Genomic DNA, 72089 nt, shown 5'->3' on the forward strand with positions numbered 1-72089 from the left:
TACCTAGTCGAGCTCCCCAGTGAGATCGGGGTTTCTGAGTATAGCCACACTGAGCTGGAGGTGAGTTTGAGCCCGGGCAGGCTATGCCAGTCCACAGTGTGTACCAGAGTATGGGGTGAGAGCAGGGCTTATACCTGGGAAATAATGTGATCAGATGGAGAGTTTATGGCCTTAGTACAGAAATGGGGCCATGGCAATGGAGAACCTGACACCAGACCTGGGTTATGTGTCCAGTTATGGGGGGTGGAGAACCCTATTCTGCACCTGAGGTAGATTAGGCCCACACCTTCGCTGTCTGGCATCCTGGGTGTTCATCCGAGTTTGGCCTGCGGTCCCTTGTCGAAATACAAAATTATGAGCAGGGTTTATTGACCTGAGATCTATTCAGATCTTTGAGACAAACACCTCCTGGCGTGTTCTCACTGGTTTCCTGTTCTTACTCTGACTGGGCTAGTCAGTGACCCAATATCAAGCGAGGCAGGTGTAGGTGCGGCACCCTCAGTTACATGTATCTATGTGGCCCAATAACATCACACAAATAGTCCTGAGATCAATACTACAACTGTAGCTGTAGTGCACGATCAAATGTACATACCTGTGAGTGACACACCTACATCACAATCAAAGCTATGGTGCACTAACAAAACATGTTTCACTGCGAAATACTAATATGACTTGCATATCTGTGATGGGCCATGACATTCGTAGTTGTAACACATCGATATGGCATGCACACCTCTGGCAAACTAACATGACATTCACAACTATAGTGAATAGACCTGACATTCATTGGTGGGGTATTCAGTCATGGGAGAGACAGCTGTGATGCACCAGTCTGTCAAGCATAGATGTGCATACAAATGCTTTGTGCATATTAGTGGTGCACTAACAAGGTGCACAGCTGTGACACACTGTCATGACACCCGTAGCAGTGACGTGCAAGACTGACATTAATAGCTGTGATAAACACATGGCATGCATAGCTGTACTACACAAACATGATGTACATAGGTGACCAACCAACTCATAATATGATTAGCCATAGTGCTTTCACGTGGTATGCTAACTAGGACACACCACTACAGATAGCTGTGTTACACTATCATAATGACATTCATAGCTGTGACATGCCAACATATCATGCACTTCTCTGGCACACTAACATGACATGCACAGCTTAAAATTTACAAATATAAAATGCATGCAGTGCACTATCATGTCAAGCAATGCTGCATGCACAAATATGGTATGCAATGTGGTGGTGTACTTAGTGGTCGCAGTAACATGTTCTGCTTAACTGTGGTATGCTATGCAAGAACATGGTATACGTAGCACTAACGCACTAATATCACATAATACCCTAACGTCCAATCACACAATCAGGGCTGTTTGTGACCTAAATACCGGGAGCAGGGTGACCCGCATGTCAGCGTATGTACTCTGTGAATCTCTACTGCATTATCCCGTCTCCGATGACTATACCGGGTTAGACGTTTTGTTTCAATTTAAAGTTGATGATATTTGTGGATGTCAGCAAACTGGATCCTACAATTCACACTTCCCACAAGTAAGGGGGGCATGTAGAGTTTCAGTGTATTTTATTAATGAGTCAGGTATGAATTTTGAAGTTCTTTGTGAAATTGTGAAATGTAGCAAAGTTGGTTGGAGAGTACTGGTGCTTTGTCTTAGAAATCGCGCTGTGATACCTGACACAGCGGGAGACATCGTTTAGTTTGTATGCGATACTTCGCATGCCATTACAATGCGGTTGTTACAATGACGGCGTTGTTACTTCACACACGATTACATGGCAAGTCGTTATAACGATTTGGTGTAGGGGGCAGAAGGTGTTAGATTTACAATCCAACACCTTCCCTGCTGTTGCACAAACTGGAGTAGAAATAGTAAATTAAACTACTCCTAAATCCAGTGCGCCCCCTACAGCAATGTCTTGCGATGTAATCGTATGTGATGTAACAAGTGGTCATTGCAACTACCGCGTTGTAATGGCATGAGATGTATTGCATGCATTCTCACAACATATATTCGGCACAGCTCCTTTGGTCCGTTGTGCCTGTTTCACTGGCTACCCTAAACAGCACTCTAAATCAGATCCAGTGGTGAAAAGGAACAAGCATTGGCAAAGCCAATAAGTCTCACTTTTGGGACCTATATTTAGTTATGCAGCACAATATCCTTGGTGCAACAACATTAACTGTTGCATGGCTAAACACTTATATGGTCCCAAAGGCGAGACCTATTGGCTATGCCAATGCTTGTTTTCCGTTGAAGGCGCTATATAAAACTAAGCTCCCATAAAAGCAGGCAGGTGCGTCCCTAGAGGCGGCAGGCTGAGGGATGGCACTCACGGACACCGGTGTCCCCTGGCACTATCATGGGGGGAGCAGAGGAGATGTGGACACCAGTGCGACATTCCTCCAGGCTAAGAGCAGCTGCTGTTGCCTTGTTCGATTAGATCGTGGGAGCTGGGAAGGTGAAGACAGACAGATCTACTAGGGGGGTCAAAAAGTCACCAAACTGTAAGAAACCCCTGGGAGGAGGGTGGCAGCTGGACAGCGTGGGGCTCAGAGCTCCAGTGTAGCACAGACAGATGTCTACACAGTCCACTTCTAGCGCAAGGGTTTTTTTTCTGAAGAAAATACGGATTCCATTATTTATTTCAATGCAGATTTCATACTTTATAAAGACACTTCTACAAGTATTCCATCCAGGCAGAGGGAATATGCATATGCAGCAGACGCACCAAAAAGCGAGGATGCGGCAGCATAGGACAGCAACACTGCCGCATTACTCTATTGTCATAGTGGCAGCTCAGTTAGGAGATCAGATAGACATTGGTAAAGAAATGAAAGACGGACAGAAAATAGAGCTTAATGAAGACGGGAGAAAGAACAATAGGGGCGCGATGGAGGCTGTACATGAAGGACAGTCAATGACAGAGAAAGGGAAAAATAAACGGAAGGTGAGACTTCAAAGGAAAGGAACGGGGAAGTGTGAACAGGGATGAACATGCACTGTAAAGCTAGGACCGGGAGAAAGGAGAGAAAGGGGCAGAAGAGCCAAGAAGCGTAATGCTAATTGCATTAAAGTAACACTTTATACCCCTTGCAAGGCGCCGAAGAGCACTGTCGTAGCGGCAACGAGTGAGCCTACGAGGTAGCGCGTGGTTGGAAGGAGGGTGTGGCTGAAATGTACACGCTCACGGGAGATTACGTCACCGCCGGCTAAATGTGTCGTCATCGGAATCTTGTCTTCTCAGAGTGTCAGACTGTCATGTTCGAACAATGGCTTTTATGTATTAACCATCGAACGTGCCATTAAACAGGCATCAGCCTCGCAGTAATTCCATCTGGTATGCGGCTTCGCGCAAGAACCACACTCCACGCTGTTACTTGAAGCGTAAAAGGCCATTTATTAGGACAAGGTTGCAATCCTTTAAACTTTCTTACATAGTACATAAATGCAATAAATATACTTTCCCCATCCCAAACCAACTCATTCTCCATTCTTCCTTCTCAAAACCATCTCACCTGTTTGACTCTTCCCCATTCACTCGGTGACCTCCTTCCTCTCCCCATTCTCACCTTCACTTGCCCTCCGAGCATCCTCTGCTGCATTTCCTTCATTGCCTCACGCGCCCCGCTATCAGTCACCCGTGTACCATTCTCCCCCCCCGAGGGGTGGATCTGCCCGTATGCGACTCACCACCCCTCCAAAGTACCGCAACACCTCTGCTCTGCAACCTGCCCTAAACTGGCACGCTCATACCCGAAAACCACCCCAAGCCCATCGCATAAGACCTGTAGGGTGGGTGGGTGGACAAAGTTTTATTATGTCCTCCCAATGTTGCTCGGGTGTTACGAAGAGGCTGTTCCTCCTCTCCCAACATGTTATAAAGCCACCCAAATCCCGCCCCTTTCCCTTGCCACTCTAATCCCACCCCCCACCTTGTCCTTCCGGTCTTTGCGCAAATTCCCCAGGGGAAGACTGGTCTGCGACCTTCACTTCCCCTGGGGGCCGCATCGCGCAAGAACCACACTCCACGCTGTTACTTGAAGCGTAATAGGCCATTTATTAGGACAAGGTTGCAATCCTTTAAACTTTCTTACATAGTACATAAATGCAATAAATATACTTTCCCCATCCCATACCAACTCATTCTCCATTCTTCCTTCTCAAAACCATCTCACCTGTTTGACTCTTCCCCATTCACTCGGTGACCTCCTTCCTCTCCCCATTCTCACCTTCACTTGCCCCCCGAGCATCCTCTGTTGCATTTCCTTCATTGCCTCACGCGCCCCGCTATCAGTCACCCGTGTACCATTCTCCCTCCCCGAGGGGTGGATCCGCCCGTATGCGACTCACCACCCCTCCAAAGTACCGCCAACCAGGGAACCCCCGTAGGGCGGTTCCCTGCCCCACACCCCCCCAGTTCTCGGGCACCTTTCGCCTCCCGCCAGCTGACCCTGCAGCACCCAGTGGGCGACCAACCCACCACCCAAACGCGTGTCCCGTAGAAATCATTGTTGATGGTACCACCGTCAGTCGCGAAAGGTGCCAACCTGCACAGCACCACGGATACCCCAGTGCCTAATGCAGCAAATGCGTCCACCACCTCGTGGCAGCCGGTGGCCGACAAGCCACCACTTTTACATGTGTCTCGTGCAAACAAATAACATATCCGAGGCAACTGCCTGTCCGGGAAAGATGCCCCCTTCGGGGGAAAGACCATACCCACTTTCGCTTGCAACCCATGCAACAAACCTTTTGTTGGGCCAAACCTCGTCAGTGACAGGAGCCCTCCCTGCGTTGGTGAACGACCATCCACCACCTCTATCTGTCCCCCAGATCTACAAATCACCTGGCGTTGAGCCAATCCGTGACCAGAAGGTGCCCCCACATCGCAGTGAACGGCCATCCACCGCCCATTATTGCGCCCTGGGTAAACAAATCACATATCGCAGGCCACTCCTCATCCATGAAAGGCGTTCCCCCACGTAGGGAACGACCATCCCCCACCTTTGCCTGCATCCCGCGTAACCGATAAGATTTTTTGGGCCAAACTTTATTGGCGACAAGTGCCCCCCCTTGCGGTGAACGACCATCCACCCTTTTGTATGCCTCCAGTGTAAACCGAGAAGATTGTCAGGCCAAACTTCGCTTGTGACAAGTGCTCCCTCCTCGGTGAATGATCATCCACCCTCTAGATTGCATCTAGTGTAACAGAGAAGATCGTCGGGCCAAACTTCACTTGCGACAAGCGCCCCCCCCTCGGTGAACGACCATCCATCCTTGTGCTTGCATCCAGTGTAGACAGATAGGATTCTTAGGCCAAAACCGTGCCTGTGCCAAGTGCACCCCCCTTCGGTGAACGACCATCCACCCTTTTGCTTGCCTCCAGTGTATACAGATTGGATTCTGGGGCCAAAAACCGTGCTTGTGCCAAGTGCCCCCTCCTCGGTGAACGACCATCCACCCTTTTGCTTGCATCCAGTGTAGACAGATAGGATTCTTAGGCCAAAACCGTGCCTGTGCCAAGTGCACCCCCCCTCGGTGAACGACCATCCACCCTTTTGCTTGCATCCAGTGTATACAGATTGGATTCTGGGGCCAAAAACCGTGCTTGTGCCAAGTGCCCCCTCCTCGGTGAACGACCATCCACCCTTTTGCTTGCATCCAGTGTAGACAGATACGCCTCTTGTGCCAAAACTGTTTTTTTTGCCAAGTGCCCCCTTCGCAGAAAACGACCATCCACCCTTTTTTCCTGCCTCCAATGTAAACTGCTAAGATTTGATTGGGACCGAACTTTGTTTGCGACAAGCGCCCCCCTTGCGGAGAACGACCCACCACCTCTTTGCTTGCATCCAGGGTAAACCGCTAAGATCATTTGGGCCAAACTTTGCTTGTGACAAGGTCCTCCTTCGTGGTGAACGACCATCCACCACCCGTATCCGCACCCAGAGGAATAAGTAACGTTTGTGTACGGGCCGATCCCTGTCCATGCAGGTGCCCCCCATCACGGTGCAATCCCTCTTACCCCGCCTGTACCTACGACCCGTGTGGACAAGCAACAGCTGTTAGGCCAACCTCGACCAATCGCCCCCATTATCCGCTTCATTGCCCATGTACCCCTCCATGCAAAATATTGTAAAGCCACACTCGAGATCCCAGTAGACATCTATCTCCCACCTGTATCCTCAGATCGGGGAAACTCCTTAATTCTCGTAACAAACTGTCATTCAAAACAGGCCACAAACACCCCATATCCGTGCCACAAACACCCCATATCCGTCCCACAGACACCCCACATACATTCAACAACTTTCCCCATCATTACACAGCCCTTCTGTAAACCAGCTAGTTCGCCTCCTCCGTTGTTCCGTGCCCGGGACAAGTGGCCACCCCGCCAGGCGACCGCCTGGACTCCTGTTCCACTCCTGTAGTGGAAAAAATAGATTAGTCCTGCATGAAGTGCATCCCTCTTCCCTTAGCCCCCCGGCTGGCAAGTGTCCAGTCGCCACCTCGTCACAGAAACACCTTGTCGTACACCCGCACCCCTGAACCTGTAGGCGCTCCCCCTGCTATATCCCTAATAATAGAAGAACCGTGTGCCACCGTAGGCAGCCCTCACCCAACAGCCCGGCCTCTGTATGCGGCCGAGAACGACTCGCAGCACTGAGATTCCCCTTCCACAGCTGGAAAAACAACACCCCACCCGGCCCCAGGCATTCCCTCAAGTCACTAATCACGGTGCCCTTTAAAAGTTGTCCCCAACCGTAACCGCTAAAACCCCACCCCAAATGCCTAGCACCCAGTCACACCATCCTCACAATGCTCCTCAAAAGCTCCTACGTCGCCCTGCTCAAAATCATGAGCCCCCATTACGCACCCCCCACACACACCAGGTGCCACATCGCTGTCACCACACGCACCGCCCATTCATCTGTCGCTCCATCTCGACTACAGCATCCCGCCTCCAGGGGGAACATTAACGGGCTCCCAGGTCACCTGAACCCCTGAAAAGAGCATAGTGCCATTGTCCGTCCACCAAATGCACCGCGCCTCGTATCCCCGCACCACACATCCCAAATCATCCCTACACATCCCTACCGCGTACACTCCTTCCGCTGCCCCATTCGGCCTCACACTCTGCGCGCCTCTGAAATCTCCCCCGGACACCCTACCTAAACCCACCCCCATGTGCAGCACTTGCAGACCCCACATGCTGTCAAGACGCCAGCGCCCCAGTCCCCCAGAGCCCCACTGCGCTGCACACCCCCAGCCATCCCTATACGTTACCGTGTGTATGGAGGGCGCTCCGATACCTACAGGGCGCGCCCAGCTATATAAAACTTGAAATAATTAAATCAGAGGGGAAAACCTCAGTCAAACCCGTCTCACATTCCAGTGCAAACCGCAAGACATACCACCCATGTGTCTGTCATCATCACCTGCTGCATTTACGTCAGCCGCCATGTCCCCGACCCCCCGCCGGGGTGGGCCGCCATCGTAACCGTCCAAACCCGCTCACCAGCGCACGTGGACACATGCAACACTCTCCCAGAGCCCCCCCCACCCCCTTCAGAACAAATCCTGCATTCACGCCAGAGTCCCAGCTTTTACACATACAACATCGAGCGCCCCGGACACATGGCCTCCAAATAACCGAGAGGGGCTTCCTAGCCCGGTCAACTCCCCGCCCTCTCCTGCACAACGACGTTGGGTATCCGCCCAAGCGCCAGCGCTCCTCCCTCTTCAATAAAGTCCAGCGACCAGTGGCAAAGAATTCCACAATGCTCAACCAATAAAATACCATTGCCGAACATACCATTCCAGAAACCAGCGTGCTCACTTCCGCCTGCGGCACCCCTGCGCCCATTCGGTCCCATGGCTACCCCTCACGTGTCCCCAAACCGTCCTCCAGCAGCCTGTCGTAGCAGCACCTGCCTCCCCTCCATCCAGCACAGCCCAATGCACCTCGGCCACCAGCCTTTGACTCCCCATCCGTGCAGCTCCCCCCCTGACCCATCCATAGACCCGTACCTTAGCGTCCGTCCAGGACCTCCTCCTCCTGCTCAGGCGATGGTGGTCCCCGTCGCCGTCGTCCCCTCTGCCCTTGTCTGTATCTATCCGTGGCTCCTGGAGTAACAACAAGACAGTCCAGTTATCTGGAACCCCCCCAACCCTCCTTGTCGACCCCGCTCAACAGCCGCCCCCATGCGCACTGCAGCGCTCATTCCACAAACCCACTCCACAGTCCTACGGCATCCCACCACATCCATATCAACAACCCCCTACTCATCCCAGACATCCACGCCAAACTGTCACACACTGTGTTCAGCACTTCGAAAAGCCACACAGCTGAAATGTTTGTGCTGCGCGATCCCGCGACGGAGGGCAGGCCGCCGCGGACCCCCCTACTGCTTCTGGCCAGCGTACTGAGGCCGTCATGCGCCCCGCTGGCATCCCCGTTACTGCCGGCACCAGACCGGTCCTGGTTCCCCCCCCCACCAGGTCGCTCCAACCAGGTGAGCCCCGAGCAACACTGGGCCTCACGCCGTGCAGGCGGTCCCTCGCCCCTACCCACGGTACCCCTAAAAGCCACCTGCATGCCCCGACCGCACCCCAGGGCCCTCCCACGCGCCAGCCCCACGCAGGGCCCTCCCCCGCGCCGCCTCCCATCACGTCTCCCCCCCAGCTCACCAGCCCACCGGGCCTCCCCCCCTAGGGGTGCGTGTCCGCGATAGGGAGGCCCAAACACCCCAAAAACCTGTTCCAGTGACCCCCCTCCCGCCCAAACCGGGACGGCATATATGCCGCAGCTGAGCGATGCTCCGCGTCCCCGCACTCCCACCGCCTCCGAGGTAACCAGCTCACTCCCAATACCGGGTGGAGTCGCTCCTGAGCCCGCTGTTTGACGCCGTCACCCCTCCCCCGCACCGCTGTGTATCCCGGCGAAATTCCTCCTGTCCTGTGCTGGCCCAAAAGGAAACCCCTATAGAACTCCGTCTGAGACAACAAGAGCTGACCTTGACTGGGTGCCTTCCGTCACGCGCGTAACCCTTTAACTAGAACCGGAACCATTATGGGCAGCCGAGATACCGGTCTTGGAAATATAAACACAGCCGTCCAGTCCCGTGTCCTGCCGCTTGCCGAAAACGGGGTGCCATAGCTCCCGGTGACGCCCGACCCCGCGGCCCAACACCTCAGAAGCACCTACGCTGATGCCCGCACATGCCCGGATGCTGACCTGGCACCCTCCCAATGTGCGCGCCGGCCGCAACCACACCCCCCGGCCCCCTTCAGCCCCACCCCTGCATCTCGGCGCAGACAGCCGTCCCCAGCAGGTCGCCAGTGAGCCCGTACTCCCGGGGGAACTTTCTCTCGCACTACCCTAAAATCCCGCAGCTAAGAAACAAACCCTCGCCGATCGACCAATCGGCCCCCGCCCCCCCCCCACCTATGACTACAAAGTTTTATTATGTCCTCCCAATGTTGCTCGGGTGTTACGAAGAGGCTGTTCCTCCTCTCCCAACATGTTATAAAGCCACCCAAATCTCGCCCCTTTCCCTTGCCACTCTAATCCCACCCCCCACCTTGTCCTTCCGGTTTTTGCGCGAATTCCCCAGGGGAAGACTGGTCTGCGACCTTCACTTCCCCTGGGGGCCGCATCCTGCAGACAGCTGAGCAATGGCCGTGGCATCGGCAGCTGGCCCGTGATTGACGCTCTTCTTTCCAGCGCAGACTCGTCTTTGAGGCGCTCAGTCGGCGCAGACCGGAGTGGGGCCGCAGCAGAGAGCAGCGCAGGTAATCTGACAGACTCACATGCTGCCCTGAAGTCACGTGACGTGACTGGCTATTAATCCACAAAGCAGCCCGGGGAGGTTTGTGATACAGACTGATTTCCGTCTAGACAGAGCGAGCGAGGAGTGTGAAACACATTAGGCACACACAACGACAGGCAGGGAAAACCTGCTGCTGACTCCAATGTCTCTCTTCAAAAGGCACGCTAGGTAGGGTGACCAGACGTCCCGGTTTTCCCCGGACGGTCCCCGTTTTTGGAGAAGTGTCCCCGTGTCCCGACACTTTTCTCCAATTCAATGAAATGTCCGGGTTTTTAAACAGTGTCCGGGTTAAACAAACAAATGTCCCGGTTTTTCATTTGTTTCGGTTGTTTGATCATGCGCGTGCATGCTCTCTTTGCACTGATTAAAGCGTGACGTTTAGGTGAGCGTTGTAGCAGGAAGGGAAATCGGGCTTTGAATGGGATGGGGGGTGGGGAGAGGTGCTCCTTTCATTCCACAGCGCGAGGTTCAGCGCTTTGAATGTGACCTCTGTCTCCAGGCCGAGAAGTCAAAGGATGCAATCTGCATACATTCACACCTGAATGCCGGTCACTTAGGGTGCTTCCAGAGATACCTTTGTTTTGTTAATGCAGCGCTCCTGCTCCAACAGCTACTGATGGCAGTGCATCTTTGAATGTCTTTATTTTGTAAAAGCCTACTTGCAGGACCTGCTTATATCCTTGTTTAGAAACAGTAACCTGTTTGTACTTCGTGTCCAGGGCCGGCTTTAGGGCGGTGCGAGTGCCACCGCACCGGGTGCTGGCTTCCTGGGGGCGCCGTGTTTTAAAGTTTATTATGCTTTTGAAGCACCTGCTGCAGCGTTTCTTTACCCCCAGCAATTACCAGGCCTCACATAAATGTCAAGATAACTCGTGTGATTAATACTCTTCCTGGAGAGAGATCAGCATTTTGTATAGTTGAGGTTTTGACTTCGGTGAAGTTAGTGTAGAGGGTTAACATGCCTGCTGCAAAGAACCTGTACCAAGTAGATTACAGAGTGCGTATGATGTAAACAGATCAGCAGATTACTGCTTTCAAAAGAGATATCCTTTTGTTACTTGCAATTTATAACTTAAAGTCCTGATATAGAATAGTGAGCTATTAACTTTCATCCTAGAACTGCATACACACTGCAAAGTATACATTATTAGAGCATAGATTAATGTTGCAAAAAGGGATAATTTGGCTAGAAATCGATTCTTATTATTAAAGAAAACTCCCAACTATGCTGTTTCTTTTTCGACTCTGCGTTTGTGCTTCTCCACACAAAGCACTCTTAAACTATACTGCCTACCAGTATGGATGACATGTGACTCCCTACACTTTTAGTCCTTTGGCTTATGTAACATTTCCTATACACTGATTACACATGCATGATTGATTGTCTCTGTGTAATGTGTGTGTGATGCGAAGTGCTCGGACACCCTACACTGGTATGAGTGGCGCTATATAACTAATTCAATGCATCTGAGAGAGTATGGTTATGGAGACTTGGTCACTGTTAAAGGGTGCTAGTGAGAGAATCCGTGGTGGAGGTGGTCTTGGGGGGGCGCCAACAAACACTGTCGCACAGGGCGCCACCAGCACTAAAGCCGTGGTCACCAACTATAGCAAATGTTGAGGCAAAGTCTGTTTAAATGGAATTAATGGTTACAGCCAATAAAAGACCTCTGATTTGTCGTCTGTAATGCTTCATCTCGGTCTGTGGAGGGAGCTGTCATTATAGTCCTTTTTCTATGTCCATGGCAGCTGTCAAATAGTCCTACCTTTATGTCGATGGATACTGCAAACCATAGTCCTACTTCTATGTCTATGACCTGTCCCCGTTTTTTGTTTTGAGAATCTGGTCACCCTAACGCTAGGGTCAAGGTCGGCGGGTTTGATCGGCATGTAAGACAACCCTGTGACCCTGCAAGGAAGATGTTGCTAGGGCCATGACCAATGTTTCCAGTCGGTGGGATTTAGTAGTTGCACAGTGCGTGTGCATCATCTAGGACATGTGGGCTTGGTGAAGCAATCAGCAGCATTAGAATGCCATAAGCAGGTAATCACAGAGCGACTTTTTAGTATCGTATTCAGTGAGGCATATTATTTTTAACAACATCACGGAGTCAGTAGCAGTATCCTGTGACCCGAAAAATCTATGAATTCTGTTTACTTCTAAGTAAACAAATTCTCTCCAGTACGCTATTTTTGCATTTGGAATAGGCGAAAGCACCCAACCAGCCCCACAAGGGGAAAACTCAAGAAGTGGACCATGGCCGAGCAAGACACTCAAACCATTCACGAAATTCTGCAGAATTGGTGGAGTTTTTCGGTAACTCCGCTGAATTCAGCGGGGAAACTCCGCATGCTCCGCCCAGGTTTAGTAGTAACATTAGAAAATTTAGCATTGTTGACTCTTTCATCACTTTCATAGGTAACATGCTGGCAGACATCAGGCACGCAATTCACTTTAACCACATTGGAGGCGGAGCTCCTATATACCATCAGAAAATGTCCTATCTTCCTACGCTTATTGCACATTTTTCCCATAGCAGGACAACCTGTATTGTTATACAGGTGGTTATAAGAGCTACATCTCTAACAAGCATAAGGTCTGTTTACCTTATTACTTCTAATATTCTTTACTGCATTCTCTTCTGTACTGTTTGCATTGTTTGCAATACTAGTTGCAGGGGATGCATTGGTTAAAGCTCTAACAGAGAAAACAGAGTGTTCTATGCCTTGAGCAATTTTAACAGTTTGTTCCAGAGTAGCGTTAGTGCAACATAGGAGGTGCTCCTGTACTTTTTTTAAATTGCAATTAAGTACAATTCGATCCCTTAAGTACTGGTCACTAGCTTTCTCAAAACATCAAGGAATGGCTACAATACACAGACTAGCCACATATTGTTCAGTGCTCTTTTCAGATGACTGTTTCCTGGAATACAATTTAAAACGCTCTAACACAACATTGGGTTCAGCACTAAATAGTTTTTCTAGTCTTTTCTCAGCTTCCACAAAAACATCACAGGCATCACCAGCAGCCTCTCCCCCAGTAGCAGGAACCACCGGTAGATTTTCAAAGACTTTTTGCCCTTTCAGTGCCCAAACAACCATATAATATGGCTTGTTTCCTTGCTGAACTGTATTCCACACCATCAATAGCCACTAAGTAGTTTTTAAACACTTTGAACCAATGTTTCCATTTCAATTTGGGATTCCCAGGACTGTCTAGAAATTGTGGAGGTTGTTCCTGCGAATTACTTCCTCCAGACATAATGAGAAGGGAATGGAAAATTAATGAGAGACAGGAACTTAAATTGATGTATCAAAGTTTAGGCAACAGAAAATTCTTGATGAGAGTTGTGCCCAAGCATGCACACACTGAGAATAGAGAAAAGGCGTGAAAATCACAATGCTTACACAGTCATACGCTATACATCAGCCACTGTGGCATCTGAAGGGTAAATGGTGAATACTTTAGTGAGGCGAACAAATTGGTAGCTTTGTGTGTGTAAAAAAACTCTGAAGAAAGCCAAATGCAGAACACGCGTAAATGGCTTGTAGATGCCCCGCGTTGATGCATACAGTCTGGGTTTCTAGCCGCTAAGGAGCAGGGTAATCCTCGTGCGTATCGGCCAATGGGGAAAGCGGCAAGGAATAGCTGGTCCACTCTACCTCCAATCGAGAAGAGAGCAAAATGAAGCGTTTTGCCCAAAGAGGCAAACAGCCAAAATTGGCAGTGATATCCAGCCAATCAGTGGCAATTGTGAGTGTGCTCCACCCCAAACAGGAAGCTGGGCGGCTGTGGAGAAGAGGCAGTGCGGCGGCAGCGTGTCGGATGAGGTGGGCTGCGGCAGAAAACGAAGAGCTGGGCTGCAGCAGAAAACGAAGTAAAAAGAAAGGGTTCAATCGAAATCCTGTCACCAAAACAATGTTACAGTTTAGAATAATCTCAGGACAAGCATATAGCTTTGTAGCTGTGTATTTATTTCAATATACTGATGCCCTGTCGTGAGGGTTTAGGGGTGCCAGCGGACGGTGCTAAGTTAGCATTAGTTCGTGCTTTGCATCACCGCCTTCTTGCCGTTTATGCACACAACACTGCATGCCTTGGTTCCCGTAAACACTCTTGCCCGTGCTGCTTCACATGGGAACTGTCTGCCTTTCACCATTTCGGCTGTGCTCTGTGTTCTAGTCCGTACACCGTGTTCAAGGACAGAAAACAACTTCACTGGTTAATCGGCTTTGGTCCGTCCCACACACATATAGACATAACATGAAACACAGCTGCACTACTGACTTTTCGGGTGCTTTTAATATTTCACAGGATGCAAGTTAACAACACTTGGAGGAAACCTTTCAAGAGGAAGAGCTGTGCTTGTCCAGGGTGTTGGACCCAAAGTCCTAGGGTAGCTTGGCTCAGGTGGAAAGGCCTCGTTGCGGAGTAACATGTTGTGCTTGCATCACACTCACCTCAGCACTCCAGCGTATCACCACTAAAAACGACACTACACCAAGGTATTATAAAAGTTAGAAAAGCTTTATCTTTTCTTTTATCAGGTTTCTCTTTTCTTTCAAATGAAACCAATCAGTTTTTATCTACACCACATTAGGGTCAAAACATTTCGTTGTGGTTAAATTGGCAGTACTTAAGTACCTTAGCCCTGATGTGAAATCAAGCGCGCCACCTGGTGGTCAAACACAGCACAGCAAATTCAATAACGCTTTAAATAGAGTCATTAAACATAGCGCTGCACATAGCAATTTCATAGCGCCTTAAATAGAGTCATTAACATAGCGCTGCACAAAGCAATTTCATAGTGCCTTAAATAGAGTCATTTACGTAGCACTACACATAGTAATTTCATAGTGCCTTAAATAAAGTCATTAACATAGCACTGCACTTGGTCATTTCATAGCGCCTGAAATAGAGTCATTAACATAGCACTGCACTTGGTAATTTCATAGCGCCTTAAATAGAGTCATTAACATAGCACTGCACTTGGTAATTTCATAGCGCCTTAAAAGTGGCCCTTCCGCTTAGCGGTGTACTCAGTACCCCATTAGTGCTATCCCCGGCAAGTACCGAAGGCCTTAACGGGACTCTCCGTCTGAGGCGAGGTCCTCGAGCCCCAACTTCCTTGTCCTGGAGCCCTACAGAGGCAGGAGATGCTGGTGAGGTGGGTCCCAGGTCAGGGGAAAATGTTGTGGCTCACTGGGCCTCCCCAGGGGAGGGGCGAACTCTGGGCCTCTCTACGGCCTTCCGCCCGCCTCCCCCAGGGGTTACCTTTCACCTCAGCCTTCTCTCGGCCCCTGCGCTGGTTTTCGCCCCTCACGGACCTCCTCTCAGTCAGCGCTCCACTCGGCGCGGTCCGGCGAGGTGGTGGGGGCTCTGCAGGACTCCAGACGGCTCCGGAGTTTCCCACAGACTTCCAGGGCCCGCACCCGCAGCCGCCGATGCAGCGCGACTTGCGGGGCGCGGCCCAGTCGGCAAATCACCCGGCGGTGGGGGCGGCGTCTCGCAGTCCGCCCCCGTCACGTGATGGGGGGAATCCGCTTCACGGCCTTGCGCGGCCCTCACAGGATGGCTCTAGGCCTGGTGAGGCCTTCGCAGGGTTCCAGTGGGCTTTCCTGCCTTCCGACTGCAGCGATGGGGCCCTGGGCTTCTCCATGGGCCCCGATGACTATGGGGGCAATCTTTCCGGCCCTGGGCAGCAGCGGTGAGCTATTCTCTGGGACAGCCCCGACGGGGGTGGCACAAATTAAGGGGTGGCCGGCAGTTCAGGGGTTGCGAAGTGTTCGGCGCCTAGCGCCCCCTGTCTCCTCACAGCGACGCCCAGGCTCAGGACAGGTTGGTTGGAATGCGGCAGGCCACACGCCAGTGGCGGAACAAGATAGGGGGGACCCAGGCACAGTCAGGAATGGTCACTCTCTTCCCCAGTTCTCTTCAGGGGTCCTGACTAGGCGGTGAGCCCAAAAAGTTGACGTGATCCCAGGGTCAGAGGCTGAAGGCAGGGCTAGGTCACGAGGTAGGGGGTGGTGTCAACCGAGGGGGGAGAAAAAGCAGGCCCTAAGAACAGTCAGTTCCCCCCCCCTCTGGCGCTCCTACCTCCCCACTCAGGTGCCTTACTCCTGACTACCTCAGTTCACTCCCCAAAATGGCCGTCGCACCTCACCTCTATATATAGCCTGGGCCCTGACTGGCTAGAGTGGCCCAGAAGGTTCTGGAACTCCTCATGCCAGCCTATGGCCCAGGTTCTAAGGTGACAGTTTAGGCCACCATTTTGTGGAGGAGCTCTCTCCCTCCCTCCATTTTAGGGAAGCGCCTTGCGCCACACCATCAATTAGTGATGATGGGGCACCCAGAGCCTCTAAGTCAACACCAAAAAAAAACTAGTGGACAGAAAAATTAGAGGGTAAAGGAAGAAAAAATGAGGAGGGGACAGCCAAAGGGCTGGCAGGTCTAACACAGAGATGTACATTTTATCATCTAAGACTTGAGGTAGGGGGTTCTGCTGTCCAAGCCCAGAGGTCTTCCACTGCTATGATAAACATAGCTTGTAGCACGGGAGGGTGGTAAAGCGCTATAAGGCTTCATCTACTGTCATTATACTATGCTGTCCCCGTTCATATTATATGGAATTGTAACTGTGATGATTATAATGGTTTTATGCATTTCTTTGCTAATGTTAGCACCTGTACTACATTACAGAGCACGTTAGTTGAAATAAACATTTTAAACTATACAGTTTCTCTGGTTACTCACATTGTGAACAGGTATGAGTCTCTAAGCAAATGAGTGTCTTGTTCCCACGAATTCTGAGAGGACCTGAGTCGCTTGTTCTAGGCTATCCAATCATTGGTAGCTCCGCTGTAGTACGGAGAACGAATGGGATACTATAGCTAGCCGGATAGGGGTTCTGGGCACTGAGGCGTGTTTTTAGTACACCACAATACACTGAGGTCCTGGTTTTCTGTGCATAGTTCTGTGTATGTGCAGAATCCCTGCAACAGTTCTTGAAGTGAGCCCATCCTCAAACAACCTCCATGCCCGCAACTCCGTTGTTGAATGCCGTTACAAACAACCGATTCAGCAACGGGTACCTGCCGAACATGGAACGGCGTTTGGGCAATTCAAAGATTCATATGATAACAATAACAAGGCCCCCGCAGAGGCACGAGTAAAAAACATGCGCTAACAAGTCGCATGCAACTAGCCATTACTAGCATGTAACAACCATCTTTTATGGGACATTTTTGTCTCAATCGGTCTCAAAGTCATTCTCTGAGTGAAAGGACTCATCCAAACTCTCCTCCCATACCTGGTGTGAATGGGTTCTATTCAACAGAGGGGCTAATAACTCCTAAACTCATTCTTAGAGACTCCACTGATAAATAGTGGCAAAACCAGGCTCAAACTAGACAACTTTATTTCAAACATTTCCCTAACCTAACCTGAACTTAACTAAACTAAACTATAAGTAACAGTTGCCTATCCCATCCCCTCTCTCAACCCCACCCTCCCACTTCCCCACCCACTCACCCCTCCACTTCCTACCCAGCTCCCTCTGCAACACAACTCTGACCTCAACCACTTCTCTTTGCGTTCTTCTTCTCTTTCTTTCTCTCTCTTTTCTTCTCTATCTCTCTCCTTGACCACTCATCACACTATCAACCAGGGTACCCGACATACCCCCTCACTTAACAACTTTACTCTCTTACCATGTAAACAGCAGATAGTTTGACAACTCTTTCCTACATTCGCAATACTATACAGGCCCTCTAATCCTATATAAAGCTCTTCCATTATGTATTATACTGTTATATCCATACAACCTGCTGGTACCCCACCATGAACTGCCTTTTCTGTATGTTTTTCAGCTGTGTTGTCCTGCTTGTACAAAATCCTAATAAAAACTTCTTTGAAAAAAAAAAAAACATTTGGCATGTGTATCGTATGAACTGCATTTTCTCAAGGTTTCTCCACTGTTTATTCCTCTTAATAGCAAACCTTTGTATGTAAGCTCTTGCAATCCGGAGTTGATGATTCTTGGGACCCCTAAGAAGCAGGAACAATTCTTACATGCATACTCCTGCACAGATAAGTACCCCCCAATCTATAAAACCAGTCATCTAATATCTGTTGAGTAGCCAAGAGGCAAGCATGTTGTGCACCACTGATTAAGACACTAGGTACAACCTTTCTTGCCCATTCTCATGCTGGATACAGTTTGGACCTCAATTGTAATGGAGCCCTTACTAAAATTATAAGACAATGATGTATCCATGATTTAAATAATGGTGCATTAATAATTTGTCAGCAGAGGCATTGTGTGTTTCCTCACTCTGGGCCATATGTAGGTAATTTCTATTTACCGATTCCTAAATACTGAATTTTACAGATTCGGTATTTAAGAATCGGTAAATAGAATGTAGGTAAAAAATCGGTAAATTTTACAGATTCGGTAATATTCGGTATTACTGATTCGGTATTAACCGAATCGGTAATAAGGAATACCTTCCTATTCATTCCTATGGGCCTGGAGGCCCATAGGAATGAATGGGAAGCCATTGACCATTGACCGATTCGGTAATAGGGGGAGCATATTCAAGGGTGGCAGGGTGTCACATTGACACCCTGTTGCACCCCTGAATCGTGCATGTGTGCACATGTGGCACACATAAGGGCATGTATGTCTGCCACATGGCATTTCTAGAAAAGCACAAAAGTGCTTTTTAAAAGGTATTCAGTATTTACCACCAACCTGTAGTTGGTGGTAAATAACGAATCCTTAAAACAAAAAAGCACTCACTTGAGTGCTCCCTACATAGGATTTGAGGATTCTGTAATTTACCGATTCGGTATTTTACCGATTCCTTAAAATACCGATTCGGTAAATTACCGAATCCTTAAAACCTGCCTCCTACATTAGAAAGGGCTAAATACCGGTCGGTAACGGGAAAATTACCGATTTTCGGCAGTTACTGACCGGTATTTAGCTATCTACATATGGCCCTCTGTCACAAGAGGAGCTGGAAGACAGAAGAGCTCAGAGGGAGTTCAGGCTTCAGCTGTCCAAACTAAAACTGAAGGCAGCCAATGCAGAAGTTGCTGCCAAGAGGGCAGCAGAGGAGGCCCCCTGGATGCTTGAGGATCAAATACTGGACCTGGAGAGGAGGAAGCTGCAACAAACAAGGCCAGCACAGGAGGCCACCTGGACCCTTGAGGGAAAAAAAATAGCCCTACAGAAGGAGTAAGCTGAGGCTGAGTGAGCCTTGGCTGGAAGAAAGTTGGTCTTGAATCATGAGGTGAGTCTGAAGGAGCTGGACATAAAGTTAAATCAAGCAATAAAGTTTAGCAGCAATGGTGGCAGCATTCATCCAGTGTCCACTGGAGAGGTGAGAGCCCGCATACTACAAGACCTGGTGCCCATCTATGTGGTGGGGGATGACTCAGATAAATAGTTTTCTGCATATGTTGTAGCCCTTAGAATTCACAAGGTCCAAGAGGAGGACTGGGGAGCAAGCTTGAGGATACACATTCCTGCATTGGGGAGGAATACCCTTCTGACACTAGAGGTGGGGGATCAGATGAAGTATGCTCCTGTGAAATCAATTGTACTTGCCAAGTTTGAGCTGACCCATGTAAGGTACCGCATCAAGTTCATGGCCAGTCAGAAACTGAAAAACTAGCCTTGGACTGATTTCTTAGACTACTCCAGCAAGGCTCTGAGTGGCTGGGTGAGGGGCAACAAAGCGAGGGATTTTACTGGGCTGCACAATCTAATTTTGAGGGAGCACTTGCTTAGTACCTATTTTACAGAGCTGCAACAATAACTAGTTTATAGTACTTTCACTGACCCTAGAGGTCTTGCAAAGGAAGCGGACATCTGGGTCAGCACCAGAGTGCCCAAAAAGGCACCCTGGGGGGTACCCAGAATGGTGCTCAGGGTCCCCACTGGACGAAAGAGGGGGGGAGTGAAAAATAAAAACAAAGCGTTCTCTCAAGGGCCCAAAATATTTCGCAGGAGGGAAAGGCCCAGCCTCAATCATACCAAAAGAAAATGGCTCCTTTGATAAGAAGACAGGTAAGTTTGTAGCTAAGTGTGTAGAGTGCTACATGCATGGGCACATGAAGGGGGATACCAAGTGTCCTAAGAGGGCACTGCCCCCCACTAGTGGGCAGACCAAGTAGTTGGCCCGTGTAGCTCTTGGCGAGGAGATTGCCCTTATAGTGTGGGGGGGGGGGGCAGTGCTTACCCTAGTGTCCCAGGGTGACAAACAGATAGTGTCCAGAGCAGACATGCTTCCAATACTTTCAAGTAATGGCAATTGGGCATCATCAATGGGCAGAGGGTTGAGGATCTGAGGTACACAGGAGCCAGTATGACTACTGTAAGCTATCATCTGGTGTTTTCAGAGCAGGTAATCCTCAATACATTCCACTATGTTGTGGTGGACAGGAACAGGGTGTCACTACTCAGCTGCTCTGACTCCTTTGTGTGGCTATGAGAACATTCCACCCATGACGGCAGATTGTCTGAATTCAAAAAACTGAAGGGCTCTCAAAGGCATAAGAAACTGATACCCCTTGCGGCTCCAAAGCCTTTGTTTCACAGCTGTTGCTGTACATTTTCAACAAATAACACCTCATGCTGGTCCATGCCTAAAAGTTTTTGAACATTCACAGCAATAGCTGTGAAAGGAGGCTGTTGTCAGCCCCGAGTTCTCCTTCAGCTTGGCTAGTCTTCTTTTCCTCCATCAGCCGAGCCATGGAGACCCAGGAGCTGAGCAGCATCCCCCCTCCCTCCTTCCAAGGCTCCAGTGACACTGTGAGCTATGGGAGGAGGGAGGGGGAAAGCTTCTGTGTGCCCTGCTGCACAGGCTTTACCTTTCTCTTTCCTCTACCCAATCCATATATTATGGAGAGGTAGGGGAAAGAGCGGGACAGAGGTTGTGTATTTGAACATTGTAATTTTAAAAGCAGTGGACCAGTACCAGTTTATATAGGCCATTGCTGATCCATATTCTTCAATGGAGCTCTCAACATTCCAGTGTTATAATGTAGGAGCCATGCTTGTCTGTGTGTGTGTGGACTTTTCACAACCCTTTGTGGGTCTGCCAGTTAAGTAACACAGATCCATGATTACTTGCAGGACTTGTTGCATGCATGGTGACGCTTTGCAAGCTAGAACACATCAAACGTATATAGCTAAGAGATGCGTGTCCTTCCTGCATGACTCACAGAGGTTTATACTTTTATGGATATGAACTTAGCTTGTTCCAGAGAGGTCCTTTTCTGTTGATCAGAAGAAAGTGGTTTAAGGTCTAATTTGCTCTGAGCATATAATACAGCACTGTCCACAAGGTATGTATTGAGAGCTGTTTTAATTATTCTATTAATGCAGTTTTGAGGAGAACTTATGATGAGAAGCACAACCTTATGGTCTAGTTTGAAGGCATTGTGATAAGATATGCCTCTTTGTGACAACACAGCAGGAGTGGAGAATTGCATCCCATCACATTCAGTCGTCTGGTCACCATGTTGCTGGTGGAAGAAATAGGTATTTACCAATCAAATGCATTCTTGATTTTGTAGACTTGTTTCACCTGCAGAAAAAAAGAAATAAAAAGAGAGCTATAGAATGCGTTCACCAACCTCATAGTGTCATCTGCTAATCTTCATTAGACAGTGTTTGGTCTGAAGAAAGAGAAAGAGCTTTGGTCCTTTCCAATATTTTCATGAATTTGCAAGAGAGAATTCCAGAAAGCGGTGCCCTTTGGATGCATGGATTATCAGGAAACCCTGTCTATCTTTTTGGAAGAAACAACAGCCATCTGAGGGGACCTTGACAGTAATTGACAGGATGGGTTGAAAGGCATGCCAGATTGTCATGGATAAGGTGAGGAGGTGCTCTAGGGGAGGCACACGACGTATGGTATGAATGTGGGGGGACCGGAACTACCTCTCCCATGAGTCTGGGAGAACCAACTACAGCTCCCATGATACCGAGAGAGCGAACAGGATTGGCCTATTTAAGCTCTGCCCACATTGAACGCGGGGCTTGCCACTCGAAGACTTCCTGTATTCTTGAGGACTGAAGAGTAAGCCGACCAGGGCATTCTTCGCTCTGTTTTGAAACCTACGTCCGTTTCACTCCAGCGAACTTAACCACGAGGCTCTGTGCCTTACGGTGGGAGATATTCCCCTCCGTAGCGCGAACGCGCTACATGGACTGCTTTGGGCGCATGCGCGAACAAAAAACCAGCAACACGGAAGTGGAGCGGTTATCAATTCCCCCTGTATTAACCCCTTATCATGTACTGCGACGTGAGACCCCAGAAGAGATGGGGAGACTTGGACAGCATTTACAAGCGTAGGCTACGCTTTACCTTTCCGCCTGCCACGGACCAACGCGGAAGTGCGTGACCTAAAACTAGCTCAGGGAAGCGCGTCTTCCACACGTGGATTATCTGACAAGTCACCGGAGCCACGTGAACCTGGAAACTGCAAACAGCCGTAGGAGGATCTAGAGTATCTGCATTACAGGCTGGTGTTGAGGCAGCCCAACTACCGTCCCCATTTCCACGGCACCTTGTTGGGAAGAAGCTACCGGGAGCCCCGGGCTCTCTCCTCCGGTTACCTGGTGACGTATCAACAGAAGAGAGTTCTGAACCCGTATTCCTTGCGATACGATCTTGACTTCGCTCCAACCAGAGATAAGTACATTATATATCGTATGCTAGACTGTATATACCAGATATTTCTGTTATCTTACATCGCTGCTGTGTGGGAAGAAAACTGGCGCTGTATATGTAAGTCGACTCACATAAATATAGCGTAGTGGGGAGGATATCAAAGGGTTAGTTACAAAAAATGCACAGAAAACACACCTTCAAAAATATTAGTTTTTTAAAGACGAGAACCCTCACTCACCAAGATGGTGACATGCTTCATCATTGGGTCCCCTCTTGCACACAGTGTCCGCAAGGTACACTGTGTGGGCTTCTACTCTCCCTTAGGAGAGGAGCTGAGGTGTTTTGAAACTCCAATGTGAGTATGTGAATGGGGGGCAGAGTGCAAATAATAACAAAAGTGATTTAAAACCAACTCTCTAAGGCGAAAAATTATTTATTGGCTCTCCCTTAGGGATGGATCTTAAAATAAGGAGTGTGACGATAGGGATAAGATGTTTCCTATCTGACTAGGTCAGGTCAACATGTTTCTGCCAAACCGAGGTAAATTCATGGCATTCATCAGGACCAATGTCTTGTCACTCTGCTTAAAAATGATAAAAATAAAAACCATACTTATAATTCGTAGGTGTGGAGAGACCAACATCAGTTTGGTCTTCTTACTGTAACACAAGAAAAAACACACTTTAATATCTTAAATTGTATCTTATACCTAACGTGTCTCTCACCCAGTGTATGTGGAATCAGTGCCAAATAACACCCCAGTGACGCAAAACACCAAACAATGATGAAAAAAATATATATATAATTCTCACCATAAAGCAGATCAATACCTGCCAATACCTTTTATTGGTCCTTATGTTAAGCGGGTATCTAAAAGTGTAAGAAACACAAAAGTATACTACTTATCACCATGATCAAACACAGCATATTACCAATGTGGCAACTCAATATAGCAACATACTGCACATAAAATCAAAATGACTTCCAGTATGGGCGTTGTCCAAAGTATACAAGGAATAGAGGAGCACAACAGAACAAAACGAGTGAAAAATCCTCTTCTCGTTCACTCAAAAGAGACAGCACCTCTTTCTTTTCGATTTTTGTTGGTGTCCCCTCTTTTGTAAGCGATCAATAAATCAACAAATGTTAACATATTCCTGCAATTCTTTTCGTCACACAGAGGGCATATACACCTCTCACGTGTATAGTTCCCCACTCTGTTACTCCCCAGACAATCAAGCGAACCACAGCCGAGTGTTAATCCCCAAACAATTAAGCAAACCACAACCGAGTGTTAAGCCCGTTTTACTGGCTATGAGACACTCGTGTAATAGATCGTAAACTCCGAGGTCACCATCTCTGACACAGGGGTCTATAAAAATAAACATATAGCTCACCAGGTTACACCGCCAACTTCTCCCAAATGGAGCCGACGACGTCTGCTGTAAAGCCCTTCTCTTAAATATTGATTTCCTGGGTCCCGGCCGTGTAACCCGGAAGTGTACCAAATTGCTTCCGGTTGCACGAGCCTCTTCGTTCAGAATAGCCGTAACAAAACGAAATGGACTGATTCAACCATCGTAACTAACAGGTGCATGTATATGTATACTTCTTTGCGATCCCTGTCTAAACTTAGGCGCTCGCCTTGATACCTCTATATTAATAGAAAACTACTTTCGGGAAGCAAAACCTGGAAACAGTACTCAGCTCAGCTGCATCAAATGTATTCTGGGATATGAAGTTAGCAGGTTTATTACTACATCTATTTGTGTAATTAGAAGGGGAGGACCCACGTTCAGGTTTAACTTTCTGTCTACCAGTATAAACACATCCGTTCCATGAAGAATGCATCGCCTGATCACATGCCATCAAAGCACATATAATGAGAAGTTACTCGTCTCATATCTAATATGAAGACTTCTTAGACTCAAAAAGGCACAAAAAGGAGATATTTTTCATAGTTATCATACGAATCTACGGTTCACAAAGGTGTTATGGGGCAGGAAATTATCGAGATATGTAGACTTAAAGGGGCAATATATATGGGATATACCGCAGCCATGTGAAGAAACAGCAACATGTGGAACATTTTAGATAGGACAAATGATTGTCAAAATCTCAGAGTTATAATGTATTCCACGGTATGTCTTCATTCAAACCATTAATATGGCTTTTCAAGCGAAACACCCACCTTTGTTCCCTAAGTAACAGAACTCTCTCCAAAGGACCCATATTGACATGGTATTTAGGTTTATCAATAATAACCCATATAAAATCATCTTCCGTGTGTAACTTGTCAACAAAGTGTCTAGTCATGCAGGTGTTAGTTTTTTTACATCGGAACGCACTCCGATGTTCAATCATTCTTTGTTTGACCTTCCTAGTGGTCATTCCAATATATACCAGTAGGCATGGACAGGTGATCATATAAATGACCCCACTAGTGTTACAGTTGGTATGTGTATGTAATGTCCAAGGTGTTTCAAGACCTAGGTCAAGCTGTGTCACTTTACGAGTAAAAGGGCAAACGGAACATGTGCCACACGGGAAATGTCCTACCACTGGTGTTGCACCCCATATGGTCGGCTGACTTTTATCTTGTGTATCAGTTCTGGGTCTAGTGTGTACTAGCATATCTCTTAAATTGCTACTCCGCTTGAAAGCAAAAAGAGGTCTTTCCAGGGACAAATTACCTGTATTCAAGATATGCCAAGCTTTATTAACAGCTCTTTTGACATTGTTGGATTGATCATGAAAAGTGGTGACACAGACCATCCTTTTGTTCTCAGGTCTAGTATAGGATTCCAACAGAGCCTCCCGATGATTATTACGTGCTCTCTTGTTGGCACCATGTACTAATTTACTCGGATAGTTACGAGATATTAGTTCATCAGTCAAATTCTTAGCATGTAGTTTGTATCTTGCTATTTCACTACAATTCCTTCGTAATCTCAAGAATTGACCTACAGGCAGATTATTCAGGAGTGCACGAGGATGAAAGCTATGAAAACTCAACAATGAATTTCGCGCCATAGGTTTCTGATACAGTTCAGTCTGGATTTTACCATATTTGGGATATAGTCGCAAATCCAGAAATGAAAGAGTGTTGTTGCTGGATTCACCAGTGAATTTCAGATTGCGATCTCGTGTATTCAGCCACATGGAAAACGCATCTAGAGAACACTGGTCACCTTCCCAGATGACCAGGATATCATCTATGTATCGTTTCCACAATTTCAATTGGTGTGAAAAGGGATTGTTAATATCAAAAATAGTACTGGTCTCAAAATGATACATATAAAGATTGGCCATACTGGGAGCACAGGTACTCCCCATAGAAGTGCCAGTCGTTTGCCAATATAGTTTCCCTTCAAAGCTGAAAAAATTCTCTTTCAGAGCCAGCCTGGCACACTGCATCACAAAGGTGTTTGGTGTCTGATCATCACGTGGATGACTCTCTAACAGGAGCGCAATGATTTGTAAGGTGTCATCCTGTGGAATGTTTGTATATAATGACTCTACGTCATACGATGCCATCAAAGACGTAGCCGGATCAAAAGAGACTGTGTCCAGAAGAGACAGAGCATGCTTAGTGTCCTGTATATAGGACGGCATCTCTGCTACTATGGGGCGAAGAAAATAGTCCACAAATTTGGACAAAGGCTCCAAAACTGAGCCAATGCCCGAGACTATCGGTCTACCAGGAGGTGGTCTCTGGACCTTATGTATTTTAGGAAGGATATAGAAAGCAGGAGTCTTGGGATGTGACTGCACCAAGAATTCAGCTTCATTCTTGGTTATCCAATTCTCCTGCCTTCCTTCTTCCACCAGAGTGCCAATACATGTCTGCAACCTGGAAGTAGGGTCTTGGCCAATTTGCGTGTAGAACTTCGCATCACCTAGCTGTCGAAGGCATTCATTCCGATAATCAGTCGTGTTCATAATGACGGTAGCTCCGCCCTTATCTGCTGGTTTAATCGTGATGTTCAAATCATTGCTCAATTCTTGAATACACCTGCGTTCTATATTAGGTATATTGCAGAATGTTACTTTAGGAGATTGCAAACTTAGTTCATATTCCTTCAGAACTGCCTTCTCAAAGGTGTGTACTTCAGAAGGTATCTGTTGTAGAGACGGTACAAAAGTGGATTTATTTCTCAATCCTGTGTTCTGTGTAAGACTCATCTCAGATTTATCTTTATCTGAAAAAAAGAAGTGTAATCTAACTTTACGAAAAAAGTCCGAAAACTCTTTATGAATCAAAAATTTGTCACCTAACTTAGTAGGAACAAAACCCATTCCCTTAGATAGAACCTTACTTTCAAGTTCTGTCAAATTCTTTGAACTCAGATTGACTATCAAGCTGTCAGGTCGTTTATGGACGCTGTCATGCTCCGGGTCACTCTCTGTTCTATCGAGGGATCCCAACTCACTTGTTGTTGTTGTGTGCTCGTCGCACGCGCCCTGTTGTATCCTCTTCGCCGCCCTCTTCTTCCTCTGGCCTGGCCAAAAAAAGGGGGGTAATTAGGGCCACCAAATGGTGGACCTGAATGGAAGGGAGGAGGAGGATAAGGCCATGGTTGTGGTGGCCACCAGGGGGTCTGTTGTGGATATGCCTGTGGGTGGCCTCTTCCACGCCTCATGTAATTAGCTGATGTATATTCTGGATCTGAGTCATTGGAGTCACTCCATTCATCTGAATTAGAGGTCCACTCGTCTGTGTCTTTCCGCCATCCTCGTGGTCCTTGTTTGCCTTTCTTCTTATTCAGAGTGGTTTGATAGTCATCAGATGTATATGGATAGACTTTCTCTAAGGTAAATCTATCAAGATCCTTCTTCAATTTATTGACCTTGAACTTGACCAAATCGTCTTTGATTTCATTGAGATTCTTAGTGATTTCTTCTAATTTCTTTTTATACACAGTAACCTGTATTCCCACTTTCAATTGATTTTCCAGTGCTAATATTTCAATGGCTAAGAGATCGGCCGTTTCTTTAGCTGTATTTATAATCAAAACTAGCCAATCTCTGGTGCACCGCCACGCTATTTTGGACCAATTTGTCACAAAAGTTTTGTTGTCTAGAAAAAGTCTCGGGGCATTTGTCACCACCAATCCTGGGGGAGCTATGTTGCCTCTCAGATACTCTGTTAATATTGCAGCATGTAAGATAGTTCTAACCTGCTGTTTCTTCACATTGCTGAGCTTAGTCCAATCTTCTGTATGGGACAAGGTCTGTGAGATGTGTGTATCTAAAATACTAGGTGTTTGTAGTATAGCTTGGACCATTTCCTCATCAAACGCCAAACCTGTGTTCTCTGTCATTTTGTCTACCAAAAGGTGATCAAACTCAAAAAACGATAGAAAAAACCAAGGTGAAATAGTATACTCTGTTCTAAATACCCAATTAAAACTAGACCTACAGCCCACAGCTGTGCTAACTTGTATCTCACAACAAGGTCAAAGAGGAGAATTGAACCACACACGGTATAACTCCTATAACTCGACTCACATAAATATACCGTAGTGGGGAGGATATCAAAGGGTTAGTTACAAAAAATGCACAGAAAACACACCTTCAAAAATATTAGTTTTTTAAAGACGAGAACCCTCACTCACCAAGATGGTGACATGCTTCATCATTGGGTCCCCTCTTGCACACAGTGTCCGCAAGGTACACTGTGTGGGCTTCTACTCTCCCTTAGGAGAGGAGCTGAGGTGTTTTGAAACTCCAATGTGAGTATGTGAATGGGGGGCAGAGTGCAAATAATAACAAAAGTGATTTAAAACCAACTCTCTAAGGCGAAAAATTATTTATTGGCTCTCCCTTAGGGATGGATCTTAAAATAAGGAGTGTGACGATAGGGATAAGATGTTTCCTATCTGACTAGGTCAGGTCAACATGTTTCTGCCAAACCGAGGTAAATTCATGGCATTTCCCGTGTGGCACATGTTCCGTTTGCCCTTTTACTCGTAAAGTGACACAGCTTGACCTAGGTCTTGAAACACCTTGGACATTACATACACATACCAACTGTAACACTAGTGGGGTCATTTATATGATCACCTGTCCATGCCTACTGGTATATATTGGAATGACCACTAGGAAGGTCAAACAAAGAATGATTGAACATCGGAGTGCGTTCCGATGTAAAAAAACTAACACCTGCATGACTAGACACTTTGTTGACAAGTTACACACGGAAGATGATTTTACATGGGTTATTATTGATAAACCTAAATACCATGTCAATATGGGTCCTTTGGAGAGAGTTCTGTTACTTAGGGAACAAAGGTGGGTGTTTCGCTTGAAAAGCCATATTAATGGTTTGAATGAAGACATACCGTGGAATACATTATAACTCTGAGATTTTGACAATCATTTGTCCTATCTAAAATGTTCCACATGTTGCTGTTTCTTCACATGGCTGCGGTATATCCCATATATATTGCCCCTTTAAGTCTACATATCTCGATAATTTCCTGCCCCATAACACCTTTGTGAACCGTAGATTCGTATGATAACTATGAAAAATATCTCCTTTTTGTGCCTTTTTGAGTCTAAGAAGTCTTCATATTAGATATGAGACGAGTAACTTCTCATTATATGTGCTTTGATGGCATGTGATCAGGCGATGCATTCTTCATGGAACGGATGTGTTTATACTGGTAGACAGAAAGTTAAACCTGAACGTGGGTCCTCCCCTTCTAATTACACAAATAGATGTAGTAATAAACCTGCTAACTTCATATCCCAGAATACATTTGATGCAGCTGAGCTGAGTACTGTTTCCAGGTTTTGCTTCCCGAAAGTAGTTTTCTATTAATATAGAGGTATCAAGGCGAGCGCCTAAGTTTAGACAGGGATCGCAAAGAAGTATACATATACATGCACCTGTTAGTTACGATGGTTGAATCAGTCCATTTCGTTTTGTTACGGCTATTCTGAACGAAGAGGCTCGTGCAACCGGAAGCAATTTGGTACACTTCCGGGTTACACGGCCGGGACCCAGGAAATCAATATTTAAGAGAAGGGCTTTACAGCAGACGTCGTCGGCTCCATTTGGGAGAAGTTGGCGGTGTAACCTGGTGAGCTATATGTTTATTTTTATAGACCCCTGTGTCAGAGATGGTGACCTCGGAGTTTACGATCTATTACACGAGTGTCTCATAGCCAGTAAAACGGGCTTAACACTCGGTTGTGGTTTGCTTAATTGTTTGGGGATTAACACTCGGCTGTGGTTCGCTTGATTGTCTGGGGAGTAACAGAGTGGGGAACTATACACGTGAGAGGTGTATATGCCCTCTGTGTGACGAAAAGAATTGCAGGAATATGTTAACATTTGTTGATTTATTGATCGCTTACAAAAGAGGGGACACCAACAAAAATCGAAAAGAAAGAGGTGCTGTCTCTTTTGAGTGAACGAGAAGAGGATTTTTCACTCGTTTTGTTCTGTTGTGCTCCTCTATTCCTTGTATACTTTGGACAACGCCCATACTGGAAGTCATTTTGATTTTATGTGCAGTATGTTGCTATATTGAGTTGCCACATTGGTAATATGCTGTGTTTGATCATGGTGATAAGTAGTATACTTTTGTGTTTCTTACACTTTTAGATACCCGCTTAACATAAGGACCAATAAAAGGTATTGGCAGGTATTGATCTGCTTTATGGTGAGAATTATATATATATTTTTTTCATCATTGTTTGGTGTTTTGCGTCACTGGGGTGTTATTTGGCACTGATTCCACATACACTGGGTGAGAGACACGTTAGGTATAAGATACAATTTAAGATATTAAAGTGTGTTTTTTCTTGTGTTACAGTAAAAAGACGAAACTGATGTTGGTCTCTCCACACCTACGAATTATAAGTATGGTTTTTATTTTTATCATTTTTAAGCAGAGTGACAAGACATTGGTCCTGATGAATGCCATGAATTTACCTCGGTTTGGCAGAAACATGTTGACCTGACCTAGTCAGATAGGAAACATCTTATCCCTATCGTCACACTCCTTATTTTAAGATCCATCCCTAAGGGAGAGCCAATAAATAATTTTTCGCCTTAGAGAGTTGGTTTTAAATCACTTTTGTTATTATTTGCACTCTGCCCCCCATTCACATACTCACATTGGAGTTTCAAAACACCTCAGCTCCTCTCCTAAGGGAGAGTAGAAGCCCACACAGTGTACCTTGCGGACACTGTGTGCAAGAGGGGACCCAATGATGAAGCATGTCACCATCTTGGTGAGTGAGGGTTCTCGTCTTTAAAAAACTAATATTTTTGAAGGTGTGTTTTCTGTGCATTTTTTGTAACTAACCCTTTGATATCCTCCCCACTACGGTATATTTATGTGAGTCGAGTTATAGGAGTTATACCGTGTGTGGTTCAATTCTCCTCTTTGACCTTGTTGTGAGATACAAGTTAGCACAGCTGTGGGCTGTAGGTCTAGTTTTAATTGGGTATTTAGAACAGAGTATACTATTTCACCTTGGTTTTTTCTATCGTTTTTTGAGTTTGATCACCTTTTGGTAGACAAAATGACAGAGAACACAGGTTTGGCGTTTGATGAGGAAATGGTCCAAGCTATACTACAAACACCTAGTATTTTAGATACACACATCTCACAGACCTTGTCCCATACAGAAGATTGGACTAAGCTCAGCAATGTGAAGAAACAGCAGGTTAGAACTATCTTACATGCTGCAATATTAACAGAGTATCTGAGAGGCAACATAGCTCCCCCAGGATTGGTGGTGACAAATGCCCCGAGACTTTTTCTAGACAACAAAACTTTTGTGACAAATTGGTCCAAAATAGCGTGGCGGTGCACCAGAGATTGGCTAGTTTTGATTATAAATACAGCTAAAGAAACGGCCGATCTCTTAGCCATTGAAATATTAGCACTGGAAAATCAATTGAAAGTGGGAATACAGGTTACTGTGTATAAAAAGAAATTAGAAGAAATCACTAAGAATCTCAATGAAATCAAAGACGATTTGGTCAAGTTCAAGGTCAATAAATTGAAGAAGGATCTTGATAGATTTACCTTAGAGAAAGTCTATCCATATACATCTGATGACTATCAAACCACTCTGAATAAGAAGAAAGGCAAACAAGGACCACGAGGATGGCGGAAAGACACAGACGAGTGGACCTCTAATTCAGATGAATGGAGTGACTCCAATGACTCAGATCCAGAATATACATCAGCTAATTACATGAGGCGTGGAAGAGGCCACCCACAGGCATATCCACAACAGACCCCCTGGTGGCCACCACAACCATGGCCTTATCCTCCTCCTCCCTTCCATTCAGGTCCACTATTTGGTGGCCCTAATTACCCCCCTTTTTTTGGCCAGGCCAGAGGAAGAAGAGGGCGGCGAAGAGGATACAACAGGGCGCGTGCGACGAGCACACAACAACAACAAGTGAGTTGGGATCCCTCGATAGAACAGAGAGTGACCCGGAGCATGACAGCGTCCATAAACGACCTGACAGCTTGATAGTCAATCTGAGTTCAAAGAATTTGACAGAACTTGAAAGTAAGGTTCTATCTAAGGGAATGGGTTTTGTTCCTACTAAGTTAGGTGACAAATTTTTGATTCATAAAGAGTTTTCGGACTTTTTTCGTAAAGTTAGATTACACTTCTTTTTTTCAGATAAAGATAAATCTGAGATGAGTCTTACACAGAACACAGGATTGAGAAATAAATCCACTTTTGTACCGTCTCTACAACAGATACCTTCTGAAGTACACACCTTTGAGAAGGCAGTTCTGAAGGAATATGAACTAAGTTTGCAATCTCCTAAAGTAACATTCTGCAATATACCTAATATAGAACGCAGGTGTATTCAAGAATTGAGCAATGATTTGAACATCACGATTAAACCAGCAGATAAGGGCGGAGCTACCGTCATTATGAACACGACTGATTATCGGAATGAATGCCTTCGACAGCTAGGTGATGCGAAGTTCTACACGCAAATTGGCCAAGACCCTACTTCCAGGTTGCAGACATGTATTGGCACTCTGGTGGAAGAAGGAAGGCAGGAGAATTGGATAACCAAGAATGAAGCTGAATTCTTGGTGCAGTCACATCCCAAGACTCCTGCTTTCTATATCCTTCCTAAAATACATAAGGTCCAGAGACCACCTCCTGGTAGACCGATAGTCTCGGGCATTGGCTCAGTTTTGGAGCCTTTGTCCAAATTTGTGGACTATTTTCTTCGCCCCATAGTAGCAGAGATGCCGTCCTATATACAGGACACTAAGCATGCTCTGTCTCTTCTGGACACAGTCTCTTTTGATCCGGCTACGTCTTTGATGGCATCGTATGACGTAGAGTCATTATATACAAACATTCCACAGGATGACACCTTACAAATCATTGCACTCCTGTTAGAGAGTCATCCACGTGATGATCAGACACCAAACACCTTTGTGATGCAGTGTGCCAGGCTGGCTCTGAAAGAGAATTTTTTCAGCTTTGAAGGGAAACTATATTGGCAAACGACTGGCACTTCTATGGGGAGTACCTGTGCTCCCAGTATGGCCAATCTTTATATGTATCATTTTGAGACCAGTACTATTTTTGATATTAACAATCCCTTTTCACACCAATTGAAATTGTGGAAACGATACATAGATGATATCCTGGTCATCTGGGAAGGTGACCAGTGTTCTCTAGATGCGTTTTCCATGTGGCTGAATACACGAGATCGCAATCTGAAATTCACTGGTGAATCCAGCAACAACACTCTTTCATTTCTGGATTTGCGACTATATCCCAAATATGGTAAAATCCAGACTGAACTGTATCAGAAACCTATGGCGCGAAATTCATTGTTGAGTTTTCATAGCTTTCATCCTCGTGCACTCCTGAATAATCTGCCTGTAGGTCAATTCTTGAGATTACGAAGGAATTGTAGTGAAATAGCAAGATACAAACTACATGCTAAGAATTTGACTGATGAACTAATATCTCGTAACTATCCGAGTAAATTAGTACATGGTGCCAACAAGAGAGCACGTAATAATCATCGGGAGGCTCTGTTGGAATCCTATACTAGACCTGAGAACAAAAGGATGGTCTGTGTCACCACTTTTCATGATCAATCCAACAATGTCAAAAGAGCTGTTAATAAAGCTTGGCATATCTTGAATACAGGTAATTTGTCCCTGGAAAGACCTCTTTTTGCTTTCAAGCGGAGTAGCAATTTAAGAGATATGCTAGTACACACTAGACCCAGAACTGATACACGAGATAAAAGTCAGCCGACCATATGGGGTGCAACACCAGTGGTAGGACATTTCCCGTGTGGCACATGTTCCGTTTGCCCTTTTACTCGTAAAGTGACACAGCTTGACCTAGGTCTTGAAACACCTTGGACATTACATACACATACCAACTGTAACACTAGTGGGGTCATTTATATGATCACCTGTCCATGCCTACTGGTATATATTGGCATGACCACTAGGAAGGTCAAACAAAGAATGATTGAACATCGGAGTGCGTTCCGATGTAAAAAAACTAACACCTGCATGACTAGACACTTTGTTGACAAGTTACACACGGAAGATGATTTTACATGGGTTATTATTGATAAACCTAAATACCATGTCAATATGGGTCCTTTGGAGAGAGTTCTGTTACTTAGGGAACAAAGGTGGGTGTTTCGCTTGAAAAGCCATATTAATGGTTTGAATGAAGACATACCGTGGAATACATTATAACTCTGAGATTTTGACAATCATTTGTCCTATCTAAAATGTTCCACATGTTGCTGTTTCTTCACATGGCTGCGGTATATCCCATATATATTGCCCCTTTAAGTCTACATATCTCGATAATTTCCTGCCCCATAACACCTTTGTGAACCGTAGATTCGTATGATAACTATGAAAAATATCTCCTTTTTGTGCCTTTTTGAGTCTAAGAAGTCTTCATATTAGATATGAGACGAGTAACTTCTCATTATATGTGCTTTGATGGCATGTGATCAGGCGATGCATTCTTCATGGAACGGATGTGTTTATACTGGTAGACAGAAAGTTAAACCTGAACGTGGGTCCTCCCCTTCTAATTACACAAATAGATGTAGTAATAAACCTGCTAACTTCATATCCCAGAATACATTTGATGCAGCTGAGCTGAGTACTGTTTCCAGGTTTTGCTTCCCGAAAGTAGTTTTCTATTAATATAGAGGTATCAAGGCGAGCGCCTAAGTTTAGACAGGGATCGCAAAGAAGTATACATATACATGCACCTGTTAGTTACGATGGTTGAATCAGTCCATTTCGTTTTGTTACGGCTATTCTGAACGAAGAGGCTCGTGCAACCGGAAGCAATTTGGTACACTTCCGGGTTACACGGCCGGGACCCAGGAAATCAATATTTAAGAGAAGGGCTTTACAGCAGACGTCGTCGGCTCCATTTGGGAGAAGTTGGCGGTGTAACCTGGTGAGCTATATGTTTATTTTTATAGACCCCTGTGTCAGAGATGGTGACCTCGGAGTTTACGATCTATTACACGAGTGTCTCATAGCCAGTAAAACGGGCTTAACACTCGGTTGTGGTTTGCTTAATTGTTTGGGGATTAACACTCGGCTGTGGTTCGCTTGATTGTCTGGGGAGTAACAGAGTGGGGAACTATACACGTGAGAGGTGTATATGCCCTCTGTGTGACGAAAAGAATTGCAGGAATATGTTAACATTTGTTGATTTATTGATCGCTTACAAAAGAGGGGACACCAACAAAAATCGAAAAGAAAGAGGTGCTGTCTCTTTTGAGTGAACGAGAAGAGGATTTTTCACTCGTTTTGTTCTGTTGTGCTCCTCTATTCCTTGTATACTTTGGACAACGCCCATACTGGAAGTCATTTTGATTTTATGTGCAGTATGTTGCTATATTGAGTTGCCACATTGGTAATATGCTGTGTTTGATCATGGTGATAAGTAGTATACTTTTGTGTTTCTTACACTTTTAGATACCCGCTTAACATAAGGACCAATAAAAGGTATTGGCAGGTATTGATCTGCTTTATGGTGAGAATTATATATATATTTTTTTCATCATTGTTTGGTGTTTTGCGTCACTGGGGTGTTATTTGGCACTGATTCCACATACACTGGGTGAGAGACACGTTAGGTATAAGATACAATTTAAGATATTAAAGTGTGTTTTTTCTTGTGTTACAGTAAGAAGACCAAACTGATGTTGGTCTCTCCACACCTATGAATTATAAGTATGGTTTTTATTTTTATCATTTTTAAGCAGAGTGACAAGACATTGGTCCTGATGAATGCCATGAATTTACCTCGGTTTGGCAGAAACATGTTGACCTGACCTAGTCAGATAGGAAACATCTTATCCCTATCGTCACACTCCTTATTTTAAGATCCATCCCTAAGGGAGAGCCAATAAATAATTTTTCGCCTTAGAGAGTTGGTTTTAAATCACTTTTGTTATTATTTGCACTCTGCCCCCCATTCACATACTCACATTGGAGTTTCAAAACACCTCAGCTCCTCTCCTAAGGGAGAGTAGAAGCCCACACAGTGTACCTTGCGGACACTGTGTGCAAGAGGGGACCCAATGATGAAGCATGTCACCATCTTGGTGAGTGAGGGTTCTCGTCTTTAAAAAACTAATATTTTTGAAGGTGTGTTTTCTGTGCATTTTTTGTAACTAACCCTTTGATATCCTCCCCACTACGGTATATTTATGTGAGTCGAGTTATAGGAGTTATACCGTGTGTGGTTCCATTCTCCTCTTTGACCTTGTTGTGAGATACAAGTTAGCACAGCTGTGGGCTGTAGGTCTAGTTTTAATTGGGTATTTAGAACAGAGTATACTATTTCACCTTGGTTTTTTCTATCGTTTTTTGAGTTTGATCACCTTTTGGTAGACAAAATGACAGAGAACACAGGTTTGGCGTTTGATGAGGAAATGGTCCAAGCTATACTACAAACACCTAGTATTTTAGATACACACATCTCACAGACCTTGTCCCATACAGAAGATTGGACTAAGCTCAGCAATGTGAAGAAACAGCAGGTTAGAACTATCTTACATGCTGCAATATTAACAGAGTATCTGAGAGGCAACATAGCTCCCCCAGGATTGGTGGTGACAAATGCCCCGAGACTTTTTCTAGACAACAAAACTTTTGTGACAAATTGGTCCAAAATAGCGTGGCGGTGCACCAGAGATTGGCTAGTTTTGATTATAAATACAGCTAAAGAAACGGCCGATCTCTTAGCCATTGAAATATTAGCACTGGAAAATCAATTGAAAGTGGGAATACAGGTTACTGTGTATAAAAAGAAATTAGAAGAAATCACTAAGAATCTCAATGAAATCAAAGACGATTTGGTCAAGTTCAAGGTCAATAAATTGAAGAAGGATCTTGATAGATTTACCTTAGAGAAAGTCTATCCATATACATCTGATGACTATCAAACCACTCTGAATAAGAAGAAAGGCAAACAAGGACCACGAGGATGGCGGAAAGACACAGACGAGTGGACCTCTAATTCAGATGAATGGAGTGACTCCAATGACTCAGATCCAGAATATACATCAGCTAATTACATGAGGCGTGGAAGAGGCCACCCACAGGCATATCCACAACAGACCCCCTGGTGGCCACCACAACCATGGCCTTATCCTCCTCCTCCCTTCCATTCAGGTCCACCATTTGGTGGCCCTAATTACCCCCCTTTTTTTGGCCAGGCCAGAGGAAGAAGAGGGCGGCGAAGAGGATACAACAGGGCGCGTGCGACGAGCACACAACAACAACAAGTGAGTTGGGATCCCTCGATAGAACAGAGAGTGACCCGGAGCATGACAGCGTCCATAAACGACCTGACAGCTTGATAGTCAATCTGAGTTCAAAGAATTTGACAGAACTTGAAAGTAAGGTTCTATCTAAGGGAATGGGTTTTGTTCCTACTAAGTTAGGTGACAAATTTTTGATTCATAAAGAGTTTTCGGACTTTTTTCGTAAAGTTAGATTACACTTCTTTTTTTCAGATAAAGATAAATCTGAGATGAGTCTTACACAGAACACAGGATTGAGAAATAAATCCACTTTTGTACCGTCTCTACAACAGATACCTTCTGAAGTACACACCTTTGAGAAGGCAGTTCTGAAGGAATATGAACTAAGTTTGCAATCTCCTAAAGTAACATTCTGCAATATACCTAATATAGAACGCAGGTGTATTCAAGAATTGAGCAATGATTTGAACATCACGATTAAACCAGCAGATAAGGACGGAGCTACCGTCATTATGAACACGACTGATTATCGGAATGAATGCCTTCGACAGCTAGGTGATGCGAAGTTCTACACGCAAATTGGCCAAGACCCTACTTCCAGGTTGCAGACATGTATTGGCACTCTGGTGGAAGAAGGAAGGCAGGAGAATTGGATAACCAAGAATGAAGCTGAATTCTTGGTGCAGTCACATCCCAAGACTCCTGCTTTCTATATCCTTCCTAAAATACATAAGGTCCAGAGACCACCTCCTGGTAGACCGATAGTCTCGGGCATTGGCTCAGTTTTGGAGCCTTTGTCCAAATTTGTGGACTATTTTCTTCGCCCCATAGTAGCAGAGATGCCGTCCTATATACAGGACACTAAGCATGCTCTGTCTCTTCTGGACACAGTCTCTTTTGATCCGGCTACGTCTTTGATGGCATCGTATGACGTAGAGTCATTATATACAAACATTCCACAGGATGACACCTTACAAATCATTGCACTCCTGTTAGAGAGTCATCCACGTGATGATCAGACACCAAACACCTTTGTGATGCAGTGTGCCAGGCTGGCTCTGAAAGAGAATTTTTTCAGCTTTGAAGGGAAACTATATTGGCAAACGACTGGCACTTCTATGGGGAGTACCTGTGCTCCCAGTATGGCCAATCTTTATATGTATCATTTTGAGACCAGTACTATTTTTGATATTAACAATCCCTTTTCACACCAATTGAAATTGTGGAAACGATACATAGATGATATCCTGGTCATCTGGGAAGGTGACCAGTGTTCTCTAGATGCGTTTTCCATGTGGCTGAATACACGAGATCGCAATCTGAAATTCACTGGTGAATCCAGCAACAACACTCTTTCATTTCTGGATTTGCGACTATATCCCAAATATGGTAAAATCCAGACTGAACTGTATCAGAAACCTATGGCGCGAAATTCATTGTTGAGTTTTCATAGCTTTCATCCTCGTGCACTCCTGAATAATCTGCCTGTAGGTCAATTCTTGAGATTACGAAGGAATTGTAGTGAAATAGCAAGATACAAACTACATGCTAAGAATTTGACTGATGAACTAATATCTCGTAACTATCCGAGTAAATTAGTACATGGTGCCAACAAGAGAGCACGTAATAATCATCGGGAGGCTCTGTTGGAATCCTATACTAGACCTGAGAACAAAAGGATGGTCTGTGTCACCACTTTTCATGATCAATCCAACAATGTCAAAAGAGCTGTTAATAAAGCTTGGCATATCTTGAATACAGGTAATTTGTCCCTGGAAAGACCTCTTTTTGCTTTCAAGCGGAGTAGCAATTTAAGAGATATGCTAGTACACACTAGACCCAGAACTGATACACGAGATAAAAGTCAGCCGACCATATGGGGTGCAACACCAGTGGTAGGACATTTCCCGTGTGGCACATGTTCCGTTTGCCCTTTTACTCGTAAAGTGACACAGCTTGACCTAGGTCTTGAAACACCTTGGACATTACATACACATACCAACTGTAACACTAGTGGGGTCATTTATATGATCACCTGTCCATGCCTACTGGTATATATTGGAATGACCACTAGGAAGGTCAAACAAAGAATGATTGAACATCGGAGTGCGTTCCGATGTAAAAAAACTAACACCTGCATGACTAGACACTTTGTTGACAAGTTACACACGGAAGATGATTTTACATGGGTTATTATTGATAAACCTAAATACCATGTCAATATGGGTCCTTTGGAGAGAGTTCTGTTACTTAGGGAACAAAGGTGGGTGTTTCGCTTGAAAAGCCATATTAATGGTTTGAATGAAGACATACCGTGGAATACATTATAACTCTGAGATTTTGACAATCATTTGTCCTATCTAAAATGTTCCACATGTTGCTGTTTCTTCACATGGCTGCGGTATATCCCATATATATTGCCCCTTTAAGTCTACATATCTCGATAATTTCCTGCCCCATAACACCTTTGTGAACCGTAGATTCGTATGATAACTATGAAAAATATCTCCTTTTTGTGCCTTTTTGAGTCTAAGAAGTCTTCATATTAGATATGAGACGAGTAACTTCTCATTATATGTGCTTTGATGGCATGTGATCAGGCGATGCATTCTTCATGGAACGGATGTGTTTATACTGGTAGACAGAAAGTTAAACCTGAACGTGGGTCCTCCCCTTCTAATTACACAAATAGATGTAGTAATAAACCTGCTAACTTCATATCCCAGAATACATTTGATGCAGCTGAGCTGAGTACTGTTTCCAGGTTTTGCTTCCCGAAAGTAGTTTTCTATTAATATAGAGGTATCAAGGCGAGCGCCTAAGTTTAGACAGGGATCGCAAAGAAGTATACATATACATGCACCTGTTAGTTACGATGGTTGAATCAGTCCATTTCGTTTTGTTACGGCTATTCTGAACGAAGAGGCTCGTGCAACCGGAAGCAATTTGGTACACTTCCGGGTTACACGGCCGGGACCCAGGAAATCAATATTTAAGAGAAGGGCTTTACAGCAGACGTCGTCGGCTCCATTTGGGAGAAGTTGGCGGTGTAACCTGGTGAGCTATATGTTTATTTTTATAGACCCCTGTGTCAGAGATGGTGACCTCGGAGTTTACGATCTATTACACGAGTGTCTCATAGCCAGTAAAACGGGCTTAACACTCGGTTGTGGTTTGCTTAATTGTTTGGGGATTAACACTCGGCTGTGGTTCGCTTGATTGTCTGGGGAGTAACAGAGTGGGGAACTATACACGTGAGAGGTGTATATGCCCTCTGTGTGACGAAAAGAATTGCAGGAATATGTTAACATTTGTTGATTTATTGATCGCTTACAAAAGAGGGGACACCAACAAAAATCGAAAAGAAAGAGGTGCTGTCTCTTTTGAGTGAACGAGAAGAGGATTTTTCACTCGTTTTGTTCTGTTGTGCTCCTCTATTCCTTGTATACTTTGGACAACGCCCATACTGGAAGTCATTTTGATTTTATGTGCAGTATGTTGCTATATTGAGTTGCCACATTGGTAATATGCTGTGTTTGATCATGGTGATAAGTAGTATACTTTTGTGTTTCTTACACTTTTAGATACCCGCTTAACATAAGGACCAATAAAAGGTATTGGCAGGTATTGATCTGCTTTATGGTGAGAATTATATATATATTTTTTTCATCATTGTTTGGTGTTTTGCGTCACTGGGGTGTTATTTGGCACTGATTCCACATACACTGGGTGAGAGACACGTTAGGTATAAGATACAATTTAAGATATTAAAGTGTGTTTTTTCTTGTGTTACAGTAAGAAGACCAAACTGATGTTGGTCTCTCCACACCTATGAATTATAAGTATGGTTTTTATTTTTATCATTTTTAAGCAGAGTGACAAGACATTGGTCCTGATGAATGCCATGAATTTACCTCGGTTTGGCAGAAACATGTTGACCTGACCTAGTCAGATAGGAAACATCTTATCCCTATCGTCACACTCCTTATTTTAAGATCCATCCCTAAGGGAGAGCCAATAAATAATTTTTCGCCTTAGAGAGTTGGTTTTAAATCACTTTTGTTATTATTTGCACTCTGCCCCCCATTCACATACTCACATTGGAGTTTCAAAACACCTCAGCTCCTCTCCTAAGGGAGAGTAGAAGCCCACACAGTGTACCTTGCGGACACTGTGTGCAAGAGGGGACCCAATGATGAAGCATGTCACCATCTTGGTGAGTGAGGGTTCTCGTCTTTAAAAAACTAATATTTTTGAAGGTGTGTTTTCTGTGCATTTTTTGTAACTAACCCTTTGATATCCTCCCCACTACGGTATATTTATGTGAGTCGAGTTATAGGAGTTATACCGTGTGTGGTTCCATTCTCCTCTTTGACCTTGTTGTGAGATACAAGTTAGCACAGCTGTGGGCTGTAGGTCTAGTTTTAATTGGGTATTTAGAACAGAGTATACTATTTCACCTTGGTTTTTTCTATCGTTTTTTGAGTTTGATCACCTTTTGGTAGACAAAATGACAGAGAACACAGGTTTGGCGTTTGATGAGGAAATGGTCCAAGCTATACTACAAACACCTAGTATTTTAGATACACACATCTCACAGACCTTGTCCCATACAGAAGATTGGACTAAGCTCAGCAATGTGAAGAAACAGCAGGTTAGAACTATCTTACATGCTGCAATATTAACAGAGTATCTGAGAGGCAACATAGCTCCCCCAGGATTGGTGGTGACAAATGCCCCGAGACTTTTTCTAGACAACAAAACTTTTGTGACAAATTGGTCCAAAATAGCGTGGCGGTGCACCAGAGATTGGCTAGTTTTGATTATAAATACAGCTAAAGAAACGGCCGATCTCTTAGCCATTGAAATATTAGCACTGGAAAATCAATTGAAAGTGGGAATACAGGTTACTGTGTATAAAAAGAAATTAGAAGAAATCACTAAGAATCTCAATGAAATCAAAGACGATTTGGTCAAGTTCAAGGTCAATAAATTGAAGAAGGATCTTGATAGATTTACCTTAGAGAAAGTCTATCCATATACATCTGATGACTATCAAACCACTCTGAATAAGAAGAAAGGCAAACAAGGACCACGAGGATGGCGGAAAGACACAGACGAGTGGACCTCTAATTCAGATGAATGGAGTGACTCCAATGACTCAGATCCAGAATATACATCAGCTAATTACATGAGGCGTGGAAGAGGCCACCCACAGGCATATCCACAACAGACCCCCTGGTGGCCACCACAACCATGGCCTTATCCTCCTCCTCCCTTCCATTCAGGTCCACCATTTGGTGGCCCTAATTACCCCCCTTTTTTTGGCCAGGCCAGAGGAAGAAGAGGGCGGCGAAGAGGATACAACAGGGCGCGTGCGACGAGCACACAACAACAACAAGTGAGTTGGGATCCCTCGATAGAACAGAGAGTGACCCGGAGCATGACAGCGTCCATAAACGACCTGACAGCTTGATAGTCAATCTGAGTTCAAAGAATTTGACAGAACTTGAAAGTAAGGTTCTATCTAAGGGAATGGGTTTTGTTCCTACTAAGTTAGGTGACAAATTTTTGATTCATAAAGAGTTTTCGGACTTTTTTCGTAAAGTTAGATTACACTTCTTTTTTTCAGATAAAGATAAATCTGAGATGAGTCTTACACAGAACACAGGATTGAGAAATAAATCCACTTTTGTACCGTCTCTACAACAGATACCTTCTGAAGTACACACCTTTGAGAAGGCAGTTCTGAAGGAATATGAACTAAGTTTGCAATCTCCTAAAGTAACATTCTGCAATATACCTAATATAGAACGCAGATGTATTCAAGAATTGAGCAATGATTTGAACATCACGATTAAACCAGCAGATAAGGGCGGAGCTACCGTCATTATGAACACGACTGATTATCGGAATGAATGCCTTCGACAGCTAGGTGATGCGAAGTTCTACACGCAAATTGGCCAAGACCCTACTTCCAGGTTGCAGACATGTATTGGCACTCTGGTGGAAGAAGGAAGGCAGGAGAATTGGATAACCAAGAATGAAGCTGAATTCTTGGTGCAGTCACATCCCAAGACTCCTGCTTTCTATATCCTTCCTAAAATACATAAGGTCCAGAGACCACCTCCTGGTAGACCGATAGTCTCGGGCATTGGCTCAGTTTTGGAGCCTTTGTCCAAATTTGTGGACTATTTTCTTCGCCCCATAGTAGCAGAGATGCCGTCCTATATACAGGACACTAAGCATGCTCTGTCTCTTCTGGACACAGTCTCTTTTGATCCGGCTACGTCTTTGATGGCATCGTATGACGTAGAGTCATTATATACAAACATTCCACAGGATGACACCTTACAAATCATTGCACTCCTGTTAGAGAGTCATCCACGTGATGATCAGACACCAAACACCTTTGTGATGCAGTGTGCCAGGCTGGCTCTGAAAGAGAATTTTTTCAGCTTTGAAGGGAAACTATATTGGCAAACGACTGGCACTTCTATGGGGAGTACCTGTGCTCCCAGTATGGCCAATCTTTATATGTATCATTTTGAGACCAGTACTATTTTTGATATTAACAATCCCTTTTCACACCAATTGAAATTGTGGAAACGATACATAGATGATATCCTGGTCATCTGGGAAGGTGACCAGTGTTCTCTAGATGCGTTTTCCATGTGGCTGAATACACGAGATCGCAATCTGAAATTCACTGGTGAATCCAGCAACAACACTCTTTCATTTCTGGATTTGCGACTATATCCCAAATATGGTAAAATCCAGACTGAACTGTATCAGAAACCTATGGCGCGAAATTCATTGTTGAGTTTTCATAGCTTTCATCCTCGTGCACTCCTGAATAATCTGCCTGTAGGTCAATTCTTGAGATTACGAAGGAATTGTAGTGAAATAGCAAGATACAAACTACATGCTAAGAATTTGACTGATGAACTAATATCTCGTAACTATCCGAGTAAATTAGTACATGGTGCCAACAAGAGAGCACGTAATAATCATCGGGAGGCTCTGTTGGAATCCTATACTAGACCTGAGAACAAAAGGATGGTCTGTGTCACCACTTTTCATGATCAATCCAACAATGTCAAAAGAGCTGTTAATAAAGCTTGGCATATCTTGAATACAGGTAATTTGTCCCTGGAAAGACCTCTTTTTGCTTTCAAGCGGAGTAGCAATTTAAGAGATATGCTAGTACACACTAGACCCAGAACTGATACACGAGATAAAAGTCAGCCGACCATATGGGGTGCAACACCAGTGGTAGGACATTTCCCGTGTGGCACATGTTCCGTTTGCCCTTTTACTCGTAAAGTGACACAGCTTGACCTAGGTCTTGAAACACCTTGGACATTACATACACATACCAACTGTAACACTAGTGGGGTCATTTATATGATCACCTGTCCATGCCTACTGGTATATATTGGAATGACCACTAGGAAGGTCAAACAAAGAATGATTGAACATCGGAGTGCGTTCCGATGTAAAAAAACTAACACCTGCATGACTAGACACTTTGTTGACAAGTTACACACGGAAGATGATTTTACATGGGTTATTATTGATAAACCTAAATACCATGTCAATATGGGTCCTTTGGAGAGAGTTCTGTTACTTAGGGAACAAAGGTGGGTGTTTCGCTTGAAAAGCCATATTAATGGTTTGAATGAAGACATACCGTGGAATACATTATAACTCTGAGATTTTGACAATCATTTGTCCTATCTAAAATGTTCCACATGTTGCTGTTTCTTCACATGGCTGCGGTATATCCCATATATATTGCCCCTTTAAGTCTACATATCTCGATAATTTCCTGCCCCATAACACCTTTGTGAACCGTAGATTCGTATGATAACTATGAAAAATATCTCCTTTTTGTGCCTTTTTGAGTCTAAGAAGTCTTCATATTAGATATGAGACGAGTAACTTCTCATTATATGTGCTTTGATGGCATGTGATCAGGCGATGCATTCTTCATGGAACGGATGTGTTTATACTGGTAGACAGAAAGTTAAACCTGAACGTGGGTCCTCCCCTTCTAATTACACAAATAGATGTAGTAATAAACCTGCTAACTTCATATCCCAGAATACATTTGATGCAGCTGAGCTGAGTACTGTTTCCAGGTTTTGCTTCCCGAAAGTAGTTTTCTATTAATATAGAGGTATCAAGGCGAGCGCCTAAGTTTAGACAGGGATCGCAAAGAAGTATACATATACATGCACCTGTTAGTTACGATGGTTGAATCAGTCCATTTCGTTTTGTTACGGCTATTCTGAACGAAGAGGCTCGTGCAACCGGAAGCAATTTGGTACACTTCCGGGTTACACGGCCGGGACCCAGGAAATCAATATTTAAGAGAAGGGCTTTACAGCAGACGTCGTCGGCTCCATTTGGGAGAAGTTGGCGGTGTAACCTGGTGAGCTATATGTTTATTTTTATAGACCCCTGTGTCAGAGATGGTGACCTCGGAGTTTACGATCTATTACACGAGTGTCTCATAGCCAGTAAAACGGGCTTAACACTCGGTTGTGGTTTGCTTAATTGTTTGGGGATTAACACTCGGCTGTGGTTCGCTTGATTGTCTGGGGAGTAACAGAGTGGGGAACTATACACGTGAGAGGTGTATATGCCCTCTGTGTGACGAAAAGAATTGCAGGAATATGTTAACATTTGTTGATTTATTGATCGCTTACAAAAGAGGGGACACCAACAAAAATCGAAAAGAAAGAGGTGCTGTCTCTTTTGAGTGAACGAGAAGAGGATTTTTCACTCGTTTTGTTCTGTTGTGCTCCTCTATTCCTTGTATACTTTGGACAACGCCCATACTGGAAGTCATTTTGATTTTATGTGCAGTATGTTGCTATATTGAGTTGCCACATTGGTAATATGCTGTGTTTGATCATGGTGATAAGTAGTATACTTTTGTGTTTCTTACACTTTTAGATACCCGCTTAACATAAGGACCAATAAAAGGTATTGGCAGGTATTGATCTGCTTTATGGTGAGAATTATATATATATTTTTTTCATCATTGTTTGGTGTTTTGCGTCACTGGGGTGTTATTTGGCACTGATTCCACATACACTGGGTGAGAGACACGTTAGGTATAAGATACAATTTAAGATATTAAAGTGTGTTTTTTCTTGTGTTACAGTAAGAAGACCAAACTGATGTTGGTCTCTCCACACCTACGAATTATAAGTATGGTTTTTATTTTTTATCATTTTTAAGCAGAGTGACAAGACATTGGTCCTGATGAATGCCATGAATTTACCTCGGTTTGGCAGAAACATGTTGACCTGACCTAGTCAGATAGGAAACATCTTATCCCTATCGTCACACTCCTTATTTTAAGATCCATCCCTAAGGGAGAGCCAATAAATAATTTTTCGCCTTAGAGAGTTGGTTTTAAATCACTTTTGTTATTATTTGCACTCTGCCCCCCATTCACATACTCACATTGGAGTTTCAAAACACCTCAGCTCCTCTCCTAAGGGAGAGTAGAAGCCCACACAGTGTACCTTGCGGACACTGTGTGCAAGAGGGGACCCAATGATGAAGCATGTCACCATCTTGGTGAGTGAGGGTTCTCGTCTTTAAAAAACTAATATTTTTGAAGGTGTGTTTTCTGTGCATTTTTTGTAACTAACCCTTTGATATCCTCCCCACTACGGTATATTTATGTGAGTCGAGTTATAGGAGTTATACCGTGTGTGGTTCAATTCTCCTCTTTGACCTTGTTGTGAGATACAAGCTGTATATGTAAGAGCACACACATAAGGGTTGCTGGGGGGTGGTGTGGCCACGGAGCACGCATGATGGATTGTTTGTTTTGTGTCTCACTTTCAGGGTTTCTGGGGTGAAACATAGGCGAGTGAGGTTCGACCTATTCGACGACATCCCTTGCCAGCGCCTAGCAGTGGCTGATTATTTCCTTTTGATTTCTTTGTCCCTTTTTTCCCTTTCCCCGAATGAGGTGGTATACGTGCCGTGTTTTTATATGCACGCATGGGTGTCACCCCCGAGGGGATAGGGTTAACTTGCATCTCATCGTTCCCGCTGTACCCGGCTATAAGGTTCGTACTACCTACCTCTGTTTGACAGAGTGGCAAGCCCACGGTTACATACAGCCTGAACGATGGACACCCACACCGTGCTTACCTCGGTGTTGGAAACACTAACAGCCTTACGATTAGAAGTAGACGCGCTCAGGGGCGAGAACCTGGAGCTCAGCAATGAAATGAGCACTATGAGGCGTGAGGTTGCAGGGTTGTCTCGTCCTAGTCCCAGCGATGCACGAGGAGCTCAATATATTAAGCCATGGACGCTGCCTCCGCCCAACCCTCAGGGTGTAGGGGCAGGGCAAACAGCTCAGGCGGTAGGGGGTAGTGTGGGTCCCTCTACCATACAAGTTATCCAGCCCGCCCACTTGCCCTTAGCCCCACCGAAAGATTTTACGGAGACCCAAAAAAGATTGGCATTTTCCTGGGACAGTGCAAGTTGCACTTTTTGTGTAAACCAGCAGGGTTCCCTAACGATCAGACCAAAACCGCGTTCGTTATGTCCTACCTGGGGGGGAACGCAGCCAGTTGGTCTTTTCCCCTCATAGAAAGGGACGACCCTGCCTTGCGAAATTTCGACACCTTCTGTGAAGAAATGCACAAGCTGTTTGATAGGAAGGCACACCTACTCTCCTTAGACAGGGAACTGCTCACACTTAAACAAGGCAGTCAAGACTTACTTTCATACATCACTACCTTCAATAGACTTATTTCTGAAACAGACTGGCCCATGGAAAAAAAGATCCTCCCTGTATTACCAAGGATTGAGGAGTGAGTTAAAAGATGTCTTGGCCCAAGTGGCACACCTGCCCTCCGCCTGTGATGAGCTCATCGATCTCACAGTACAGCTAGATCATTGGTTGCAGGAAAGGAAAGGAGATAAACAGCGCACTGAGGTTAGGTATACTACTCCTCGCCCCGAGCAGTGAACGAAGGAACCACCCCCAGCATGGAGGGGACAAAACCCATGCAAATCAGTGGCATCAGAGGACCGTTAACCCAAGAGGAGAGGGAAAAGCGGAGAAAACAACGATTGTGCTTGTATTGTGGGAAGTCAGGACACTTTATTAAGGAGTGTAAAGCAAAAACCAGAATCCCATATAAAGAAGGCAAGGGGGAGCAGAAGGTGCCTGCTCTGGTGTACTTGCCTTGAACGTCGGAAAACTAGATCGCCCAAACAAGATTCAGACCCCTTGTATGTGGCCACAAGAGGACGAGGTCTGCCATGCAGTGGTTAATACAGTCCAGAATGCCGTCGCCCATCTAAACATTTGCGTTACCTTGGACGTGCCGGAAGTAGGAATGGTGTCCGTGCATGCTTTATTGGATTCAGGAGCAGCAGGCAACTTTATTGACCAAAAATACGCTCAGGAAATAGGCATGCGATGCATTAAGAAGAAGGTACCTGAATTGGTTAAAGCCGTGGACGGTACAGAATTAACGTCAGGACCCGTACGATACCACACTCAACTAGTCCAGATGCAGGTAGGCTTGAATCACTGCGAGTCCATCCAATTCGATTTAATAGACGGCCCCCAGTTTACCTTGATATTGGGCATGCCTTGGCTCACGCTCCATGATCCTTACGTGCAGTGGGCAGCAAGGACGGTCACGTTGAACTCTCCCTACTGTACTGAACATTGTACGCTCGAGAAAGTACAAGCCCAGCCCAAGAAAGACAACCCCGCGGAGTTTTAGGCAACGGTTCTGTCACAGCGAGCGTGAGTTGTACTACGACTCTACCCAGTGTATACCAGAAATACCAGAACGTGTTCAGCGAACAGGAAGCAGGCAAACTCCCCCCCCATAGGGCGTATGATTGTGTCATCGACCTTGAACCTGGAGCCAGTATTCCGTGCAGTTGCATATACGCTCTCACTGAAGCCGAAAACACATATCTACAACAGTACTTGAGTAAGCTGTTGGCCAATGGCTTCATCCGTCAATCCGCTTCCCCGGCATCCTCGCCTCTTTTTTTTATTCCAAAGCGTGAGGGAGGCTTGAGGGCGTGTATAGATTACAGGGCCCTAAACCGCATTACGAAGAAGAACAGGTACCCCCTTCCCTTGATTCCAGTGCTGTTGGATCAGTTGAAGGGAGCCACGGTATTTACGAAACTAGACCTCCGGGGAGCCTATCACTTGGTACGAGTGCGGCGGGGAGATGAATGGAAGACGGCCTTTAGAACCAAGTTTGGCCTTTATGAATATCAGGTCATGCCTTTTGGGCTTTGTAATGCCCCCGCCGCCTTCCAGTACTTCATGGATGAGGTGCTGAGGGGATTATTGGATGTGTCGTGTATCGTCTACATCGACGACATTCTAGTGTATTCTTCGTCCATGAAAGACCACGTAGCTCATGTGTCAGCTGTGCTGGAAAGGCTCCAACGATATTCCTTATACGCAAAGCTAGAAAAATGCTCTTTTCACACCCGAGAAGTGGAATTCTTGGGGTATGTCATCGGCCCCAATGGACTGTGCATGCATACTAAGAAAACACGGGCCATTCGGGAGTGGGAATCACCTTCGTGTGTAGGCCCTACAGAGTTTCCTGGGGTTTGCAAATTTTTATAGAAGATTCATAAAAAACTTCTCTAAGATCATTCAGCCGATGACACACCTACTGGGGAAAGGAGCTGTGTTCCAAATGGTCAACGCTAGCCGAAGAAGCCTTTCAAACCCTCAAGCGGCGTTTTACGTGCGCCCCCATATTGAGACATCCGGATGCGTCGCAACCGTTCATCCTAGAGACAGACGCCTCGTATTATGCAGTGGCAGGGATACTGTCGCAGAAACACCCTGATACTGGTCAATTACATCCAGTTGCCTTCTTTACAAAGAAACTAACCAGCTGTGAAATAAACAACAACATCTCCGACAAAGAGCTATTGGCCATTAAACGAGCCTGTGAGGAATGGAGACACCATCTGTTGGGAGCCAGGCACACCGTGGAAATATACACAGACCACAGAAACCTGTTCTTTCTAAAAAGTGCCCGAGCCCTAACACCCGACAACTACGATGGTCGTTGTTTTTTGCGGATTTTGACTTCATCATCAAGTATAGACCAGGCCCCCAGAACGGGAAGGCAGACGCTCTTTCCAGACACCCATCTACTGGTACCACTGAGACGGAAGAGGAACCTCCCGTAATCCTACAGAGGGCGTCCTTCCCCACAGAGACTGTGGCGATACTCTCCTCCAAGGACTTCCTTACGGAAGTGAAGGAACACTCCTCGTCCATCGATCAGGCAGCATGGGTACAGGAAGCTCCCAAACATAGATATGTGAAAGAAGGATTACTGTTCCACAATGGTAAACTCAATGTGCCCACAAGACCTCTCCAACAACAGGCCTTACAGTGGATCCACGACTCCACCTTGGGGGGGCATCCAGGAATTCACAAAACAGGACTAGCCCTAACCAGATATTTTTGGTGGGAATCCCTGCATAAAGATGTGAGCACATACGTTTCCGAATGCTCTGTTTGTTCCCAAGCCAAGGGACAGCATCAACAACCCAGCGGGTTGCTCAGACTGATTCCCACACCACCAGCCCCGTGGCACACAATCTCCATGGACTTTATAGTGGAAATGCCTCCTAGTCGAGGTTACGACACCATTTTGGTGGTAGTTGACCATTTGACCAAAATGGGTCATTTCATCGCTCTTAACAAATTACCCACTTCAGTTTCCTTAGCCTCTGTCTTTTTGCAAAACATAATTAAACTACATGGAGTGTCGTCAGTCATCATCACAGACAGAGGAACCCAGTTTACATCCAAGTTTTGGAAGGAACTATGCGAGATCATGAAAATCGACGCCCGTCTATCTACCAGCTATCATCCACAAACGGACGGTAAAACTGAAAGGCTCAACCAAACCTTGGAGCAATACCTTCGCTGTTTCACGCTACAATAGAAGGAAGAATGGAGCAGGTTGTTATAGACAGCGGAATTTGCGTATAACAACGCCTCCCACTCATCGTTGGGTTGTTCACCCTTCTACTGTCTCCAGGGGTTCCATCCCAACATGCTGCCCTTCGAACACCCTGTAGCATCTAAACACCCTTCCATACAGGAACACCATGCTCACCTCAAAATAACATTAGACACCACCAAAAGACATTTGGAAGAAGCACGTAGAAGAGACAAAACACAGGCAGATAAGAAACGAGCACCTGAACCAATCTATGAAGTGGGAGATAGGGTGTGGCTTAGTACCAAACACTTAAAACTCAGAGGGAATAACAGGCTACAACCCAAATATATAGGTCCCTACACGATAGCAAAGGCCATAAATCCTGTTGCAATGAAACTCGCACTGCCACTAAATTGGCGAGTTCATCTGGTATTCCATGTGTCTCTTCTCAAACCATGCCGCCAGGGCACACGGTTACTAGTCAGGCCCCCAGCCATAGACGTAGAGGGGGAGGAGGAATATTAAGTACACAGCATCCTAGATTCCAAGATCGTCAGCGGTCGAGTGCACTATCTAGTTGACTGGAAGGGTTACGGTCCAGAGGACCGTTCGTGGGAGCCTGAGGCAAACCTGCATTGTCCAGGTCTGTTGAGGCGCTTCCACTCCCGCTACCCAACGAAGCCAGGTAGTCCGCCGAGACGACGGCCATTGAGAGGGGGTACTGTCAGGTGAGGAGGTGCGCTAGGGGAGGCACAGGACGTATGGTATGAATGTGGGGGGACCGGAACTACCTCTCCCATGAGTCTGGGAGAACGAACTACAGCTCCCATGATACCGAGAGAGCGAACGGGATTGGCCTATTTAAGCTCCGCCCACTCGAAAACTTTCTGTATTCTTGAGGACTGAAGAGTAAGCCGACCAGGGCTTTCTTCGCTCTGTTTTGAAACCTACGTCCGTTTCACTCCAGCGAACTTAACCACGAGGCTTTGTGCCTTACTGTGGGAGATATTCCCCTCCGTAGCGCAAACGCGCTACATGGACTGCTTTGGGCGCATGCGCGAACAAAAAACCAGCAACACGGAAGCGGAGCGGTTATCGATTCCCTGTGTATTAACCCCTTATCACGTACTGCGACGTGAGACCTCAGAAGAGATGGGGAGACTTGGACAGCATTTACAAGCGTAGGCTACGCTTTACCTTTCCGCCTGCCACGGACCAACGCGGAAGTGCGTAACCTAAAACTAGCGCAGGGAAGCATGTCTTCCACACGTGGATTATCTGACAAGTCACCGGAGCCACGATGAACCTGGGAACTGCAAACAGCCGTAGGAGGATCTAGAGTATCTGCATTACAGGCTGGTGTTGAGGCAGCCCAACTACCATCCCCATTTCCACTGCACCTTGTTGGGAGGAAGCTACCGGTAGCCCCGGGCTCTCTCCTCCGGTTACCTGGTGACGTATCAACAGAAGAGAGTTCTGAACCCGTATTCCTTGCGATACGATCTTGACTTCGCTCCAACCAGAGTTAAGTACATTACATATCGTATGCAAGACTGTATATACCAGATATTTCTGTTATCTTACATCGCTGCTGTGTGGGAAGAAAACTGGCGCTGTATATGTAAGTGCACACACATAAGGGTTGCTGGGGGGTGGTGTGGCCACGAAGCACGCATGATGGATTGTTTGTTTTGTGTCTCACTTGCAGGGTTTCTGGGGTGAAGCATAGGCGAGTGAGGTTCGACCTATTCGACGACATCCCTTGCCAGCGCCTAGCAGCGGCTGATTATTTCCTTTTGGTTTCTTTGTCCCTTTTTTCCCTTTCCCCGAAGGAGGTGGTATATGTGCCGTGTTTTTATATGCACGCATGGGTGTCACCCCCGAGGGGATAGGGTTAACTTGCATCTCATCGTTCCTGCTGTACCCGTATATAAGGTTCGTACTACCTACCTCTGTTTGACACAGATGCTGGTATATAGAATTCTCAAGTTTCACAGGTCCAATCATGAGGAGTTTATAAAATCCAGGTTTGTACTATGTTTATAGTACTAGCAGTTCTGTTTAACCCAGAAAAGATTCATGACTACAAGTAACAAAATGCAAAGAAAAGAACACGATGGACCACTTGAAGCATTTGAGAATGGACTTGGGGAACGAGAGAGTGCTGCAGGCCGATGTTCATATATCGTAATGCAAATAAAGGCTAAACAGACATTTTGGAGCTCCTTAACAGTTAAAGAAGATGCTGATCAGCTAGGCAAGGTCAGTGGTGAACACACCAATATTATAATATAATATATATTATTGTGCTACTTAGCTTTGTTGCAATCTTCGTAAGTCAAGGATTGTCAGAGTTATGGATATGTTATGGAACAGGCGAGAAAAGACACTTAATTCGGCTTCATATTCTGTAGAAGAAACTTGACCCAGAGATACCAGTGTTCTTATGAAGTGATACGCAAACAAATGATGGAGGGAATGCTGACTAAATAATGCATTCAGCTCCAGTCAAGAGATCTGGGTTGAATCCATCATTCTTTTTCTCACCACTGAAGGACTGGGTTATTCTAAGACCCAGGGTGCCAGGGGACAACACCTGAAACCTTCGTGGGTTACCTGTTCTGGCGTACAAAACACAGAGACACGGGACACTTCCAGCGACGTCAGAGATCAGCGTTTATTTACTGCAGGGATACAGAAATCACAAGAAGTACACAACGTGTAGGTTCTCGGAGACTGCTTCAAATTGCAAAAGTGGATCGCTCCTTTTATACACGTTTTTGCCATTGCACAGTATGGCGAACAAAGGTTACAACTCAGTTCCCACAGTAAACTTCAAAAGAGTCGTGTTCATGTTTCAGGAGGCCGGAACATAATTACAGCAGCATTACCGGTTCCCAACTGTAAAAACATATCTACCCCGCAATAAAACACATTCCATTCTGACCGTAAACACATTAGGAGAGGGGACAAAAACAGATGCAAAGAAAGGACAAAGATGCACAACAGGTTAGAAAAGAGTGTTGGGAGTAATAAGGGAAACTTGATGACAGGATCAAAGACCTCGTGTCCAATGCATGCATGACTGAAACAATAGGCTAGCACGGCAAGATGAGCCTCGAGCGGGGCCATCTGCCTTCGCCGTGTCATTTCCCTTATCGTAAAAGTCACCCTCAAAGAAACACGTGTCCCTCGTGTAAGCTTGGGAGTCCCAGGGTCACGAAGCGGACAACGTCCGTTCGCTGGCTACTTGAGGGCAAGAAACAATATGGATGCCGTATCTAAAATGGAACCCAAGGGTTCGGATGAACAAACCCAAAAATGAGACGAACCATACGTGGTTGCGTAGCGAAACTGCGTACACCCACTATACTCGTCATTTGCGGTTCGTAGACACCAAACTCATCCATATTCGTCACCACTCAAAAAGTGTCGTTCCGTCTCACACGGAACCTCAGACGCTCCTTTTGCCCTCATGTAGGCAAGCACTAGTCAAGATCGGAGTCGATTTCAATATTCATCAGATCGTTCACCTGCTGCTGGAACATCATTCTATTCATCAACATCTCCTTGGTAACAGATGGCCGTCTTATACACGTTGTAGCACAAAGGCCACATAAGGCAGGACCACACTGTACACAAAGACAACACGTGAATAGAAACGTTACAACAACCCCTACGATCATCAGAATCTTCCAACCCCAAGTTGACATCAGACCCCAAAACCATCCTAGAAGTGTCCAATTACCTTCGTCCACGTGTATGGACTCGGAAATCTTGTGCAACTTTGAGATGGCTTGGTAGACAGTTGGAGCATTGTCAGGAATGAAAATGCAACAACTCGAATGGATAACTTTACACACACCACCTCTATCTGCAAGAACAACATCTAGAACCATCCGGTTCTGCAACGTCATGAGTCTATCCGCCTGAAGTTCAGCTGTTAAATTACCAAGGGCACTCGCGATAATATTAGCAGTCGACTCAACTACACGGGTCAACTGTCTTAGGTTCCTACTATTAACCATAGGTCCCCAAAACGGCAAGAAACCCTTAAAGAAATCTCCTGCTTCTTGACCGGCAGTATCCTCTTTGCTAATAACGCCTCTCACAACTCTAGTCTTGTGATAGTCTGAGGCAACTGTGAAAGTCGGTGGTAAAAGATTCGCAATATAACAGGTACCCGAAAAATCACGGGGTAACCATGTATATGCGCGTTCATAACATACGAAATAAGTGCCCTTAGCAGTCAGGAAAACAGGGGAAGAGAGCATCGGTAGGACATACGTGTCAGTATGTCAAGAATTCCTGTCATACGAGGGGAGGAAAACGGTAACCAGCGAAAACGGACTACATCTCCCAGGATGCTTAGCGGTTGAGAGGTTATGTAAACAGGAGAGCTGTTACATAACTCAAGGAAAACACGCCCTTATGTAAACAGGAGAGCTGTTACATAACTCAAGGGAAACACGCCCTTATGTAAACAGGAGAGCTGTTACATAACTCAAGGAAAACACGCCCTTATGTAAACAGGAGAGCTGTTGCATAACTCAAGGGAAACACGCCCTTATGTAAACAGGAGAGCTGTTACATAACTCAAGGAAACACGCCCTTATGTAAACAGGAGAGCTGTTACATAACTCAAGGAAAACACGCCCTATAAAGGGAGGAACCGGGAGGTACAACGCTGTCGGATATTGTGTTCACACCGACGTACCTGCTTCGTGAAGAGCAGTGTTCCGGAGTGGTGCTCCAGTAAGGCAAGAACGGAGGTAGGTCGAGTCGTTACTCCCTGGGCCGTGTCTTGCCCCATCGTCACCTGTGAAGGACCCGGAAGCTCTACCGGTCAACCATTGAGCTTCGCTTTTTGACTCGGCTGAGTCCAAGCGCAGTGGCGCTTTTGCTGGTTGGAGTCGTAACTCCCAGCCCGACCAGAGACACAGGGACTGCCAGCTGTAACGCACACCAGGAGGTGTTTGCCGCGTTACAGACTCGGAAGTCCACAGGATCGATCGAGCGGCTGCTCTCGGTTCAGTCTTCTTGCTTGTGATTGGGGTATCGGTGACGCATCACCAGGAGGTGACTCCGCGTCCCGGTGCAGTCTGAGGAAGAGGTTGAGCGGCTGCTCCCTTCAGGTAGAGACCCCGGCTGGGTGTTTCCCTGACTCCTGGATTCTCCCCAACACTCTTCGTGCCCCTCACAGCCTACCGATTGGCATTGTCGGCCATTTCATTTCTGCCCTCTGTTGGCATACGCCGGGACCGGCGTATATGCAGAGGACGGTTAGGACCATCCGTGCTGTGGGCTGGTAACGTACTTAGCCTGGAGGATTCCAGTGACTATAACTTTTGTTTATTCTTTGTATTATATTTGCCTTCATTAAAACAACTAACCCTTCACTAGTGGTTGCGTCCTCATTGTCGTGTCTGTTAAACGATCCTGAGACGTTCAGGGCGTTACACAGTACAAGCACTGTTCCCAAGTTGTGCTCTCGGATTTCGACCCAAACCTTTCAAGCAGAAATTACCGAGGTGTGGTACAATGCATATTGGGGACGAGCTCTTAAGCTGTCTATCACCCACTGAAACACTGTACTCAGCCTCACTCAGATCCTTATAGGCTTGCACCTCTTCATCTGGGATAAGCGATGCATCAAAAACATCTCTATCTAAATCCGCTATCGCTATCGCCAAAGGCTTGTGGTACGGACCGGGACCAAAATTGACAGAGCGTGGCTCTCGACTGGGGTAGGAATCTAGTGCACTACGAAACATAGTTTGAAATGCTCGAGCTGAACCCTGGGAGCTGTAAGGAAGGACCAAATACGGAATACCCCTATCCATGGTATGTGGCATTAACCCACACACCCAACAGTTGGTAGTATTCATCACCAACTGATGCTGATGTAGGAGTTGAACGAAGGAGTTATTCATAAATTCCGCACGTCTAACCTGTTCGTGTTGAGGCAAGGGATGAAAAGAATGTGGGGAAACAGTGGTGATGGAGCTTAGTTTAGGAGAAAGGGTAGGTGAAACAGAAGGTAATAACAACTGTATTCCAAAATACACTCCGCCCACCAATAGCATAGACACAGTCAGAAACAGTAGGAATACCTGAAACAGAAAACATTTTGTTCGTACGACCCTATGCAACTCTGATTTCTGCGCCGACATCCTTTCTACTTCCAACAGCTTAGAGAATGCCATCCTCTACAAACCGTCCGTGACGTACTTGACGCACTTCGTTCTGAGTAGCGATTATCAATTCCCAGGGGTTCCCAGGAATCGACAAAAGTAACCGACCTAGCGTCAGAAACCTGCTAAACAGAAAGGAGTACCCGCACGGCCCTACGGTAACCCGGATGGTAGGGTTTCCTCAAAACATTCAGTTTTAATACAAATCTCTTAGCAGTGAAAAGCACATAAAAACTCAAAAAAAAAAGGATGTAATTGTCCAAAATGTTCATAGCACCAGAAAAAGGGAAAACAAATATACGACTAATTTTTATTAGTCCTTGAACGAAGAAAGTATCGACTTCTTCCAGGTCGAATTTGCTCTACAAACAATTGTTCAGCTGGCGCAACAGTATTCAATGAAGTGAACGACGAGTCGGACCTTGGGTTCCCTGCTACGGATGACTCCACAAGTGGGTTTGGCAGCGACAAATCATCTCCTACAGGTTGAGCGTCACTAAACGGCACAAAGTTTAAAGGAGTCTCAGTTTCCGTTGCCGCAATCCCAGTTCTCACCCAACCGTCTGTTGGTGAGGGGATCGGTACCTTTTTCGTGTGGCCGGCGTGAACCCAGTTTTTCCTGCCCTCCAATCGAACCGCAGTCCTCGTTGTCAACAAGACTTGAAAGGGTCCTACGAATCTTGGCTCCAAGTTACGTTTCCGACCAAAATTTCGGGTAACGACCCAATCGCCTGGCCGGAGCTGATGTCCAGGACCCTCTGTGTGCGCCGGTAGAGCTTCAAAGACCTGTTGATGGATTAACCGTAGTTTAGTGGTCAAATCATGAAGGTAATCAATTAGCATTGGATACTCAAGACTATCAAAGGCCTTAGGTCTCGGGACTCCCCAAATGTTCGCAGGGCGGCCGAACACAATCTCATATGGGCTAAGTCCTACTCGAGAGTGTACAGTCACCCTGGTTGATAGGAGAGCCAGAGGCAAGGCATCAGGCCATGATAGACCAGTGGTAGCTTGTATTTTTGCAAGTTTCAGTTTCAGGGTACCATTGTACCCTTCAACCAAACCCGCTGCCTGAGGATGATTAGCGCTATGGAATTTTTGACGGATTCCAAGGCCCTTACACACACTCTGCATCACACTTCCCACAAACTCACTTCCATTATCCGACCACACGATCCGTGGCATTCCATACCTAGGAAAGTATTCCTTCAGCAGGATTTTCGCTGTGGACAGGGCAGTATTATCCTTAAGAGGATAGGCTTCAATCCATCTAGAGAACGCACAAACCACAACCAAAACATACTTCAAGTTATTGCATCTCTCCATATGGATAAAGTCCAGTTGGATAACCTCAAAGGGACAAACAGGGGGAGCAAAATGACCAGGTGGAGTGGGGATGCCCTTGCCAGGATTGTGCATCAAACACACCATGCAATTCTTAACCACTCTCTCAGCACACTTAGTAATACCCTCATTCTTCCATACAGGGGACAAGAACTTACATATCCCTTTTGCACTAATATGTGACAACCCATGAGCCATCGTCACGACAGCTAATACGTACGCATCTGGTAACATCCACCTCTGACGTTCCGTCAAGTCAACCCAACATCCATGCATATCCAACCTTCCCGTACTTTCTTTCCACTTGATCTTTTCAGCTTCAGTTGCCTCGTTCTGAATTGCTTTCACACTCTCAACAGTGTCTTCACACATACCAGTTTCCGTCGGCCATCTCACTGAACTTGTCACGTACATTCGGGTTGTAAGATTCTTAGCCGTTTCCTTAGCAATCTCATCCGCAAATGCATTACCACGACCAACATCATCCGTCACTTTCCGATGTGCACTACATTTAACAATCGCCACTTGTTTAGGCAATGGAAGTGCATCCAAAAGATCATTCACGAGCTGCCCGTGTTGGATCTTCGTCCCATGCGATGTCATAAATCCTCTTTCTCTCCAAAGTCTTCCAAAACTGTGCGCAACGCCGAATGCGTACTGACTGTCGGTAAACACATTCACTCGCTTTCCCTTAGACAAGACACATGCCCTTGTCAATGCAATCAACTCTGCCGCTTGTGCTGAATTCTGATTCAATCTCGCAGTTTCCACGACTGTACTCAACGTCACTACAGCATACGCAGTCGTCACATCGCCATTCGGCAATTTAAAGCAAGAACCATCAACATACAAAGTACCATCGGGATCTGTCAATGGAGTGTTTTTCAGGTCCACACGACCCTTTGTTTCTTCCTCAGTTCGTAAATAACAATCATGTGGTGGTACATCATCTGATTCCATATTAATCGGCAACAATGTCGCCGGATTCAGTACATTACAACGCTTGATCTGTATATGACTTGCCAAAAAGGTCAGCTCGTACCCAGACAACCTTGCACTCGTCAGATGTTGAGTTTTTGTACGATTCAGGAGAGTATCAACTGCATGCGGAACCATCACTATGAGCATATTATCCATGACAAGACCTGCGGATTGTCGAATAGACGCCGCAGCTGCCGCCATCGCCCTCAAGCAGCTCAGCAACGCTCTAGCTACCGGGTCTAAGGTCGAGGAAAAATATGCACATGGGCGCTGCTTGCCACCAAATTGTTGCGTTAAAACACTCAACACACAGCCTTCCCTCTCGTGGACGTATAGTGTAAATGGATTGCTGTAATCAGGAGTACCTAACACAGGAGCCGAACACAACGCATCACGAAGTTCAGAAAAACTTTTCTGACATTCCTCCGTCCATGGCAAAGGAGTCGAAACATCCTTGCACGTGAGAGCTATCAATGGCTTCGCTAACAGTGAAAAAATTGGAATCCACTGTCTGCAGTATGACGTGATACCTAAAAAGGCACGCACGTCTCTCTGAGTCGTCGGCACAGTCATTCGAGCAATTGCTGCGATTCTTTCAGGGGTCAACCTTCTTCCCGCCTTTGACAATAAGTGACCTAGGTAGGTAACTTCTTGACAACAATATTGCAATTTAGAAGGTGACACCTTGTGATGTAAGTCGCATAGATGCTGCAACAGTGACACAGTAGCAGTCTTGCAAATTTGTTCAGTGTCTGCAGCTAACAACAGATCGTCAACGTACTGAATCAAGGCCGCACCAGCTGGCAGCACGAATGCATCAAGTTGACTCTTGAGAGCTTGGCTGTAGATCGATGGGCTCTCACAGTAGCCTTGAGGTGCACGTTTGAACCGGAAGCTACGACCACCTAATGAAAAACCGAACAAATCTCGACTTTCCTCAGCAATCGGAATGCTAAAGAACGCATTCTTCAGATCAATTACCGAGAACCATGATGCAGAGGCTGGAATCAGAGTCAGTAAAGCTGTAATGTCGGGCACCACAGGAAACTGCGGGACAACAATTTTATTTACCTCCCGTAAGTCAATAACTAGACTGTACACGGGAGGCTTGGAGGGATCAGTTCGCTTCAGAATAGGCAACACAGGACTATTACACACGTTACCTCGTGTCTCCTCAATAACATCTTTATCGATCAAATCATAGATGATCGCTAATAGTGCCCGTTCACCATCAAGGGAGATACGATACTGGGGTATGCGCGGTAATCGCGCATCAACTTTCAATTGAACAACATAAGGTGGTATATCCAGCAGGCCCACATCATTGGGACCTGTCGCCCACAAAGAAGCCGGAAGAGAACTCAATTCCGGTGGGAGCTTATCGATCGATAGATACATAGGGGAAATCACTCTCTGACCCAATGTAAGCTCCACTCCCGTAGGAGAGCAGTACAAAGTCGCATGTAACCTTTTCAACAAATCCAAGCCCAAAAGATTCTCACCACAACCAGTAGTCAAAATCAAAGGAGCTTCTAACTCATGAGACCCAATCGTAAGGGGCAAGGGGCTAGAAACTGGATTGCTAATGGGGGCGCCAGAGAATCCAACGGAAACATTCGTTAAGCCAGACAAAGGCGCGCCAGGGAGTTTCGAATGCATGATGGAACTTTTTGCTGCACCAGTGTCCAACAAAAAAGGCTCAACTACGCCCAATGTGGCAACTGCGACGTAAGTCCCTCTCTGATCAACCGGAACTGATACTTCTCCCTTCCTTTGTCTATGGCTGTCCTAGTAGATACCATCCGTATCAACATCACGCTCAACATAATAGTCGTCCACATGATACTGTGCAGATCTACCAGACGAGAGATCGCGTCGATCGAAACAATTCTGCGAGTCTGAGGAAGTGGCAAGACGCTCAGCCTGATTCTGAGTAACACCGCGACCTCTACCACGTGAAGCTTGTTGAGGACCACTACGACCTCCTCGAGCCGACACACCATTGTTCCTATCACGTAGAACTGGGCAATTAAACTTCAAATGGCCCTCCCCTCGACAATATGCACATTGATTATACCCCAACACAAAGCGAGGTGCGGGAGAGTCATTACGCACCTGCGATCTGGAAAACTGCGATTGTGAGCGATTTGGCTGTTGCGAGTCATTGAAATTTGAGCGCGGAGAATACGCTTGCTGCAATAAGACCTTAGTTTTAAGATCCTTCGTTTTCTTATCTGCACGTTCGCTTTCTTCCTTTTCTCTGTTTTCGTAATATTGGGCCGTAGCCAATATTTTAGCAGTGGTAGAAACAGCCCACGAACTCTCAGAATTCTTCAACTTGTTGCTGAGTTCGGGCAACAAGTTCGATACAAATTTCTCAACGAACAACCGCTGACCACCCTCCGAACTCATGTCCTGACCACTATGATCAACAAATGCTTCCTCAAATCTCGTAAAGAAATCGGAGACACTCTCATCCCTCTTTTGCTTACACGCGGACAATTTGTCCCAATTGACGCGCATTGCTGGCATAAGCGTTTTCATAAGAGTAATTATCCTCTGGGGCAAATCCACAATAAGCTGTTCAGGTTTAGCCCCACCAACTTGCTGGGCGTGTGCCGCCGTAAGGGCAGCCCAGTCACCGCCTAACTCAGCCGCGTGATTCTCGTGACGAATTTTCACCCAAATCGGCTGAGGCACTACATTGCCAAACAACATGTCGATATCAGCAAGATTCATAACAGTAGCATCTACTAGTTGGGACAACTCCTTATAATAACCTGCAGGATTTTTACGGGGATCGGGCAAAGTTTGCTTCACCTGCAAAACTTCCGATCGCTTCCAAGGGAGGTGTATCCACACTCTCTGAAAACGTCCTGGGACAGCAGGATTAGCATTAGGATCACCTGGCATCCACACTGGGGGAACTTCCCGCATAGGATACTGACCAGGTTTTGCCATCCACTCTGCAGTCTCGTCTTTAAACAATGCTCGAGGTTGCACTGTACATCGAAAGGATAACAGGCGTTCTAGAGCATCTCGAACCTTATCACCTACAATCACACCAGTTGTAAATTGATGCTGGAGCTCAGAAACCTCAGACGGTACATTGTCGACCACATCATGATCCCACTCTTCCTTCAACGATTTACACATTTCCTCAAACACGAATCGTTGCGTGGGCGCATTAAACTGGGAAAATGTTTCAAACACTATACGCGAAGTGTACTTAACAGGATTACGAATCCATTTACGTGCCATTTTTACCAACGATTCACGTTCCCTACCATCAGGAAGCTGGCTGCGCCTCTGAGCAACATCAGAAAGAGTCGATCCAAGTATTGGCCCAAAAAGCGGAGAATAAAGAGTAGCAACAGCATTCAGGAGACGGCTACGAACAGAAGGAGAAGAAGAAGAAGGCACAGGAGCAACAACAGTAGGAGTGGAAACAGTAGAAGTGGACGCGGCACCAGGAGTAGCGGGAACGACAGGCTGAGGAGGGGCTGGGAAAGGCGCAGTAGGAAGAAAAGCCGGTAAAGGAGGATGAACAATTTGCGGCACAAGAGGATTCGGGAGAGCGGGAGGAACGACGGGCTGACCAGCAGCCGCCAAAACAGCAGGTTGAGGAATAGGAAGAATCATAGGACCCACAGTATCTGGAGCATAGGGAGGTGGTGATTTCAACAAATAAGATAGTAGCGAATCTTCTATCACTTCTTCTCCCGTCTTATCGGCATTAGACGGTAACACCGGATAACACTTATCCACCGCCATATGATGAAGTCGATCACTAACTTCCTGCTCTTTCTCATCTTTGTCTCGCTGATACTGTTCAGCATTTCGCATCATCGTAATGACACCTTCTCTTTTATTTTTCTTACTCTGTTTGATTTCTTTCTGCTTGGCCTCTTTACGCCATAACCAGAAGGAATCAAACATGGCTGGCCTAGCCTTCTTTTTAAACAGTTTAGCTTCCAAATTATCTAAAACGGCAGTTTCGAAACTACCATGTGATGGCCAACTAAGAACACCATCATTTTTAGTGTAACGAACCCAATATTCGTTATATACGATAGGACCCACGCCATGGCGACTATAGAGCTCGTAAATTGGAGTTCCAACCGGAGGTATCGGACATGAATCCTCCAGCCGGGAATCCGTTCTGCAACATTTAAGAAACCCAAACAAAGTACTACGGCCAGGCATCATGCACACTAACCGAGTTTACAAACTTCAAGGGCTATCGAATTATGATGTCCTCGCACAAAAATGCAAGACCCTCGGTTTTGGCAATTGCAATTGTCAAATAAAACCCAACAACTAAGAACCACAAATGCTATGGAACCATGCAAACAACGAAGGAACACTGGGAGCGACCCACAAATACTTAACTGAAAGAGCAATGGCGTCACCAGGAAGGCCCGTCTATCGTCTCGCCGTACAAAGGACTACGCCAGGCGCCAAAACAGGTCGACAGTCAGGGCATCAGCCCGTCGCAGCCGTCAGGAGGCGGGGATCTTCGCAGGAAAAGACGTCGGGCCACTTATTTCGACAACTGGATCGATGAAGCGGGGTGCACCTTCCCTCGGAGATTTCACACGAAGTTCCTCGCGATCGTCGGGCTTTGGACCGGTACCGCTGATGTCGCCCCACGTTGGGCGCCAACTGAAGGACTGGGTTATTCTAAGACCCAGCGGTGCCAGGGGACAACACCTGAAACCTTCGTGGGTTACCTGTTCTGGCGTACAAAACACAGTGACACGGGACACTTCCAGCGACGTCAGAGATCAGCGTTTATTTACTGCAGGGATACAGAAATCACAAGAAGTACACAACGTGTAGGTTCTCGGAGACTGCTTCAAATTGCAAAAGTGGATCGCTCCTTTTATAGGCGTTTTTGCCATTGCACAGTATGGCGAACAAAGGTTATAACTCAGTTCCCACAGTAAACTTCAAAAGAGTCGTGTTCATGTTTCAGGAGGCCGGAACATAATTACAGCAGCATTGCCGGTTCCCAACTGTAAAAACATATCTACCCCGCAATAAAACACATTCCATTCTGACCGTAAACACATTAGGAGAGGGGACAAAAACAGATGCAAAGAAAGGACAAAGATGCACAACAGGTTAGAAAAGAGTGTTGGGAGTAATAAGGGAAACTTGATGACAGGATCAAAGACCTCGTGTCCAATGCATGCATGACTGAAACAATAGGCTAGCACGGCAAGATGAGCCTCGAGCGGGGCCATCTGCCTTCGCCGTGTCATTTCCCTTATCGTAAAAGTCACCCTCAAAGAAACACGTGTCCCTCGTGTAAGCTTGGGAGTCCCAGGGTCACGAAGCGGACAACGTCCGTTCGCTGGCTACTTGAGGGCAAGAAACAAAATGGATGCCGTATCTAAAATGGAACCCGAGGGTTCGGATGAACAAACCCAAAAATGAGACGAACCATACGTGGTTGCGTAGCGAAACTGCGTACACCCACTATACTCGTCATTTGCGGTTCGTAGACACCAAACTCATCCATATTCGTCACCACTCAAAAAGTGTCGTTCCGTCTCACACGGAACCTCACCATGCCACCCCAGTTTAGACCCAGCCATATGCAAATCAGTCTTGACCCTGTGCCTAATGGCAACAGTCCAGACCGAACTGCAAAGCCAGGTCCTCCCTGGACCGGAAACACGCATCCTGGGGCCGGTTTCTGGGTATTACCCTTCATCAGCCAGGCTAGCATGAATTCAGTGGCACAGTGAGCAGGGGACCCACATCTAGGCATACCCATCCCACTTAGGGTGAAAAGTGCTACGCAAACAAATGATGGATGGAATGCTGAATAAATCATACATTCACCCCCAGTCAAGAGATCTGGGTTGAATACATTGTTCTTTTGCTCACCATGCCACCCCAGTTTAGACCCAGCCATATACAAACCAGTCTTGACCCTGTGCCTCATGGGAACAGTCGAGACCGAACTGTCAAGCCAGGTCCTCCCTGGACCGGAAACAAGCATCCTGGGAACGGTTTCTGGGTATTACCCTTTATCAGCCAAGCTAGCTTGAATCCAGTGGCACAGTGAGCAAGGGACCCACGTCTGGACATACCCATCCCACTTAGGGTGAAAAGTGCTACGCATACAAATGATGCACAGAATGCTGAATAAATCATACATTCACCCCCAGTCATGAGATCTGGGTGGAATCCATTGTGCTTTTGCTCACCATGCCACCCCCACTTTAGACCCAGTCATATGTAAATCAGTCTTGACCCTGTGCCTCATGGCAACAGTCCAGACCGAACTACCAAACCAGGTCCTCCCTGGACCGGAAACAAGCATCCTGGTAACGGTTTCTGGGTATTACCCTTCATCAGCCAGGCTAGCTTGAATCCAGTGGCACAGTAAGCAAGGAACCCATGTCTGGGCATACCCATCCCACTTAGGGTGAAAAGTGCTACGCAAACAAATGATGGAGGGAATGCTGAATAAATCATGCATTCACCCCAGTCAAGAGATCTGGGTTGAACCATTGTTCTTTTGCTCACCATGCCACCCTAGTTTAGACCCAGCCATATGCAAATCAGTCTTGACCCTGTGCCTCATGGGAACAGTCCAGACCGAACTGCCAAACCAGGTCCTCTCTGGACTGAAAACAAGCATCCTGGGACCGGTTTCTGGGAATTACCCATCATCAGCCAGGCTAGCATGAATCCAGTGGCACAGTGAGCAAGGAACCCACGTCTAGGCATACCCATCCAACTTAGGGTAAAAAGTGCTACGCAAAAAAATGATGGACGGAATGCTGAATAAATCATACATTCACCCCCAGTCAAGAGATCTGAATTGAATCCATCGTTCTTTTGCTCACCTTGCCACCCCAGTTTAGACCCAGCCATATGCAAATCAGTCTTGACTCTGTTCCTCATGAGAACAGTCCAGACCAAACTGTCAAGCCAGGTCCTTCTTGGACCAGAAACAAGCATCCTGGGACCAGTTTCTGGGTATTACCCTTTATCAGCCAAGCTTGCTTGAATCCAGTGGCACAGTGAGCAAAGGACCCACGTCTGGACATACCCATCCCACTTAGGGTGAAAAGTGCTACGCAAACAAATGATGGAGGGAATGCTGAATAAATCATACATTCACCCCCAGTCAAGAGATCTGGATTGAACCATCGTTCTTTTGCTCACCATGCCACCCCAGTTTAGACCCAGCTATATGCAAATCAGTCTTGACCCTGTGCCTCATGGGAACAGTCCAGACCGAACTGCCAAACCAGGTCCTCCCTGGACCGGAAACAAGCATCCTGGGACCGGTTTCTGGGAATTACCCATCATCAGCCAGGCTAGCTTGAATCCAGTGGCACAGTGAGCAAGGGATCCACGTCTGGGCATACCCATCGCACTTAGGGTGAAAGTGCTATCCAAACAAATGATGGACGGAATGCTGAGGAAATCATAGATTCACCCCCAGTCAAGAGATCTGGGTTGAATTCATCATTCTTTTGCTCACCATGCCACCCCAGTTTAGACCCAGCCATATACAAATCAGTCTTGACCCTGTGCTTCATGGGAACAGTCCAGACTGATTATTTATCATAAAAGAAGAGAGGGGACCCAGGAGATGATTAAGGTCCAGTGTCCATGCTCCATAAGCCAATATCAAAACCAAGAAAGGACACTGTTCCTATCGCAGGGTGCAAACAGGCACCCTTGCTTGAGGGAGCAAAAAGTCACGCGTGTTCCAATAGTAGGGTGCAACCTGTCACCCTTGCATGATGGTGCAAAAAGTCACCCGTGTATCCGAAAAGAAAGACAAGAAGAGAAAGAAGTCCTAGGTGAAGGTGACCCACCAGTGAAATGAAAGAACACATTTTGTCCTCTTGTTGCCCTCATACACCCCAGGGAGTGTTATGCTTCATCATTGGGTGTTTGCTCCTCGTAGGGCCGGCGCTGCAATTTCCTACAGGTCCCCCGAAGGGTCTCTTTATCGGAGATCTTTTCTAGGACTGCTGGATGGTGCATGCAGGTGTGTGGGGGTACAATGAGGGTAAAAAAGGGGTGCGTGCCTAGTGATAAAGAGGTTAATAAAGGGTAAACATGCAGCAAACGTTTAGATTGTATACCCTAGCAGCCTCAACTGCTGTATAAAATCTTGCCCCTGCGGCACACCATACCCAGCTGTCAAAACGGTCATATGTCGACATTTTTCGCACCTGCGTCGCCTTAAGGGTCGTTGGCGCTTCTTCAGGACCAACACTATATAATGCAAATGCACGTGAAACAACCAATTAAAATACCCTCTAAATCAATGAGGGCAGTCAGATAACCTGTATACCCATAATCTGGCTACAGCTGCACGGTGTGTACCGCTCCTGATCAATAGCTAGGAAAGAAAAACACAAAAGACCACAAATATGAGTTTCAGTAACAATTTGATGTCACATAGTGTGCCTCCGTTGTGTGCACATCAATTACATAAAAAAGCAAAACAGGCACACGAGACACATGAATAAAACATAATTACTCGTTGCAGCCCATACCCACCCCCAGTCAAGAGATCAAGGTTGAATCCATCGTTCTTTTGCTCACCATGCCACCCCAGTTTAGACCTAGCCATATGTAAATCAGTCTTGACCCTGTGCTTCATGGGAACAGTCCAGACTGAACTGCCAAGCCAGGTCCTCCCTGGACCTGAAACAAGCATCCTGGGACCGGTTTCTGGGTATTACCCTTCATCAGCCAGGCTAGCTTGAATCCAGTGGCACAGTGTGCAAGGGACCCACGCCTGGGCATAACCATCCCACTTAGGGTAAAAAGTGCTGTGCAAACAAATGATGGACGGAATGCTGAATAAATCATACATTCACCCCCAGTCAAGAGATCTGAGTTGAATCCATTGTTCTTTTGCTCACCATGCCACCCAGTTTAGACCCAGCCATATGCAAATCAGTCTTGACCCTGTGCCTCATGAGAACAGTCCAGACCGAACTGCCAAGCCAGGTCCTCCCTGGACCGGAAACAAGCATCCTGGGACCGGTTTCTGGGTATTATCCTTCATCAGCCAGGCTAGCTTGAATCCATTGGCACAGTGAGCAAGGGACCCACGTCTGGACATACTCATCCCACTACGGGTGAAGAGTGCTGAGCAAACAAATGATGGACGGAAGGCTGAATAAATCATACATTCACCCCTAGTCAAGAGATCTGGGTTGAATTGATCATTCTTTTGCTCACCATGAGACCTCAATTTAGACCCAGCCATATCCAAATCAGTCTTCACCCTGTGCCTCATGGGAACAGTTCAGACCGAACTGCCAAGCCAGGTCTTCCCTGGACCGGAAACAAGCATCCTGGGACTTGTTTCTGGGTGTTACCTTTCATCAGCTAGGCTAGCTTGAATCCAGTGGCACAGTGAGCAAGGAACCCATGTCTAGGCATACCCATCCAACTTAGGGTAAAAAGTGCTACGCAAAAAAATGATGGACGGAATGCTGAATAAATCATACATTCACCCCCAGTCAAGAGATCTGAATTGAATCCATCGTTCTTTCGCTCACCATGCCACGCCAGGTAAGACCCAGCCATATGCAAATCAGTCTTGACCCTGTTCCTCATGAGAACAGTCCAGACCAAACTGCCAAGCCAGGTCCTTCCTGGACCGGAAACAAGCATCCTGGGACCGGTTTCTGGGTATTACCCTTCATCAGCCAGGCTAGCTTGAATTCAGTGGCACAGTGAGCAAGTGATCCACGTCTGGGCATACCCATCCCACTTAGGGTGAAAGTGCTACACAAACAAATGATGGACGGAATGCTGAGGAAATCATAGATTCACCCCCAGTCAAGAGATCTGGGTTGAATTCATCATTCTTTTGCTCACCATGCCACCCCAGTTTAGACCCAGCCATATACAAATCAGTCTTGTCCCTGTGCTTCATGGGAACAGTCCAGACTGATTATTTATCATAAAAGAAGAGAGGGGACCCAGGAGCTGATTAAGGTCCAGTGTCCATGCTCCATAAGACACTATCAAAACCAAGAAAGGACACTGTTCCTATCGCAGGGTGCAAACAGGCACCCTTGCTTGAGGGAGCAAAAAGTCACCTGTGTTCCAATCGCAGGGTGCAACCAGTCACCCTTGCGTGAGGGTGCAAAAAGTCACCCGTGTATCCGAAAAGAAAGACAAGAAGAGAAAGAAGTCCAAGGTGAAGGGGACCCACCAGTGAAATGAAAGAACACATTTTGTCCTCTTGTTGCCCTCATACACCCCAGGGAGTGTTATGTTTCATCATTGGGTGTTTGCTCCTCGTAGGGCCGGCACTGCAATTTCCTACGGGTCCCTCGAAGGGTCTCTTTATCGGAGATCTTTTCTAGGACTGCTGGATGGTGCATGCGGATGTGTGGGGGTCCAATGAGGGTAAAAAAGGGGTACGTGCCTAGTGATAGATAGGTTAATAAAGGGTAAACATGCAGCAAACGTTTAGATTGTATACCCTTAGCAGACGCAACTGCTGTATAAAATCTTGCCCCTGTGGCACACCATGCCCAGCTGTCAAAAAGGTCATAGGTCGACATTTTCCGCACCTGCGTCGCCTTAAGGGTCGTTGGCGCTTCTTCAGGACCAACACTATATTATGCAAGTGCATGTGAAACAACCAATTAAAATACCCTCTAAATCAATCAGGGCGGGTAGAGAACCTGTATACCCATAATCTGGCTACAGCTGCACGGTGTGTACCGCTCCTGATCAATACCTAGGAAAGAAAAACACAAAAGACCACAAATATGAGTATCAGTAACAATTTGATGCCACATAATGTGCCACCCTTGTGTGCACATCAATTACATAAAAAAGCTAAACAGGCACACGCGACACATGAATAAAACATAATTACTCATTGCAGCCCATACCCACCCCCAGTCAAGAGATCAGGGTTGACTCCATCGTTCTTTTGCTCACCATGCCACCCCAGTTTAGACCTAGCCATATGTAAATCAGTCTTGACCCTGTGCTTCATGGGAACAGTCCAGACTGAACTGCCAAGCCAGGTCCTCCCTGGACCTGAAACAAGCATCCTGGGACCGGTTTCTGTGTATTACCCTTCATCAGCCAGGCTAGCTTGAATCCAGTGGCACAGTGTGCAAGGGACCCATGTCTGGGCATAACCATCCCACTTAGGGTAAAAAGTGCTGTGCAAACAAATGATGGACGGAATGCTGAATAAATCATACATTCACCCCCAGTCAAGAGATCTGAGTTGAATCCATCGTTCTTTTGCTCACCATGCCACCCCAGTTTAGACCCAGCCATATGCAAATCAGTCTTGACCCTGTGCCTCATGGGAACAGTCCAGACCGAACTGCCAAGCCAGGTCCTCCCTGGACTGGAAACAAGCATCCTGGGACCGGTTTCTGGGTATTACCCTTCATCAGCCAGGCTAGCTTGAATCCATTGGCACAGTGAGCAAGGGACCCACGTCTGGACATACTCATCCCACTTCGGGTGAAGAGTGCTAAGCAAACAAATGATGGACGGAAGGCTGAATAAATCATACATTCACCCCCAGTCAAGAGATCTGGGTTGAATCCATTGTTATTTTGCTCACCATGCCACCCCAGTTTAGACCCAGCCATATGCAAACCAGTCTTGACCCTGTGCCTCATGGGAACAGTCGAGACCGAACTGTCAAGCCAGGTCCTCCCTGGACCGGAAAAAAGCATCCTGAGACCGGTCCAATCAGAAGAGGATTTGCCTTTATGGGGACCCACTATCCAATGGGCTAGCGATCGCGAAGGAGCCTTGAGCAGTCGCACTGGAAACTAGCCCACGGGTCACTCGTGGAGTAGAGGCCAGAGATCTTCGGTGCTGTAGATGCCCAAGGGTGGGGCTACTCAGAGCCCAAAGCTCAACTTCAAGGAATACCAGGAAGATGATGGATCGGCAAAAGGTCACAGTGTCCAGGGGTCACGGTTCCACGTCACCCACGATAGCCACGGGCCTCAGCTTTGCTGTGGTCTCAGGGTAGCCTTGGGGAAGTCTGTAAAGCCACCTCTGGTGATGCAAAGACTTTGGCATCCGGCGGGAGCTTCAGAGTTGCAGACCGGTCAGTTGCTTCTTTGGTGCCTGCCAAGCAGGGGAGTCACTCCTTAACCCAAGGGAGATTTCTTCAGTCTTCTAGTCGAAATAGAAAGTCGAAGGTCCAGGATATATGTTTTAGAGTTTCGTC

The sequence above is a fragment of the Triturus cristatus genome, chromosome 4_2, assembly GCF_964204655.1.
Source record: "Triturus cristatus chromosome 4_2, aTriCri1.1, whole genome shotgun sequence".
Taxonomy (NCBI): Eukaryota; Metazoa; Chordata; class Amphibia; order Caudata; family Salamandridae; genus Triturus; species Triturus cristatus.